Below are 66,132 nucleotides of genomic sequence, written 5' to 3'. Positions count from 1 at the left end.
AGGCATCTCCCTTAAGCAGCTTGGATCTTGCGCACGTGTTCCATGTTGCCGCGTATCTTACGTAGGTGCCAAAAGCATGTACTCGCAGTGCATCTAGCATGACTCATTACATGAAATCGGGTATACCTTAAATCCAGAGTATGAACAATAAATGCACGTTCCGATCAATCATGACCGAACGATGAATATGCAGAAGTTGTATGGATAACCGTCCATGAAAGATCCATAAAACGTATGGTTCTGATCATTGACTTTATGGTCAATCCAATAAGGGGCCACTAACCGAATCAGGATCCGAATAGGCTAGTTGTAACGGCCCAAGTGCCTGCGTTACACGGAGCGGATAGGTGTTACCCGGGAGTTTCCGTGACCGTAGGGCCCACCTTGATGTATGTGCTGTGTGTCAACGCTGTCCATCAGTTTTCCAGCTCATTCTAGGGCATGGTCCAAAAAATAAGCAGATCCAAATCTCAAGTGGACCACAGGGTAGGAATTGGATGTCCACAATTAAAAACTTCTTGTGGGCCATAGAAATTTGGGATTAAGTTGATATTTGTTTTTTTTCTCATTCATCCAGGTCTTTGTGACCTGATCAACAGGTTGGATATCAAATATACATTACGGTAGGCCCTAGGAAGTTTTAACGGTGGGCATTCAATAACTAATGTTTCGTGTAGTGTGGTCCAAATGAGATTTCTATTTACTTCATTTTTGGGAAAATGATATAAAATGATCTGGAAAAACTGATGGACAGGTGGGATATATAACACATATATCTACGTGGCCCCCACGGTCAGTAAAACACCCACTACAGTGTTACGCGGGTGACACCTAATCCAGCCCCCCTTACACAAGGGAAACGGATTGGCTACTCTTGGCTGGTGGTCTGTGCTCTATGGGCCCCACCATGATGTATTTGTTTCGTCCATGCCGTTCATATATTTTTATAGATAATTTTATGTACTATACCAAAAATGAGATATATCCCAATCTCAAGTGGACCACATTACAGGAAACAGTGTTGAATGAGTGTTGACCAATAAAAAAATTTTGGGAGCCATAAAAGTTTTGGATCAAGATGATCTTTGTTTTTTACCTTCATCTGAGTCTGTATGACCTAATCAACAGATTGGATGTCAAATAAACATTACAGTGGGCCTTAGGAGGATTTTAATGATGGATATCCAATCATTATTGTTTTTTGTTGTGTGGTCCACTGAGATTTATATCCCTCTCATTTTTGGGATAAAGCCCTAAAATTATCTTTAAAAATGGATGAACGGAATGGATGAAACACATACATCATGGTGGGGCCCACATAGCACCGACCACCAGCCACGGGGCTGGTGGCAGGGGGAGTAGCCAATCCTTTCCCTTACACAAGCGTCCACATCTGCCAACTCGGTACATGTCGGGACCACTCTTATTACATGCGCCGAATCAAGAATGTTACACGCCCCCAAAAATCAGGCAGGATGTAAAGGGGTAGCGATTCGTCCACATCAAACCACGTGGTCTGCCTGATGAATGGATCCGCCTAATTCTGTTCTAGGAAATCACGGAGGAGCCTGCTGATGAGTGGTCAGGATCACGCTCGTGTCAGCGTTTGGCTTGAGGGTTATTTGGGCAGGATGATACGCAGGCACTCAGATACCGTACACGTTTCATACAGTATCTGAAATAAACCGTCAAATGATGGGCTGAATAGGTTGTACACTCAAAAATAAAATTTTTCTAACCATTCTAATTTATTGACATTTATTTTATGAATTAGGATTTAGGAACGTTGCTGTTTTTCATAGAACCGTCCTCGAAATGTCCTGAAATCCGCTAGTTCATTTATATATATATATATATATATATATTTTTGACCATGGAAACGGAGTCTAGTTATTTGGACAGTTTAATTATGTTTTACTTGTATACCACGAGTACAAATATTTAGTGCCTGTGCATGAACCGTTACACTTATAAGAGTATTCAAGTTTTTCTCTTCTTTAAATGCATTTCGCCTCGCAGCGTAGCTGGATGGGTGACATATAATCTGAACCGTCCAGTAAGTTTCCTCTATTGGGGTGGGAAACGGTTAAAAGTATACGTAGATTTGAATATCCTATCCATGTGATTAGCGTTCTTCTAAGCGACGGTAAAAACGAAATAGTGAGCGGTGGGTGAAAGCAATGGAAACTGAAGAAAAGTGATGGTCAGGATTATAAACCATTATGATAAGGCCTACTAAATGGACGGTTCCGATTGGTAATTTATTAGGCGACGTTTACCACATAAAGTTAAAGACGTCTGACCTATCCCATGACAGCGCGCGCTTCATGGGCACGTTTTCTTGCGTTAGTGTTATCTCAACCTCTCGACCTAAGCACGCATCGTTTTATACGAGGAAAAGCCCCCACCCCGACGCGCGTGAGGCATCCGGTCCGTCCACAAGGTGGACCACGCTATCAAGATATCCTGGCTTGAAAATTAGTGCGTGTAATATGAAGTGCTGAGGTCCGTCTTTTTCACGGATTAGATGTCCCACGCACGTTTCAGGTTAGAGCGAGTGCCGCGTGTAAAGTTACATCTAAGGTTGGGAAACCTCATTCACCGAACCCGTTACCTGAGACTGGTGAGACGCGGATTGCTGTAGCCCTAAGTTCTGTGAGGCCCACCGTAATGTATATTTTATATCCACTCCGTTCATCCGCTTCGAAGGATCGTTTTAGGTCATAAGCGCAAATATGAGATGGATAGCTCCAGTTTACCACACCACAGGAAATAGAGGTCAATGAACGCCCATGATTAAAAACAATTCGGGGACCACGTAAGTTTTCGATCAAGCTAATATTTTTATTTTCCCTCCATCCAGGTTCGATTCACCTTATGAACGGTTGGATGGAAAATAAACATCGCTGTGGGCCCTAGAAATGTTTCAACGGTGGGCATCATTTTCCCGGTGTTTCCTATGGAGTGGTCCACGTGAGATTTGTATTTGGGCTGCAGGAATATTCGTGGAGCCAGACCCCGAAGGCAATCCGACGCGGATTGCCTGTGACCCCATGCATAGAGATATTCCTGCCGGGGCAGTGTGGGGCCACGTAGATGTACGTTACAAATCCACGCCGTCCAGCTGTTTTGAAAGATAAGAGTAGGATAGCATTCTAGAAATCAGGCAGATCGAAAACTCAAGTGGGCCATTCCACACGAAACGGTGGGGACTGAACGCCTAGAGGTGACAGAAGTTTCGTATCAAGATGATATTTATCCCTACCGTTTATCTAAGTGGTAATAACACTATGAACGGTTTAGATGGCACGTATAAATCATGGTCAGCTCGACGAAGGTTTCAATGATGGAAGTTTATGTTCCCACTGTTTCACTGGTGTAACTCAAATGAGGTTTGGATCTGCCTAATTTTTAGAATCCAATCCTATTGCGATCTTTCAAAACAGATGCACGGAGTGGATTTGTCACGGACATCTCTGTGGACCCCACACTGCTCCGGGCCCTCAGGCAATCCGCTTCCGGGAGAAAGAGGCGAGCTATATCCAACCGATCACCTACGGGTAACTTCACCGCAGCTTCTGGTACGATGACAGTTAAACCACGTGGGGCGTTGGCTTTCAGTTTCACCACGCAATCCGCGCCCACTCTGCCCTGAAAATTCACGCTGCTCACCCATCAGGTTTACCAAACGTCTTTGAAAAAACAGGACGAGTAGAAAAAAGTGACCGATTCCCTGTATTCAGCACAAGCAAGCAAAGGCCATACCAGTGAAACATGGGCACGTATAGATCAGAACCATTCATCTACTGAGTCCCACCACGAATGGTCTAATATGCAAAAATATCACCGATCAGATGCTCCTACCTTTCTCGTTGAAGGACTTTTGCATGTAGGATTTGACTGTTTGGCCGTCCTGTTCTTAATTCATCCTTCGGTTGGCAGTTGGCCTAGGTGGGGCCCACTAGATCATCCAGCAAAACGAACTATTCAGATTGCTACTGTTGCCGACCACGAGGATAGACGTTGAACCTATACCCCCCAAACACTTGGGTAGCATGGGAAGTGATCTCCCCACCATGTTGAATATAGAGCTAAACCGAAAATCCCGTGCAATTTGTCCCAGGGAAAATTTAGGTAAAAATTTAAAAACCTAAATCTTTGGAACATTTTTTCAAATATGAAGAGTCATTTCTACCAAACTCCAGTAAGTGGGATGGCTGGAATTAGAAGTTTCCTAATTTTTGATAATTTATCAATTGTCGGGCTGAAATTATGAATTAGTCTAGTATTTCTAACCGAACACGGTAAAATATCTGTCTACAAATTTTGAAAATTTTTTTGGAGGTAAAAAATCCACACCTGGACAACCCCACAAAATTTCAGAACAAACAAATACTGAAAAAAATCATGAAAAATTAAAAACTAAACTAGAAATAGTGATAACTGCTACTGGACGACAGGCACCTTTACAACAGTAAGACCCTAAGGAAATAGAGAAGTTTTAATTTAAAATTTTCTATAGATCAATCAGATAGTTAGGAGCCTACGTTTGAAATTTCAAATCACACTGACTTACGACTTGAAAATTAAAATTCGAAGATGGGCAAGCTGTCCGTCTGTCCAATTTTTTGTAAATGTTCCTTGAAAACATGTAGATGAATTGACTGACTTGTGATATTGACCTTGTGACTTGCTCAAGGTTTTTTTATGATGATCCAAAAACTTTCGAAACATGTCGAAACTAGTTTCTAACTTTGATAGACATTGCATTGAATTCCTGACTGTTGGAAAATGCTGAAGAAAATTCTTTATTTTTGGCGAATATTGGATGAAGTTCCTAATCTTAGTAGTTGATGAAGTAGATTCATGTTGCTCGGCAGCCATTGAAGTAAATCGCTGATTCTTGGCGTGAGTGTGTGTTGGCGTGTGTGCATGTGTAAAAAACATAAATAAATAAATAAATAAAATCTCTGATTCTTGTAAGATGTTGAAATAAAATCCCTACTTGAGTGGTTGTTCGAAATGAATTCCTGACCTTTAGTAGACGTTGGAACAAACTCTCTTGTGGATATAAAAATAAATTTTGAACCTTAGGGAAATTGGAATGACTCCTAACTTTGGATGATGATTGATATAATTTCGAATCTTCATTAGATATCAAATTTACTAACTGATCTTTTGTATTGAGGATGCAGTGGAGATAGTGTGCACCATTGTAAAAAGTATATATTGTTATTGATAATATTGGTGATTGTGACATATGTTCTTAAATCTGAAGGTTGAAATTTTTGTTCAAGGGGTAGATTGTAGTGTCCCAATTTTGTATAGTTAGTTATATGCACTTATACATATTTAAACATATAAATGGACCTCATGAGGAATACAGTGGAAACTTAAGCACCATCAATTAAAATATTTTCATAAGTTTATATGGTAGAAATAATTAAATTTTATTTCAAGGATGAAATTTTATTTAAGGGGTAGATTGTAACACTTGAACTTTTTGATACTTGGGTATTTAAAGTCCTCAAGTGTTATCATGAAAAATTTATTAAGTTTACATATATAACTTACATGACTATCAATCTAACTTATTTTAATCATACATTTGCACTTTAACTTGATCTAGACCGTTGAGAGTAATCTTCATCCATAAATCAGTTATCCGACTGTTGATTTTCAAAGTTGACAATCACATTATCATGGAATTGATATTGAATATTAAAAAACCTAGTTTTAAAAATCCAATGGCAGTGAAATTTCACACAATACTTTGTTAGATTAATTGACATGTTCATTATCAATTTCAGAACCTAAATCACAAGATCCACGGTCCATTTACTTATTCATTTACTTATAGGCATAGGATCTACCATGCATGCCAAAGTATGGATTTATAGTACTTTACATGCATGTATAATTAACATTATTTCTAAGATTTTAGCCATACTAACACTATGGCATGGTTAAAATCCTGAAAAGGAATGGATGTTTTAAATATTTTAAAGCTAGTCATCTGAAAGGTTTTGAAAACATTTTCAGACTTTGGATTAGCGGTTTTATGGATTTTGAATGAAAAATAAATTACAAGAAAATGATGTTGACGAGATTGGTTATTAGGCTCATTATAATTTAAATCCAATCCATTCATTTTCTTTGTAGCCCTCTATTAATATGAAAATATACTAACTTCTTGCTGACATGATTTATATATGGCCCACAAAACCTTGCAACTTATAACAGTGTCCATTTGATATAATTTATTCTTGGGATGTGATCAATATGACCGGCGGATGTTGATCATGCTTTCAACCATAGCATTCCATAAAATTTTTAAGTTAGTGGATGGAATGAATTCCAAACATATACGATGGTGGAACCCATAGACAGTGTACGTATAACCTTAAAAGCTTTCTTGTAGTGTAGTCTATTTAAGAAGTTTTCAATAGTAAGAGTTTAATCACCATTGTTTCTTATAGTGTAGCCTATTTAAGCCCCCCTCATTTTGGGGCTCATGTATTAATGTTTGAAGTAGTCATATGTTGAGGGTCAAGGTTGTCAAGATCAAGCTTATTACGTGTTAAGGGTTGATGCTGTCAAGCATTCACTATAAAGAATGGACCAAAGGTTATTGATTAAATCCGTAGTGAACGAATGTTTTAATCCGTAGCCATTAGTACCGTAACCATTGTATCTGAAGGGTCAAGGTTGTCATGTGTTAAGGGTTTAGGTTACCATGTGTCAACTTTGACACTTCACAATGACAATCTCAACGTGTAACACATGGCAACCTACCTTTAACACGTGATAATCATGACCCAAGCCCACAATATATGATAACTTAGACCCTTAACACATGGCAACCACACCCCAAACCCCTAACACATGATAACCTAGACCCTTAACACTTGATAGGGCTGTATATCAAGCCGAGTCGAGTCGAGGTGGGTCAAACTTTGTTAGAGTTGTCCGTGCTCTTCTCAATCTCGAGCTTAAGTTTGAGCTTGGCCTCGAACTTACCATTGGAGCTTGGCTTGTTTGTCAAACCTTTTGAGTTGAGCTCGAGATGAGCTAGTGGATCGAGTGGAGGTGAGCTTACCTCGAGTTGAGTCAAGCCTGCTCCCAACCTAGCACCCAACCTATACCTGACTCAACCTAGCAACCCAACCCACACCCGATTCAACCTAGCCTCCCAATCGAACTAACCTGACCCGCACCCAACCCAACTCCTAAATCAAATATTCAATTATATATATATTGTTGGTGTTGTGAGAGTGAGAGAGAGAGAGAGAGAGAGAGAGAGAGAGAGCTCAGGCGAGTGGCCGAGTGCAGGCTGTACAGCTGAGACGAGTTGGGCAGATGCCAAGTCGAGCTCGGGTGAGTGGCAGAGAGAGAGAGAGAGAGAGAGAGAGAGAGAGAGAGAGAGAGAGACTAAATGGTAAGAAATGTACGGACGAGTAAGATAAGGTTTAAATTTTAACTTTTTTTAAAAAACTATTATATATATATATATATATATATATATATATTAGAGTCGAGTCGAGTCGAGCCGAGTTCGAGTTAAGTCGAATTAAGATCCACTATGATCGAACTCAGCTTATTTTCAAAATGAGTCAGGTCATATGAAACTTAGCTCGTCTTGAATTGTTGTTCAAGCCAAGCTAAGTGAGCTTTTCAAGCTAGCTTGGCTCGTGTACTGCTCTAACACTTGATTATCTAGACTCTTAACACATGACAACCTATATCTAAATCTTTAACATACGATAACCTAGACTTTTAACACAGATAACCTAGATCCTTAACACACGACAACCACTTCAACCAAGAAGATACATTACAAAATTCAAATTCTATCTCATTCATTATCTTCCATATGACAATGTCACAATCAATCTTGAACCCCTTCTGACAATTAATCCTCTCCACAACCATTTTTTTCTATCTACAATCAAATGTGGCTTCCATATATAAGAAATTGATATTCTATTTTATTTTTTTTTAAATCGTTTAAAATATCTTCTATGTATCAGTGACTTATATTTAAAAAAAATGTGACCGTCGGAACAAAAATAATACTTTTGTAAGGCCTTAGAAGTTGTTGGCAGTACCCATATATCAGAGAAGTTGATGGCAATAAACCTACATTGAAAAATGCAGTCGAAAGGAATGGTGGTGGTTCTTTGGAAAATATGTTTGAAAATGAAAAAGAAACTCAAGGAAAACATCAAAGGAAAAAAAAAAGAAAAAAAAAAAGGACCACATTCTAAAATAGGAGTATTTTTATTTACTAATCCTCCAAAAAGTGATCACAAGGCCAGCTAAAAAATATATTTAAGAGAAGAAATTTTCAAGGCATTTTGCAATACCACAAGAATAGTGTGGTCAAAATCTTAAATAGAAATCTCAAATTACACATGCTTGTTTTTTGTTTATATACGGGCCAAAGCATGGATCAGTAGGACTTTACACATCCAAAAAGTTTGCAGGAGGCGATTCAGCGTGGCCTTACCGTACGTGGGCCCATATCCATGTATGTATTTTATATCCATGTTATTCATCTGCTTTGCTAGATCATTTTAGGGCATGATTCTAAAAATTAAGCAAAAATTAAGTAGGTCCAAATTTTGGGTGGACCATATTATTAAGAAACATTAGTACTTCAACTCTCTACCTTTAAAAACTTCCAAAGCCCACTATAATGTTTTTCTAAATTTTATTTTCCATCTAACTTGTCGGTAAAGTTAAAAAATAGACCCAGATGAAGGGGAAAAACAAATTTATATCAGCTCGATTCAAAACTTTTGTGGCCGACAAAATGTTTTTAATGGTCAATCACTACTTTTGACCATGTATGGTCCATCTAAGATTTGAATCTACTTCAATTTTGAAATCATACCCCTAAATGATCTGAAAAAATGGATGACCGAAGTCGATATACAATACATTAACCAAGGTTGGATCCATTATAAGGGCCGCACGTAATCCGCACCCAAAGTTTGCCTCCATCGCTCGCCAATAAGGTAAGGAACGGTGGATTGCTTAAATCTAGAATCTCCTTTGTCTTTTTGGAAGCGGATTGCCTAGTAACTCGCTACACTAAGTATACTGAGTAAACATTGTGGGGCCCACCATAATTTATATAATTTATTCCATCCATCCATTTTAACAGATAATTTTAATGCTTGGTCCAAGAAATGAAGTATTTCCAAAGCTCAAACATACCATACCATGGGAAACAGTGTGAATTGAATGTCTACCATTGAAAATTTCTTCAGGGCCACAGAAGTTTTGGATCAATCTCATATTTGTGTTTTCCTTCATACATGTTTTTGCGAATTACTGTGGAGCCTAGAAAAGTTTCAACGGTAGAAATCATTATTCTCACTGTTTCCTGTGCCATGGTTTACTTGAGCAATTGATATGCTTCAATTGTAGGCTCAACCGCTTAAAATATCTGAAATAATGGATGGACGGAGCGGATATACCAAATACATTCAAAGTGGGCCCAGAAGAGTTTACTCAATCCGATTTCTTTTTAGCAAGGGAGTTATTTGATACTCCAGCTGAGTGTTACGCGTGACACGCGGGCTCTTTATACACGTAGCATACATTAACTTAAATTAAACAGGATATAGAAATAGGCCGTCACCAAGTTCAAGCTTAAAAATAAGATTACTTTCACTATTCTAACCTTGGATTGGTGGACACTTGTTTGTGGAAATAAGATTATCATATTTTGTCCACTTTTTAACTGTCCAATAAATGTCCACTAATTGATAATTCAATAATCAAATAAGCTTATTCATTAGTTAGTGATATGTCGTAACTAATAAACATAGCGTTGATGGTTTGATTTAAATTAGTTGTATCACACATGAAATTTCGAAGTGCATGTGTATCACAGTTTTCCCCTTTTAACAAACCATGCAGCGCTGCGGAACTTTCATCATAGCTTTTCTCTGTGCAATTGAGAGTTTGTTAGGATCGTAAGGGCCCACGTGTGGGGGAATTGGATTAAGTGTTACCCGGGTAACACCATAGTGAGTGATACCCTTATTGTGTGGGGTCCACTCTAATGACTTTTCTGTATATCGACACCTCCCAGCCCTTTTTCTGTGGTGAATGAGCATGAGGATAAATGGGCTGGAAAGAAATGGATGGCATGGATATACAACACAGCCGAAAAAAGTATGACAATTGGACAATTTAAGCCGTCCGATCATTGAGAATTTTGCCAAATTAGTGTAAGCTAGTGCTATTCTTACTTAACATTTCCAAATGGCAGCTGTGGGAACTTTTTTCTCCGGTGACCATCTAAACTTATGGTGGCCCACCACATCCACAGCTAGTGGGGAGGGCGGCTAATTATCCAGACCAATCAGCATTCAGAGATTGTCAGTTTGTATTGGTGGTGTTTTTGGGATGGGACCATTGTTCTGAAGGGGCATCCCTGAAAAATCGACGTAGCCCTTTGATTGGTGAGCTGCAAATATATGATTAAGAAAAGAAACATGAGAACAGCGGTCCAAATGCAATGTGCCAAATCGGATGGTTAAGATCATCGGATCACTCCAGTTTTTCCTGGCTACGCTCCACCCGTAATTGGGCCACGATCTTAAATGGTCTGGATTGAAGTACATTCAGGCCGTTTACTAATTATCCAGACCAATTAGTTACTCCGTACGCCACACCATAAAAAAGCTGAGGTGTAGGCCACACCATAAAAAACAATGTGAATAATGATTTCCAACTTTGAAATCTTCGTAGGCCCTACAGTGATGTTTACCTGTCATCCAACCTGTCAGGGAAAACACACATGAGCTTGATCCAAAGCTTTTGTGAATTTTCAATGGTAGATGTTTAATTCACAATTGTTGTGTGTGTTGTCCACTTAAGCTTTATGTATGCTTCATTTTTGGGCTGAAGGTCTAAAATTATCTGATAAAATGGATGGACGGTGTGGATAAAATACATAAATCATGTTGACCCCTCAGAGTTTACTCAGTACGCAATTCGCTTCCCTCCATCGTATCTGAGTTTCTCTCGTCCAGTGGCTGGGTAGGACCCACATGTCGACATTTCAGTTTCCACAAGCAGACGGGATGCCGATTGCGTACATAGTAACTCGCGTGCTGAGAAAAATATGGGGCCCACCTGGACGTATGTATCTTATCCATGCCGTCCATCCGTTTTTTCATATTGTTTTAAGGCCATAAGCCAACAATTACAAAATATTCAAAGCTCAAGTGGACCACACCACAGGAAACATTGAGAGTTAAACGCCTACCATATAAAACTTCTCGGGGCCATAGAAGTTCTCGATGAAGCTTATATATATGTTTTCTCTTCTTCCATGCCTTTATGACCTTATGGACGGTTTTAATGACAAATAAACATGATGTAGGCCTCAGGAATGTTTCAACAGTGGACGCCAATATCCTACTGTTCCCTGTATTGTGGTCCACTTTAGCTTTTGATATGCTTCAATTTTAGGCTCATGCCCTAAAAAGACCCGAAAAAACTGATGGATGGCATGGATAATAGACATACATCACAGTGGGCCCCACAGAGTTTGCCGAGCACGCAACAGCATGCTGAGCTACTCGGTACGCAATCCGCGTCCAAATGGACGGGCCACGGTCCAAAAGTTGCGCCAGGATGTTCCTGATTCCTGACCACTTGATTGATGGCATCCAAAGGGAAGGACCACTGAAATGGAGATCGTAAGGTAGAGGAGAGAGAACCGAATATGATAAAGCCACCTCGTCTCTGTACACGTGGCACGGTTATTTTTCAGTCCCAATCGTCCATTTAGTGGACCATACTATGGATGGAGAATAATTTAAAATACACATCAACAGCATGATACTAGCCCTCTGATCAGTGGCCTTCCTGGTGAAGAAAAGTAGTTAATGGTTAATATTAATTGTCCAAAAGTGATGACTGCGATCATCTTATGAGCGCGATTTTCGAAAAATACGCTATCGTTAATGAGGCCCACTAAACAAACGGTCCCGATTGAATTTTTGCACTGCACGTGGATGGATGGCTCGACAATGTTCCAGTGCTTTCGGCTCTACGGTAATACCTACCCCACCGAAACAAAACCAGAATGGTCCACCCAAAGTGATTTCGACTGCTCGAGTGTGGGATCATCCCTTCACGGTTGGCCCACCTAATGGACAGCATCCATGTGATTATGGCCTCACCCAGCGACTTCAGCAAACGGTAGAAAAAAAAAAGGCAATGGACCAGTCGTTGGCAATAACGTAGCATTTCGGGGAGGCGGATTTACTGCGAAACCCTCTTGCAGGAAGTTCCTGCACTGGGATGCTAGTGGGGCCCACAGTGATGTTTTTGATAAATCCACTCCGTCCATCTGTTGTGTAAGATCAGTTTCGATTATAAATAAAAATCATGTGGATCTAAAACTCAAGTGAGCCACACGAGAAGCTAAACTGGGGAAAGGGTTTCCTACCATTGGAACCTTTTTGGACCCCACTTGATGTTTATATGCCATCCAAACCGTTTATAAGTTCATTCTCAATTGGATGAAGTGAAAACACTAAAAACTTACCCTGATATTAAACTTTATGTCCATACAAATGTTTCAAACGGTGGTCACTGAATCTCCACTCTTTCTTATCGTGCGGCACATTTGATTTTTGGATCCACCGTATTTTTTACTCTCCCACACTAAAATAAGCTCTAAAAACGGATGAACAGTGTGGATTTATCACAAACATCACAGTGGGCCCCATCTATCACCCAGCGCAGGAACTTCCTGCGGAACGCTTTAGCAGTAAATCCGCGTCCGCGCTTCTGCAGCTATGGTAACATTCGAAGGAGGATAAATAAAAACCCAACTTGCCACTCCAACTTGAATGATCCAGGCCGTTCATCAGGCGGGACCCGCCATGCAAATTTCTTAGGAAAATAATTACGCCAGTCGACTATCCACTGGGCAACCCAAGTGCATTGAATGTAGAATATTAATCATTTCTGAATTTTTAATTTTTTAGCATGTGCGTGGTCCACATTGAGCGAACCAGCTTACCAGCCTTATCATTATTATTAATATGTTTCTCGTGGGTATATACATCGTGGGGTCCACCTAACGACAGAGCTTTTAACGTGCACGTTGCCATGTGTGTTTCTCGCGCGAACAAGTGCATTTCGCAAGAGAGACATCATCGCATTGAGGTGAGTAACAGGATCCTGCTTATCATCAGGACACGTCCTGAACTCTGGTTTGCTCGATTCCGTACATTCAAGGAAATTTCCCATGATCCAAACCGTTTAAACGGCGGGCCTCAGTGTAAGCAGGTGACACTCGAAAAATATCCCACATTGAAATATTTTAAACCTTTAATCATTGAACTATTCGCATTTGAATGTGGACGATAAATGTCAATTTTTTAATAATTGATGGAAGACTCAGATTAAAGATTTACAAGGCATCTCTCATCAGCTGTGCATCTCATCATCTCAACCGTCTGGATGTCACATCACCGTTTTATGCAGGCCCCAAGAAACTTCCCTTTCGTAGATGGAGTACTTGAAAGCACGTGGGGATGCGAGGCAGGTGCCGGATTGCAGGTAATAATCCATCCGTTGTATCGGGTCGTTGAATCCTCACCATTCATTGGGTATACATGAAAAAAACCCCTATCCTTTTGATTATTCGAAAGTTTAGAATCAAAGATCGGATATACTGCAATGCAAGAGTTTCTATATACCTTAATAAAAAATGGGCCCACCACATAAACGGTACGGATCATTTGGAGATGACCCAGATCCCAAGGCTAACATATATCCCGGCGTATCATACTGCAATACGTCAGGAGGCAAGCTACGCAAACTCCACCGCCGCCCTTGTTGGCGAGTAGGCCCCACGTTCTCGGCTCTCTTTACGGCGAGGCTTCCTCCCTCTCCCTCTCTTCTCAGGAAAGAGCAGTTGGAGACGCTTCGCTCCTTCCAAGTCCAGCTCCCAACGTACCAGGACTCTAACAAAAGCGACGGCTATACTTAAATCCCAAGGAAATTTTGTTCGATTTGCAGTGGAATGAGATTGGAAATGCGATTCACGGCCTATTTTGCTACAGGTCATACATATGAGATCCAGGACTGTCACCACGTTTCAGAAACCGGTACCTTACCTGGCATGATAATAAAGCCGGAATGGGGGAATATCTTTATGAGATATGACGAACGGTGTGCGTTCAACTTATTGGGGTGACCCACCGGATTATTGAGTTTGGTTATAGGAAATCCTCACCGTACACTGTTAACTGATGACTGGATCAGATAGGTGTCATGGGTGCCAAGTTCTTAAGTGTAGCGCGAATATCCTCTTCCAATCTCTCTTCCCGCGAATCGCATAAGTATTTTATATCTTCTAAAAAAGCAACGGGGATGAAATAACAGGAGGTAACTTCCCGAACGGTGGTTCGCGGCACTATCCAAAATGTGGTTCCACGGGACTTCTAAAGTGCATAGCGGACATTCATTATACTTTTGGAATCGCTGTAGTACTGATTTGTATTAATCCGTAGAAAGAAAAGGAGTTATTATAAATCGAGGTGGGTGCATATATCAATTACAGAAATGGAATTGACAGTCCTGCGAAATCATGGTGACACTATTACGCTACTCCACTCGTCAAATTCTCATTGGCACGCCATGGAAAATGTATTTCTAGAATACATCCAGATGTATAGAATATTATACATCGGAGCTCTAGCCATTGGATTTGTGTTTTATTCAGTGATCCAGACCGTCTATATGCCGAGATAACTATTATATTATTACATATACTTATGATTAAAAACTACTTTCTTTTCACCATTTATTCGAAGCGAAAAAATACAAAATTTTAAAGGATTAATATAATCTAATTTGAATTTAATATATTTTATTTCCAACATATAGCGTGGGACATGTCGTATGAACGGTTTGGATCTTTGGAAGATAACGCGGATTCAAAGGATAAAGTCCCGACGAATCCTGTAGCATTTCATCAGGGCGTATTTTAGCAATCTCTTTGTGAGTGCATTTGGGTCGCTCAATACGACTTGTACATGATATAGTAGAGACGGTTGAACGTAGATCTCGTAGACCGCTCTCTCCACAGTATGAATGAAGTGGGCCAGTTACATATCAGGACCGTTAATATACTAGAAAATAATGTAGATTTTAAAATATTAGAAAAATATACCTACAAAATAATCATATCCGTCATATAACTACACTCATCTCTATTTGAATGATAATAGTTAACTAATTTTGAGTTCTGACCGTTCTTTAAGATCATCTAATAGAATGTCTTACTTGGGAATGGTTCATCATCAACAGTACTCTCCATTATATGACGGTTCTAGTTCAGAAAGTTGTTCCACGTGGAGGGTGGAGATGGGTTCTCTGTTCAACCGTGTCATGTAATCTCCAGATGCCTTGTCCTTGTCCGAGTTCTCTATTTCAAAAAGCGCTCTTCGGTCGCCGGGACCTTTTTCCTTTTCATAGTTTTTCATTCTCCTCTCTCCCTCACGTTATTCATCTGCCAAACGTAAGGTACTCTCTCTCTCTTGTTTTTAGGGTTTCTTCAAAGGGAATTTTGACTTCTCCGTCCGATGATTTCCAGTACATCGCCGGATTTCTCTTCTGTTGCAAAATTCTGATGATTCGCAGGACGATTTCAACGGTCTACGAATTGGTTCGTGTTTTCTCCAAATTCTTTCCCCCCCCCTAATTTTCTTCATTTATTCATCTCTGAATTTGTTTGCTGAATTGATTTTTTTTTTTTTTTTGTTTTTTTTGGAAATCTAATCTGATTGCAACAAACGAATGTAATTATCTGGCACTTCACACTAAAATCCAGCACTTGTAAGATCTTCCATAATCCAAACCGTTTATCAGTTTCATTTCCTGTCTCGGCCAGTCCACGGTAGGAGGGACCCACCAGATGAACGGTTTGGGTCATGGGTTAGCGTGTTACTAGTTTGAGTTCAGCGCACCTGATGATCACGATCAGGTTAGATTTTCCATCTTTTTTAAAATAGAGTTGATGTTTTTTTATTTACATTTCTGTGGCTCCTGCAGCTTCTACTGCATGTATAATCTTATTTAAATGAGATAGTGTTTTATGATGAACTGGGCATTTTGTTCAATTTCATGAATTTGAGAATGCCATTCTATTTCATGATTATAGAAATGTCTTGACTGTTGTTATATTGTTGTTGTTGTTCTACGTTAGATGTTGAAGAAATATGCTATTGTTTATTTATTCATTTTTTCAAACAAACATTGGTGTTGTTGTTTGTCTCCATAGCACAAGTTTGTGTCTGTAATTTTTTGTTTCTTTCTGAAGAAGTTATGGATCCGGTTATAGCATACCCTCTACATGTTGGGCGCCTGAAAGAAAATTGTTATTTTGTGTCTTCTCTTTGGGTTAGTTTATGTGCATGGTTACTATAATTATGAAAAACCAAAGCACGAATTGAATTATCTAATTTTCAAATCTCTCTCTCTCTCTCTCTCTCTCTCTCTCTCTCTCTCTGTCTCTCTCTGTGTAGTATGTAGTTAATAGCTGAATTTGTTGTCTAATATGGGGTTCGTTGCATATATTTGCAGCTCTTTTTGTTGTTGTTATTGTTGAACCTGACTTGCCTGGGGAAATCAATTCCTTTGTTTTTAGCAGAGTTGTAAAAGGGAGCAAGAACTTTTATAGGGGCTGGTTCTGCTTGGTAAAATAGTTGGGTTTGTAGAGTTTCTCTCTCTCTCTCTCTCTCTCTCTAATATGTAGTTAATGGCTGAATTTGTTGTCTAATATGGGGTTGGTTGCATATATTTGCAGCTCCTTTTTTGTTGTTGTTGTTGAACCTGATGTGCCTGGGGAAATCAATTCCTTTGTTTTTAGCAGAGTTGTAAAAGGGAGCAAGAACTTTTATAGGGGCTGGATATGCCTGGTACTGTGGTTTGGTTTGTAGAGTTACTATTCTTGATCTGTAGTTTCTTCACATATTCTTTCCTTTCATCCGTTACTTTAGGGGTCATTTATTTGCAAAGATTTTGGTGGAAATGGACTCAACATTCAAATCACCCCTTTATAAGGGCATTTGCAGCTTGGATTTCAGAGGAGTCGAAATCCTCAAAAAAGGTCATTTTAGAATCCTTTCGAATTGTTGTTGTGCAAAATCCAAGATTTGAAATCCTGCTTTTGATGCTCCGGCTGCGTGGCACTTGGTACGCATGCACTCAGAAATTGTACATGTGGTATAGGTTAGTTCAATCCAAAGCTACTGAAGTGTGGACTCCACTGTCGCTAATCTACGGTTCCAATATATTGGTTATGTTGGAAATTACGAGAAGATTTTCGTCATCAAATTCATTTTCATGTGAAGATTCACAATATAATTCTAATTCAAACTCCTGGCTGCCAAACACAATTTGTGGATTCCATAGGCTTCAAAAGCCAACTTGCCAAACACACTTGAAAGATTCAAAATCTCAAGGATTTAAACTGCTGGAGATTTTGAACCCAAATCTCTTGAAATCTATGCGGCCAGACGACCCCTTAGTGACAATTTATTTATTTATTATTATTGACAAACCTTTATAGAGAAGAAAACGTTGCGCAATACATCAGAGGGGAAGAAGTTCTTCTAGCTTCACCAAGAATACAAAAGAAAAGCAATGACCAAGTCATTAAGAATCTTAGCTAATCTTGTATGCAATCTTTATGGGTTTTGAAGGACCCAAAACCCCATCTTACTATATCAAGAGATAGATCCTATACAATAACAAAAGATTTTATTAAGAAAGCGCCCTCGGCGAAAGGAAACAGTGATCCATGAAGGTAATGGCTTAGTCCCCAATACAAGAGAAGATCTATGGACTCCTCCTTTGCAAGTATTGACTATACAATTTGCCTCTTGGCAAATATGATGATCAGGCGGGGGTGTGCACGTCCTTATACTACTAAAAATAAAAACAACATCCCAAAGGTGAGTCCATCTTCCGGATGCCTAATTGATCATATTGTGAGAGTTGCCATCCACCATAAAGGACCCACCCGCTGACTAGAAAAAAAAAGAAGAAAAAACTCTAGCCTTGTTTTGATGGCCAATAGATTTGCTGTGTATGAGGTTCCAACTCCAGCTGGCCTAGAAACCAAAAGCTTGATAGAACCGCTCCTGTTTCTCAACAGGCATCAGATCTCAAATGCCATAGATTACTCATTGAGCTGTCTGATGTTAAGCTTCCATTGCCCTAGGGGCGAGTCATAAAAAAATTGCCTGTGAAGGATGGTTTCTGGTAACCGTTGATGCCCCCCCTCACTAATGGATAAGCTCAGATGTAGTGATCCCCTTGAATTATTTTTCAACAGTCCTAATTAACAATATAAAGAAAAAAAAACCCCAATTAATGAAGGACAACTAAACTTTGCTAGTCACTTGAGTGGTGCTTGAGGGGTTATTCCAAAAAGTTTCCTTTCATTCCAAATACTCCACGTGATAGCATGTGGGAAATCTGGCCTCTAAGCTTAAAAGGCTCACCACCATCCATAAGGTCTGGACTCGTGACTTGAAGAAGCCAATCAATTTCAAAGAGACCGAAGGTGTACCAATTAGATATAGCAGCCTCACACCTGAGAAAGATGTGATCAACTGATTTTGCATTTTTGCAACCCAAAATGAATTTTCGAAAGGGACCAATTCCTTTGTCAAAGATTATCTGTCATAAGGATCTTATTAGCAGTGGCCACACAGAATGCTTCAACATGAGAGGGATATAAGTCCCCAAGTTTACTCATGGGGGCTTTTGGGTCCTGACCAAACAATGCCTTACGAAAGCTCTTAGAAAAAAAAATCAACCATTTGCTCACAGAGGCCCGAAGCTCATATCCTCCTCAATTTGGCAAGGGGTGTCCCCACTTAGAAGGTCAAGAACCTCAATCATCACTGTAAGCTCATAATTCCACAGGTTATGATGGAGGTACAAAGAACACAGTCTTATGTTCCACAAGCTCATAAGAATCTTTGACAAGAATATCTCACCTAGCAAATCTTGATGCAAGATTCATCTCCTTGTTCTAAAGATCTTCCCAAAAGTGAACCTTCTCAGTATGGCCCACTTTAATCTCACAACACTCTTCATGAAAGTGTGGCCTGTGCATCTTGAAGAATTTCTCAATGAAAAATGACTTTCCAAATGAAGGTTCCTTTTCCTCTCATTTCTAAAGCCAGAGATCAATCTTTCTCCATAACGCAATATTTGGAGGCGATAATCTTTCTCATCTTCACCACTTTGCAAGAAGTCCTTTGTTCCTTCGCTTAGTTCTAGAAATACTAGGACATCCTTTCTTCCTTTGGCTTTTGAACTTCTTCCCAACTATGAGATGATATTTGTGGTCCTTTCCACGATCCTCCCACAAAAAAATCTCTTTGAATTTTCTTGTGTCTTTTTTCACCATTTCGGTCAGGATCTTGAAAAGAGAAAGATAATACATCGAAGCATTAGATAAAGTGGACTTAATACTATGATGCAACCACCTAGCAATAGGCAAAATTTCTGCCATGGTGCCTATTCCGTTTTAAATTGTCTGGCCACCAAGGCCCATGTGGCTCAATGATCTTGGATCTGCCCCTAGAGGAAGACCAAGGTAATTCATTGGGATCGATGTTGCTTTACATCACAAAAGTGTAGCAAGCTACCTCTCCTCACTACCTACCAGCAACACCCTTCTGAATACCATAAGATGCTTCAAAGCCATTCAAGATTATTTAATAATTGTGATTTGACTGCAAGAGGTGTAAAAAAAATGGTATCTTCCACAAATTGTACGTGGTTGATCAAGATGCCTATATTTCCAAGAAAGAAGCTCTTGAGGATTCCCGTATTGCAAGCTGAATCAAATTCAGTTTTAGAAAGGCCTTTGGTGATGATGGAGAAGAGGAATGGAGCAAGTGGGTCCTTTTGGTGGAGAACCCTAGAGCCTTTGGAGAATCTTTTAGGACCGCCATTGCTTGAGATGAGAAATGAGCCGATTAAATACAGCACTCAATCCAATTGCTCTAGTTGATGCCAAACCCCATTCTTCTCATTGATTAAGGAGGAAAAGACCAGTCAACCCCATCACAGATTCCTTCCACATCTATTATACATATGATGTCCGGGTCTTTGCTTCTTTTTAATAAATCTACACACTCGTTTGCAATGGGGATGCCATCTGTGATTTGCTTTCCCATAAGGAATGCACATGATGGAACTTACAGCCTCTTTTAATACTCAGCACCAAGATAATTAGATGGAAGTCTGAATCTCTCTCTCTCTTCAAATTTTTTTTTTCTTCTCCTTTACTCCTTCCGCTTGCGACTTTTTGTCCCTTTCATATTTTGAAACATTTTGAAACAGATGTAGATGGGGGTTAGATGAATCTTTGCAACACAGCTGGCTGGTGTGAAGACAATTCGAGCTTGTTAAACTATTCATAATCATGTTAAAGCAATCTTGCCAGAAGCATATTATGGTTGATTTGAGGATGTATGAAATAGTAAATGCTCAGATCTTTCAGTAACGAAAGGTGGGTTGTCAATTCTTCCTGTACACATTTTGTCTAGTGGAGACAAAGAGGGTTAGTGTCTAGCATGTTAGTAGGCTGTTTCTGTAATATTACATATATGTAGGGGTCGATTAGTCTCTGTATTGCACTTATGTTTATTTATATTTGTTGCCTCTTCTTTCAGTAATGAAAGGTGGGTTGTGAATTCTTCCTGTACACATTTGTGTCTAGTCGAGATAAGAGGTTTAGTGTCTAGCATGTTAGTAGGCTGTTTTTGTAATATTACATATATGTAGGTCGATTAGTTTCTGTATTGCACTTATGTTTATTTATTTATATTTGTTGCCCCCTGTTTCTTTGTCTGTAAGCGAACATTAGTTACTACTTCATATGTAGTGAGGTCTGGCTTGAGCTTCGTAGTCCCTTTGGCTCCAGGTAATACTCTTGTTTCTCCTTCTCTTCCGTTGTACAATTCAGATTTACCTAGTGCTTTAAGGAAAGGCAATCACTTCATTGCTTCTCCAATTAATGATTGTTTCCTATGATGCTTGTTTTTTCTTATTACAGGATGTCTGTTTCAACTTCATATTCAGTAGGCGCTCCTAAGACGTAAAGCAATTGCTCATCCTGCATGGAGAGAAGCCATGGAAGAAGAAAACACTGCATCAGAAAGGAATAACCAGTGGAAATTGGTCAATTTCCTGCAGGGAAATACCAAAATGGGGTGTAAGTGGGTCTATATGCACTAAGTTCAACCTAACAATTCAATCGGAGAGTTCATTCACACCTATGGGGTGGAATCAGTGGACTGCTTAGAGATGTTTGCAGTGGTGGTGAGATTTGGGGATCTAATCAGTTAATGATAGACAGTAGTGGCCATATGTCAGCTATAAGTAAGCAAATAGATACTTGCATGGGGACCTTTAACAACAGGTCCATATATCTCCTCCACCTGGTTTTCATTAAGGGGAAGGGAGGAGAGGCCTGCCCTGTTGGTTCAGTGAGGAAATATTCATGCTGAACTAGTTTCCTGATTTGACAGGTTAAGTGGCGTCATGATAGAGTTCGATTTTTAGAGGATCACGGATCGCTTATGAGTAGACAAGAAAAGGAAGTACTGTTTTGGTTGGTATTGTTCATAGGATATGATTTTAGTACGGTTGTAGAGTTGCAAGGTTATTTGAATTTTGAATGTAGTCTTTCATATCAAAGACTTTGGACCATTAAATTATTTTCTAGGAATGAAGTTGACCAATCCAAGAAAGGCAACTCTATTTCTCAGCCGAAGTATGCAATTTATATTCTTCAGGAGACTATAAAAATTGGGCTTAAATCCAATTGATCAGCCATATGCAAAGTCACCCCTAAGTTTAATGAAGGTGATGATCTTTTTGATGATCCTAGAGATTGCTTGTGAAGTTGATATATCCTTCAATCTCCAGGTCAAACTGTACATTCTCAGTGTGGACTAGTAAAGCCAATTTATGTGTTTTCCTTGTTCCACATTTTGATCTATCTAAGGAATCTGAAGGGCTTGCCAGAACGAGGAATTTTCTATACGCGCTTCTGCGTCAGGCTACTTTGCTGTAGGTTGTGATTTAATTATAGATCCACATCAGGACACTGCACATTGTTATTGGAAATTTATTTACATGGAATGGTCCAACCAGTGGTACGGATCCCAAAAAGAAGAAGAAGAAGAAGATGTGGCAGTCATATCTAGTGTCGAGGCTGTGAGTATAGACTGATGCTGCAGGCACTTCCAAGTTGCTTCTGTTAGGTTGTCAGCAGGGATGGGATTTGAGGCTCCTCTTTCTATGGAGATGATAAGTGACAATCAAGGTGCATTCCGTATCTCCTCTTATCGGAAATTCCATAAGAGAAGAAAGCATATTGAAACAGATTGCCTTTTCATCAGGTAGAAGATGGTGGGAGAGATCCACTCATGTGAGGTCAAAGAAACAGATTTCAGACATGTTCACCAAGGTTCCTGCAAGGGGTTTTTTTTCTTTTTCTTTTATTTTTTTGGTGCCCCCATTGTAGACAAGCTTTGCTTGATTGACATTTATGCTCCTGCCTGAGGGGGGGAGTCTAGTAGGTGTTTATGTAACTATACATATACGCAAGGTTGGATTAGTTTCTAATACTTATGTTTATTTGCACTACCCTTCTTATGTGGTATGCAGAACAGTATTGTACTTCGGTAATAAAAGCAAATGGGAGCCCAAAGGGGACATCATTTTAGAACCATTTTGTTTGTAATTCGTCCTCACAATTATTATCTTCTTGGAGGAGGCTTTTTGGCCTTTCTGTAATACATAAATGCATATATTCTGGTAGATCTGTCATGTACAGAGCACGTGGAGATAGAGGAAGTGACTTACAAGACTTTGGAGAAAGTGCAAGAGGTGGAAAAAATTAGGTTCCTTTCGGGATATGTTGGGACTATAGCCATTGGTTCTGGTGGTCAAGTTTGAAAAAAAAAAAATAGTACTTAAAAAAGAAAAACTCTTATTGGAATATTTCAAAACTTTGATAATTTAACTCCTTTCCTCTGAATGTGGACCGTATTTTTAAGCATTATTTTGTCGAATCTTGAAGATTTCTGAAACAAGGACCATCAGCTGTATATGTTGCTAAATCAACGGCTTGGATCACTAAAGTGACTGTAGATCATATTGCTATAGTCCTGACTTATCCTATAACAATATTTCTGGACGTGTCACAGCAAATCTCATCTTTTGGTGTGGTTTAATACGAGGCTTCCTAATTTACATAGAATGCCTTTTACTTTGCTTAACACTCATCTCATGTCCTTTTATATTTCATATTTTAATCATCTCATGCTCTTTTATATTGCATATTTTAATAATCTTCAATAACTATATGCCCGCACTTGTGGCTGGGTGTGGCTGTGGGTGTCTATTGGAAGTGCTTACTTCCCATCACAGCCAATCATTGATCAGGACTGTTCATTCCATTTGTTTGTGCCATTATGTGCATGCCATGTCTAAATAATCATATTGGCCAGATGATCCTAACTCTCTAAATGTGGGCCATTTTGTTACAGCCATCCGTTTTTTACAAGCCATAGATTAGATGGTTAGCATCACAAGCTAGAGCTCTTCTTTGACATCATAAGCAATCCATGATGGGGCCTATGGTAGATGTTTGAGATGATGATTGGACCTGTTCCCACTTTGTTTCTCCATCAATCTTGACTCTTCATTTTCAAACCATTGATCTGATGATTAGGATCATTCCTGTATTTGTATACTTGAATGGACGGTCCAAATTGACGATTGGCCATCCCATATATCAGTTTAATGTTTTGGGGGCATTGCTAATGTCCCTGTGAAGGTGGGGATGCTAGCATTCCTATGTATATATATGGGAAATGCTAATGTCCCCAGTTTGGCCAGTTGTCAATCCAGACCATCAAAATGTGGGTCAGCCATTCTGCTCTGGTTGGCATTTTGTTACAAATGTCCATTTTTTATGAGCAATATACATACATACAAATAGTGGGAGGGGTTTGCTAGGCCCACACAACTGTATAGTGCTTCTCATCATCTACACGCTAGAAGTAGGTGCAACATGGTACTGTACCAGATCTGAGCTTTCCATAAGAAGGGTGACATTGTTTAGATCATCTGGCCCAAATGGCCGTTGGTTGAATGTTGACGTGCATGTAAACTTAGCAAACCTCGTATGTATATCTCAACACGTCGTGAAAATGTGTCAAAAACACATTTCAGACGTGACATGGGTAAAAGAACATGGACCAGCCCTTAGTATATATCTTTGTTCTTTTTGTATTGTTGCTTAGACCCTTTATACAGCTTCAGTGAATTTCTATTTCTCCATGTATGGTTGCTATATATTATGTTTTTTGTTTTTCAAAACTACTGTTTATATAATAGTATATCTTCCAGCATTATCCGATAGCTCTATATCCCTTGTCGTGTTGGCACTAAGAGAACCATTAAATGCTCACTGTAGCTGGTGGTATGTATGGTTCCCATGACAGTTGGAGTTTCTGTAGGCTGAACTTTTATGCATGGATTTCTGGTTGTATTCACTATGTAGATACTTGCAACAAAGGTAAGACTTGTTGTGCCCCTTGGCCTAGAAAAGTTGTTGAACTTTGGATACTTCTGGCACAAGTATGTCATTCTTGTGTATTGAGCTGCTGATTCTCATGGTCCATCAAAGAATATTTTATGTATCCCATACTATTATCTGTGAATCTGTAGCTGCTATGGAGGCAGCATTGATGTATTCTGTTTTGTCTTGTCTGATTCATTTTTAAAGAAATCTGTGTGCCGTGCATATAATTTTTGCTTCATGAATGTGGACAAAATTTTCATGTGTCAAAAATTTTGTTCCAGGGTATCCTAGCCGGTTTCAACTGTTTAAAGCACAATTTGCTACTACATCCGAGAGTGAGATTCCAAGTTCTTCATCAGGAACTACCTTCATTGCTGTTGACAGTTGAAGTCAATGATCAGATCGAAGATATCAATTGCTATTTACTAAGATAGCCCCCCTTTGACATTTGTTGGTGCTCATGCAATGTTCATCAGCATCATTGCCAAACCATTGCTGCATTTCGACTGTAGATCATATCCCCATTTTGGTCCCACAGGGATTTCATCTCACTAGAACTAAAACCATTTGATCTAGACCTACTTACATCTTTGTCAATTCTCTCATCTGCATGGGCTATATTCCATAGATTTCTTCTCATCTCTCGTTGCCTATTAGTAGCCTTCTCCTTTCTGCTGTTTTGATTTCCAATGCTTCCCCATGTGCCATCATTCACAACATGGCTCCATTCTGTGGATTCTATACATCTCCATTTGTATCAGCTTCTGAAACTGATAACCGGTTCTCATTTTCCTTTTTTCCTTATGTTCAACTGCATTTCCATAATTCTTGGCTACTTATATCCATTTTACCAGTTCTACCATCATAAACCTCCCACATGAAATATCCTTACAAAAAAAAAAAAAAACCTCCCACATGAAATATCTCCACTACTCTGCGGATTCTCCTGTAGTTGCCAAGTTTGCAGTTGTCTGGCAAGGGTTTTCTTGTGTCTTTAATCCAAAGGGGGTGTGCTTGGCGATTCCGGTTCAGCGGAGTTCAGTTTTCCACCCGTTTCTTCAATTCATGTCATTGATTTGGTTAGTCAAGATGAAGCTAGTTTTTTTGGGGCGGTCCGGTGTTATCGACTGTAACAAAGCAGAATTAGCCATGAAGGCTGGCTTGAATCTCTTTAAAGATTCATTCTCCAGGCTGGTGATAGTTGAGAGTGACTCTAAGACTGCTATCTGATGGGGGTGTAGTTCTGCTATGGAACCATGGAGGCTGTCTTTCGTCTTTGTAAACAGGATAAGTCACATGAGCCATTGTTTACTCTCTTATTGTATCCTTTCCTAGTACCTGTAGAGAATCTAGTGTGATCTCTGATTCGCTAGCTAAAGGTTTATTTGGGCTATGCTTCTCATGGGCTCTTCTTATCTACTATCTTGATGGATGAGTTCACAGATTTAATTTGTTACGAATATGATTCATTTAGTTCACAAGCTACTGTCAATCCCAACTAACGTCTTTTCTTCTTCCTTCCTTCCTTCTCTTTTTTTATTTTTATTTTTTAAAAATTATTTATTTTTAAATTTACAAATAAAGGGTTCACTAATATAATTTGCGAAATTTCTGAGCAAATGACCTAATTTTGCTGCAACACATGAATTCCATTTGGTTTTCTTAATCCAGAGCACAGTGTGATTCAATGACTTTGTTGACATTAGTTTCATCCATTGGTGGTATTTTATGCTACCAATGTTTTTTCTATTTTTCCTGTTTTATGATTTCCTTGGATTAGAATCTTTCTTCAGTTTTTCACTACCTTACGTCATGATTTGATTTTCTATGATATATATATATATATATTTTTTTAAAGAAAGGGAGTGGAAATTTTGATTTGGTTTCATCTCATTAGATTTGATTCATTCTGATCCTTTTTGTCTGTGAGATGTAGACTTATAATAACTGTGAGCCCATCTCAGGTGATGTCCTTGAAGATCACTGCCTGCTTCAATGGGTTTTGGAAATTGACAAAATGTTCCCTTGCTCACAATTTCTAGGTGAATGAATTTCTTTGAGGTCAAGGTGATGCTGAATGGTCAGTGAAGAAACAGATCTTCACATCTTAGGGCATTAAAAAAAATGATAATAATAATCGTAATAATAAGTTAGTTGCATCTTAGGGCAGCAATGTTGGCTCAATCAGTTTGTATGGTCAAATATAAATATTTTCTTTATTTGTTTTATCCCTTCTGAAACCATGACAAATTTTATTACATGAAAAACATTGACAGATACAAACGCAGGGCTGAAATAGGGCCATGACTTGATTAATTGAAGAATATGCATCAATAATAAAGAAATCTTTTACTTCAGAGTTGAGATGAGAACTGAAATAATTTTTCATTGTTTTTTGGATTTTTCTGAACCAAAATCAGTTCCTTGTATTGTTAACATAAACAAAGTTCATGGTTGAAACAAAAAATTGGAAGATTGAGAAATCGGCTATTCTTTTATATTTATGAATGGTTATTGGACCGAAGCAGGCTCTAGAAGAATTATTTTTGAGTGGTCTTGGAAGTAAGTTCTAAAACGAAAATGCTTTTTGTCAAGAAACCTAAATCTTATAATATTTTCTCTTTTACGAGTATGAAATCATTATCCTAGGGTCGAATTTTGGCAAGGAGTCCTAGAATGTGAGTCATATAACAGATCTTTGACAAACTACTACTTGAGATGATTGGTAAATGTAACTGTGAAAGGGATTGCTTTATCTGGAACATGCATCAATTTTCTTTCTTCTTGAGCAGAAGTTGTGGAGATTCAACCTGTGAATTCTACTGTAGAGAGTATTGTCAAAGTATCAGGCATGGTTTCAATACGAATCTGTTACTTGTTTTTGAAGTATGTTGATATTGGAGTAATAATGTAGTTTTTCATTGATCCTAGAACCTTGAAAGTGATTTGAGGGCATGAACACATTTATGCAGATCAGACAGGATATTGCTCCTGGATGCTATGTATATCGAGGAAATAATTTAAATTCTGCTCCATGTAGAAAGCAATCTACTAATTTGAGATCAAGCATTGAGGTCAGATGTAGAAGCATGATCGCTCCTAATGAGATGGGCGAGGTGGGACCTCATGTGAATGACATTGACATATTTCTGAAGCTCCACTTTATGCATCATCAGAATCAACAAGCAGACTTGTGAATAAACCAGTTTTCATAGGAGATTGAACTATATTGATGATGGAAGATGGAAAGTTGAGGAGATTTAAGACCAACCATTTCCACAGATATGGCAATTCAAGGTGCAAATATTATTATGAAGGCCCTACTGAAGGATAAATCTTGCAAATTCGGAGCAAGCTGAGGAAATATACATTATCAGTTTCAGAGAAAATGCAATAAGCGTCATCTTTTTTTACATTCTTCATTATTTATTCTTTTTATTTCATATCAATGTACTTGGCTCACTGGGCAGAGGGAGTACAGTATTCTTTATCACTTGTTTGGATAGAAGCTGGCGTTGAATAAATTTCTCCTCCCAATTACATTTTGTAATCTTTTTCTTTGTTGGAGTGCTTAAGTAGGGGGAATATGGTTAGACAGAGATTTTTCTTGTCCACCCAAATGACCTTGGCCCATTCATAATTTTACTGCTGCAATATTTCGATTCAGCTGTATACAGTATCAGACTGAAAATTGGATTACATATCAAACCACAGTTGAAATAGGTCACCTTGGAAACATGGCTTCAAACTTGCAAGAGCCAGCATGATTCTTGTCAGAAATGCAGAGGAGATCACTGCTATTAACCGGCCGAAAGCGTTGATCATGGAAGAGGTGTCACAATGGAAATCATGTTGGCAACATACTTGTTGAATCACCCAGGCAATCTTGGCAACTAACGGTCATATCTGCTAAATTTTATTATAGTAGTTAGTATATGATTACATGTATTATGTTTATATGTCAATATCAAGGGGGCCAACTTCAGAGCAATCAAGGGCACACCAAGAGTCTGTGTGCATATATCACCTTGTCTCAAAATGACTAGAGTGCGGGAATCCAACATGTTTCAAGAAAGGACTTTGCGAATCCTATTTAGAAATGAATGCAGAGATTCCCACTCATAACTTCTGGATGGGGAGCTGTATGGGCACACTGTGCACTGTCGTTCCGATTGTAGAAAAAATATATCCTTTTCTGTAATAACGTCATACAGAAAAAAAGAAGAAAAAAAAACATAATGAAAAGCCGGATTATTCATCAAAATAGTGGATAAGAGGTGCTGCTACAAAGAGCAAATCTCAAAAATCCCTCCATTTGCATCTGGCAAGGGTTTTATGGGCACCATTTGCTCCCTGGAGAAGATGTTGAATTTCCACTTTGTCAGAATATCTGCCATGATATGCTGGCCACAAAAAGACCAATTTAATGTTTCCTTTGCCATTTCTCTTTATTCCAATTCCGGATGCTCCCAGTTTTCCGAGTGAACCGCTGTCGGCGTTCAAAAAATTAACTTTTTTTTGCTATATCATATGAGTATCTTATGTAGTTGTGTGCAAGGTATGAGTAATTCAATCTTTGCGAACCGTCGATCTTTGCTCTGTTATTTAGATGGAAACAATTTTGTCCTTTTTAGGGTTTGTTCTTCTAGTCCCAGGCAATCACTGAGGTCTAGGTGGTTGCCGTCATAGTCATCTAGGTTTGTCCTCCAGGTTTTTTTTTTTTTTCTTATTCTTTTGGAAGAATACACAAGTTGATTTCTAGTTGGGCTCCAGCTTTCTTTTGCAATTTGATGCCTCTCATCTTCCAAAAATTTCTTCGATTTTGAAACCGACACTAGATATTTTGGACTGTCCAAACTTGCTTAGTTGAAGCAGAAAAAAAAGGAAGCAGAAGAAGAAGAAGAAGAAGAAGAAGAAGCAGAAGAGAGAGAGAGAGAGAGAGAGAGAGAGAGAGAGAGAGAGAGAGAGTTTGGGGGGGATATATACCCAACTATGCCTTCGCATCTGACAGTAGTACCTAATATCGGCACAATTGGATTTTCAGAGGGAGAAATGCCACATTGGCAAGCTGATTTCCCTCTACTGCCTCTATGATTTATGGAGATCCTGCCAATTATCCAAGAATAATATGTAAGAGAGAGGCCTGTGCCTTGCACCCAGACTGTGTGGATATGAAGAAAGCCAACTTGTAGAGCTGGATTGGGATTCCAAACAAACACGAGATAGCCTCCAGATAAGAGATCACTAGCTAGCATGAGATAGCCTGCAGTGAAGAGATTACTTGCTAATATGGTATTAAATGGTACGCACCAATGGTTGTATCTTAGAGTTGTAATATGGATCACTGGAGGGGTTTGTGAAATCATTTTTTTTTTTCCTTTCCAAATGTCATTTTTGTAAGCCATGTCAAACAAATCTTATCATGGAGGAATGACAGAATTTGTGTAATAAAAATTTCAGAAGGGGATGTACTTTGGAGTCATTATGTAAGGGGTAGATGTAAATAGAAAAATAAGCAGCGGGCAAAATTTTCTCTTTGATATTTAAATTCCTTTAGTCAGAAATTTGAATTCAAGGGGAAGTTAATTAGAGGATGTGATGAAAAAACAGGGAAAGGTGTACCAGCATGTTGAAAATTTCAGTTCCTTTTAGGTTCTAAGCTAAAGATAATAACCATTTCTTTTAGGGTTTTGTTAACCTTCACTAACCTCTCACCGACCCTCATCAGTGAGTGTGCTCATTGATCTTTGCCGTTATTTCGAATACCACCTCTTGGATAGGCCACTGCCCGGAACTCCAATTGATTGGATGGTCTGAACCATTTGATGGAAATGATTCACTACTTTTGTACAGTTCAAACATTGACTTTCAGGCATTAGTGCATCCATGAGGCAGCCATTCTAATGGATGGTCTGGATCAATGAGCGTGTTCACCTATGTGGGTCAGTGAAAGGTTATTGTAGGTTAATGCTCTTCACCAAGGCATTGAAGGTTAACAAAACCCTATATTTTATATTACAGGTACTTTTATTGACGCGATAAGGGTATTGGTACAACTACAGGATATCTTCTTTTTTTTTTTTTTTAAAAAAAAAAAAAAAATACTGAATTCAACCATATCATGCTGTACTAGGCTTGTTATGATCGAAGAACTGTTAATTCTTTTACGTCTTGTCAATAAAATATAAAACAAAGGTGATGAAAGATGTTTCTGTATAGATCTTAAAATTATTGAGTTTGGTTAAAACTAATCTTGTTGTAACAACTAATACTAACACACACACACACACACACACACAAACACACACACATCCTTATTGTGTCCTGGACTTGGGAACTGTGGAGTTTCATATTTCATTCCTTGTATCTGTACCTATTCCAGGTTGTCATAGCTTCTAAATTGGAAACATGGGGAAAATAGGTCATACTGTTATTAAGAACCCTATGTTTTATGCAATTTAATTCAGCTGCTGATCTTTAAACTTTACATCAACTTCATAAAAAGTTTTAATTGGGTTTAGCTTGTTTGAAAAACCTGTTTTTATTGGTACATGGAAAGATTTTAATTGTAACATTTTGCATATTTAGATTTCGCCTTTTATTCCATTTTCCTTCACTTCCAGACTATTTGTCTTGACACCGGTTTCATTCATATTTTATTTTTTTTGGAAGCAGGGATGCTTGCCACTTGTGAAGATTTATAACAAAAACACTTCCATTATTTGAAGGTACACAAAAGTATTCAACAGAAATGGCACAAAGAAACATGCTATGCACCCGCCAAGCGCATGATTTGGAAATAGAACAGGGCCAGACCCACCTACATCCCGAACCCTGCATCCTTGTACGCAACATGATAGATTTCCCAAATCCTAATATCCATCCAGCGATTCCAGCTTCTGTGAACACTCGTAGTCTTGATTCCCGTCATTTGTCAGACCATCATGACAGCACCATGTTCTATGGAAACCAGTATAATGGTCTTCCGCACTGTCATCATCCAGTTGGAAATCTTGATTTAGCCGGTGCTGGCACGTCCAACTTCTCCTACAACCCTTACATGATTCCTTCGTCTGCCAGCAGAATGTGCCCTATGCCACTGAATCATGGTTCTTCTGATCACATGCCATCTTCAAGCAGTCATGGAATTATTGGAATTGGTGTAGAAGGGTATGGAAGGGACAACCAGTTCATGGATAATGTTAGAGGGTCATGCAAGAGAAAGAATGCAGAGGGAGTTCCAGGGAACTACTACTACGTTAGCAGCTCAGCAGGCTCGAGCTCATCTTCTTTGGGCATTCCATTGAATACAGGACTTCAACAGTGGGAGGAACCATTTGAACCCGGGGTTGGTGTGTTGGATGCTCCAGCTTTTCCCCCAGCCGAATACAGGGGAAATGGTGTTCTGTCGATTAATGAAGGATCTCAGAGATGTGTGAGAAGCAGATCTAGTGCCATCAGCCTTCAGGTGGAACCCACTGCTCTGGCACATCATCATAACCAATTACTTCAAGGAAGTTACATGGGTCGGACTTTCCAACCTGCTGGCAATGCCTGGGTGGAACAGTTTGGGAGCAATGGTGGCGATGGAGGCAGTTCCAATTGGAACTATGCACCTGCTGCGCCTTATTTTAATGGTGATATATATATTTTTTTATATTTATACTAGAATGTCAGTAATGCGATACAAATTGAGCCTGCCATGTGTTTCTTTTTTACTTTTCTTTGTTTTTGTTTTTTTTTGGTTGTCATGAAACAACCACATCACATTCTTCTCCAGCTGAGTTACCTAGAAATTGATCCAGGACATTTAGAGCATTGCTAACAGGACACATGTTTGGAATTGCAATGGACTCATGACTCATATATGCCAACGTAGCACATGCGTGCATGAGATCCAAGCTGAAGGCCCCATCATGTGCACTGGCCCAAAAGTCAGGTACACACGTGTACAAAAAGCAATGGATGTCTAGAAATGATTGACCAGAGGCCCACATATCATCTACATGTGTGCCCCATCAGATGAGTGGAATGGCTTGATTTCTGGGTGAGGGCATATATACAATTGGGCACTTCCAATGAGTGGGTGTAGATCTCACACATGTGTGCCATATTGCAATGGGTGTTCATGAGTCCCTTGTCAAGTCTGAATGCGTTAGGATCTTTCATACTGCTTGGACATCCATTGTTTGATGAGTCTATTACTAGATGTTTCTTCTATTTCCAAAGATACTTATAGAGCCAATTTTTCTGAATTATTTGTTTTCACAGGCTCTGGAGATGTCCCAAAGCACTTGTCCTATGTTCTTTATGTTAGACTCTAGAGACATAGCAGAAAAACAAATTACTTTTAACAGTCTGCATCAATAGATCAGGCCTTATGGATTTCCGTTTAAATATCATAAAGTTTATACAATTAATTTAAAACACGAAAACAAACCTTTTAATTGTCGGTGTAGAAAACTGCTCGAATGCTTATGACAGGCCTTCAAAGCAGAAGGTTCTCTTCTAGATCCATACCAGATGAGGAAGGGAAGAAAGCCTACACATAGAGTCCCTAGAGTGGCGCCAAGAGACACATGCGCATGGTGTGCCACACGTTTGGACGTGTGGGCATAGGAACAAGGAGAGAGGAGAAAAGCAAAATCTCTCTCTCTCTCTCTCTCTCTCTCTCTCTCTCTCTCAAGGTGGTGAAGCTTCCCGGGGGTTTGGGTGTCCAAAGGTTCTCTCTTCCGCAGTCCTCTCCCCGTCCCTCTAGGATGAGATCTTATTTATAATGGGGAATTAGGGTTCAGGGAGAGACCACTTATGGTGTTCCACCACCATATAGACTTTGATATTGCCCCACTATATCTTAATTTTGTGAATCATGCTTAACCATGTACCTAAATTGACTCAATTCCTCTATTGAACATGGCCATTCATCCTCCATCCAAATCCGATGCAAATTAAGTGATGGACTACAAGATCTCAACAATGGGATTTTTTTACACACACACACACACACACCACATGGGTACTCGAACCCATGACCTCAGTGTTGAAACTCACAGGGTCTACCACCTTGTCATGAGTAGCAAGCCTCAACCATCGAAATTACCATAAAGTGCATTGAAAATATTTTAGCGGTTAAAACCATTTGAAACTGCTAGGCACTAATACTAGTAAAAAACCACTTGATGGATGGTCCAATCTACTAGATCTTATCCATAAGACTAAATCAGTGGGATCTTTGTTGGATCATATGAACTTCAACTGTATCCTAATGTGTGAACTCAACAACACCCACATATAAACCATTGTAATTGACTAGTAGGCTAAGGCACATTACATCGAGAACTTCTAATACGTCCTCAGGTCTAAGGATTAGTCAAAGCTAGTATGCACACAAGTCTATCATTGTCTAGGCACGATCGTTCTAAACGTAAATTGATCATTCAATGTAAGTGTCCAATAGGTCCAATACCAGGAGCCTATTTTCACGGCACGCATACACTCCTATATAGGGTAGGCATAGGAATATCGACTCGTCGTCAAACCCAATGGTGGAGACATTCCATCCCAAATCATCATCGGTCCCCTCACATAAAAGTGATAGCTACCACAGATTTGTCCTACAACCAGTTAGGTGATCATGGTCAACAATAGGATATTGAGATCCATGAAACACAAATCTCTCTTGACCTGTGGGTGTTGTATCCAATCTCAAGTTCCCAAGGACAACCAGAGGAATCCCTTTCCTTTGACCCATATATGTACATGTACAATTGAATATATATCCACATACTACTCATGACATTGATGACATGTCCACAAAGGACCTATAGTCATCATGATCTATGGACAAGATCATTGGATCAATGATTCAGATTAACATATTGGCTTTACACGACACACAACACTAACACTTTATGTAGGCTATTAAAAACATCTCCATCATCGTCATCATCATCATCATCTAAACATTATCCCAACTTATTAGGCTCAGCTGAATTTTTATTTATTTATTTATTTGGTTAGCACAAGGACAAACCTTTATTGGAGAAATGCTTATCCACTTATATTAGACTGCTTTTGGCTGCACAGGCTAGTTGAATTTCAAAAATTCAGTTAAGTGAAGAGGAAATAACTTTCCTATGATTCATAACAAGGAAATAGCCCCCAAACTGTTGTTACTATTCTTTCAAGTTCAACTTGAAAGTAATGTAATTGAATTTGGACCGGCCTCCAAAACAGTTTTAATTCAATTGTATATTTTAATAATTACAATTCTGTCTGATAGTGCATCCAAACTCACCTTGAGAGTTGGAAAGGACAGCATGTGTCCTCTTTCAACTCTATAATTTTATTTATTTATTTATTTTTAATAATATTGATTTGCCTGAGGATGCTTTTTTGCAAACAGCATCTTCAACTATTTCTTGCTGGTGCCTGTTTAGGGAACCAAGAAAAAAGAAGAAGAGAAACTAGGTATTCTGTAACGGTAACGGTGACCATAATGGCCACCATAGTTACCATTACGATGCAGGTTGTAAAGACCGTTAATGTCTTCTTTTTTTTCCCGAAGAAAACCTGTATTGGCTCCATAATGAACCATTACAGCTGTTATGGGGCATTTTTTTTTCCTAATGGTCGTTATGACCCCGTAACGCATAACGGTTGCCACCGTTACTGTTGTGTAATGACCGTTATGGCACACCATGATGAGAAATGAGCATTTTTTGTGATTTAATACTTTTTGTTGGTGTTTTCAAATTTCTAAACTTTTGAAAACTGATGGGAATAATAATAATCAACAGTTGAATTCCTTCAGGGAGAAGCATCAATGGAGGCCCAATAGAGACTGGAAGTATAAATCCACAGGGATATCAGGATGCCATGTCCAGCAGAAGTTCCGTGAATCTCTTGCACCCTTCTTCCATGCACCACCACCATCCTCCTCCACACATGCAAGGCATGCGAGGAGGTCAGAGTTATAGCTTCCATCCTCAAATTCCAACACCTTCCTACAGGCATCCAACAAACAACAACATGCATCATGGAATTATAAATCCTTCTCGGGATGGTGTAGAATCAGGTTCAAGGTACCCAAGATCTTTGCCATCCAGTGGGGACCATATTTACAGGCCTCACAGGAGGGTGTCTCAGAATGCTCCTGACGAAGTTAATGGACGCATGAGGCTTCTATCATCAGAGGTTTTTCTTCTCCTTGTTTTTTTATCGCTTATTGTTATTGGTGATGCATGCACCTTTAGGCCTTAGTTGCAGGATCCTTCTAACTAGGTGCCGCTCCTGTTTCGAATCCCCGCTTTGGGTCCTTGCTCCTGCTCTCACTTCCTACCTATTTATAATTGTTTACATTTTGAAAGCGATGCTTCCCTGCTCCCACACTCGAATTTGTAGCCACTCCGCTTCACGCTTTGCGCAACTATACTTTAGGCACATGCTCTTTTTTTTTGGTGGAAGGGTACTGCAGTTGTTTGATGTGTAAATCATTTTTTACTCCGTTCTTGAAGATGGTATTTTTACATGTCTTCCTTTGTGGAAGAAATGAACTCAATATCACATTGACGAGGGTTGCATTTGGAATTGAGATGTTTGTAAACAAAAGTATTTTGTTTTTCTGAAAAAACAAGTATTCTATCATCAAGAGTATTTCCAAATGTAAATGTGTACTTTGGTCGGTTTCAGAACTAGGGGGGTTGGCGACTTGAAATAAGACGTGGTGAAATTTATTCGATGTTTTGAGCTTGATGGTGATCGACTCCAAAGAGCCATTCTCAACCAAGGGATGAGGAAGGGCAGCATGCTTATTTTTCTTTTATTTTCTTTAAAATAAAATATGCAGGGTAAGGTAATTGGTCAGTGATTCATAATGATATGCACTCATGACTGCACGAATTAACACAAGGCACAATCTATGATAATCAACTTGCAATAGAAATGGAAGAACACAAGGGTTACGGTTTACCTATACGCATTGTCAGTTGCCACTTAATTGTTAGCGGACCTTTATTCTTTTTCTGTGAGATGTGAAATATTTAACCTGCTATCATTGCTGATATCTCTAATGATTGGAACCTGAAATTTCTTGCTCATGGCGAATGTAGGATGTCGCGATACTGGAGTTTTCAGGATTTTATGGAGTTGGGAATTTTGTTGATCGACACAGGGATATGCGCCTGGATATAGATGACATGTCTTATGAGGTAAAAGAAGGGGCTGTTTATTTTTATTCTATGAATGCTTACTGTGGGCTGGAGAGAAGTTGGGAAGCATCATAGCTTCAAGACTTCAATTTGTTTGGATTAATTCTTTAAGATGTATAACTTGTTTTAGTAAAACCTAGAATGTTTGTCACTTTCTTTTGCCTACCTTGCCTTTGACTCACTTTTAGTACCCCATTGCAAATTTGCACGAGATCTTTACTGGTAATCTTCAGGGAGTCCCAAAAATTTACACTTGATTAGACATTACTTACCCTTGGATTGGAAATTTTTTCTAGGAAAGAAATTGATGGTCAAAGGAACTCAGTGGACCTATTTTCTTTCCCCAAAATCCTTCAATGGAATGGTTAAGACTGTAAGATCAACTTGATTTTTGGATTATATGGCCCATCTAAGGTATATCCTAGCTGATGATTGGTTCTAATCTCATATACATTTTCAAATGTATAAAAAGTCACTGATGTGCTAAAGTAGAATAAAGAGTCCAAACCACTTGTTTTTTTTTCTCCCCACAAAATAACAAAGTGCTTGCATGTGAAGATGAAGGTTATGAAAGCTTTGTAATTTAAAATTTTGATTCCAACACTTTTCAAATGGAAATAAAATGAAGAATCATCAGCATCCTTATTATGGGTCTATAACTATAAATACAGGAATTATTGGCCTTAGAAGAACGGATTGGAGACGTAAATACTGGATTATCTGAGGAGTCCATATTGAAGTGTCTAAAGACAAGAACATATGTTTCCCCCACAACTCTTCCCCCTCCTGACCAATCAACAAAAATGATGCAAGATAATGGGACTTGCATAATATGTCAGGTACGCATTTATCGACTTTTATAGTTTTGCATACTCCTCATTCCTTTCATTACCAAGTATAAAATATGCTATTATCAATTTAGCTGGTGTGGCACGTCTAAATGTAGTCTTCGCTTTGGGTTTTTACTTTTTGTTTGATTCATTTTCTTTTTGTTGCTAATTTGCTATAATTTATAATGTTAATGTTGAAAATTTGGTTTCAGGTTGAATATGAGGACAAGGAGAAGATTGGAATTCTGGACTGCGGGCATGACTACCATGCAAACTGCATAAAGCAATGGTTGGTGGTGAAGAACATCTGTCCCATTTGTAAAACATCAGCTCTATCCATGGATCAGAAAGAAGCATGAATGTTTATACACATCATTCTACTGATCCATTTGTGTATTTTGTGTACATAGAGATGGTTAACAATCTCTATCATACAATCGACCTGAAACTGTACAGATTTTCATTAAATTTGTTTAAACTCGTTTAAATTTCTGATTTTAATGTGTTGAAATGTAGATTTCTCTTTAGCTAGAATGAGAAGTGGGATCCATAGTATGGGTGAGCTGTTGGGCTACAACAGTTGTACATAGCTAATACAAGCTATTGTTTGAACATGCACTTTTACACATCATATGTACCAAGCTGACCTACAACATTAACTGTTGAGCTCTTGCATGTCAAACTGGGTTTCATGGTATGGGGGAGCTATTGCATTAGCTTCAGCTGTAATTTCATATCCAAGTTCTCTATTATATAAAACTTCTTTTAGGCCCATGCCATAAAATGAGGTGACAGAACAAATGAACGGTTTAGATATAACACATTTGTTACACATTTGTTATTCTCAGTAGTTTCAAATGATGGTGGGTATATTCATTCATTGTACCACCGTATTACAAACGGAGGATGGAATTAAGCTTATACCATGGTAACAGGGGACAATCCCTGGCATGTGTAATAATTATGTTTTTTTGAATCCCATCCCACTTAATCCTTCTCAATGCCATGCGCCAAACACCCCAGGAAGCTCACCTATAACTCACACGTGCCAACATGGGGTTGATATACCTAAGATCCAATTCATCTGTTAGATTGGCACCATTCTATTGATGAACTGGTCCAAGAATTATGTTGATCTACCGAGCAGCTGGGCCACAGTATGGAAAACAATTGCACGGCTCTGAAAAACTTGGTTGAAGCTTCTAACACACCAACCCGCACACGCGTGTGCACTAGTTCTAATTTTCCTTCCTTCAATGCTTTTTGTGCGAGGAATGTCGATTCTTGTGCTTGGAACGGGCAGAAGCTTTGAGTGGCCACCGTGATGTATGGGTCTTATCCACACCGTAGTTATTTATTTATTTATCATTTTAGTATATAAGCCCGAAACTGACGTAGATCCAAGACATGTGGACTACACATTAGGGATTAAACTCTTACCGTTGAAAACTCCTTGGGGCCACAGAAGTTTTAGATAGACCTGATATTTGTGTTTTCTCTTCATCCAGGTCTTTTTAACTTTATTAATAGGTTGAATGGCAAATAAACATTACTGTGGGCCCTATAAAAGTTTCAACGGTGAGAATCATTATCACCGCTGCTTCCTGTGGTGTGGTCCAGTTGAGCCTTATATCTGCCTCATTTTTGGGATTATGTTCTAAGATGATACTAAGAAAATGGATGGACGGTGCGGATAAGATCCACACATCACAGTGGCCAGTCAAATCTCCTGCCCGTTCCCAGCTTGAGACGGGCGAGGGGAGGACGCAATCCGCGTCCGCTTGGGTTTCGGTTTGGACAAGTAAGGCCCATGGTTGAGTGATCCAAGCCATTGGTCCGTTGAGTCCAGCCGTAGATGGACCATGCCCTAGAAATCTCATTAACAGGACAATTCTCGCCTTTGAATTTGTATATGAACAGTCCACGTTCATTTGAAAAACGACGCATGATTGGTAAAGGCTTTTATGCAAGTGCGAGATTGTTTGGACCATACTAGCATATGCAGTCGCTAGAGAGCGGAGCGCCACTTGAAATGAACGAATTCATGGAGAAGGGCCAAACTCCAATATTGGTTTTGCACCATTAAAAATAAATAAATAAAAATCTGATTATTAGTTAAAAATTATTTTATTTTGTGAACCCGACGTGAATCGAACACGCAACCTTCTGATCTGGAGTCAGACGCGCTACCATTGCGCCACGGATCCATTTATATAAGTAAAGCTTAATTTACTTTATATAATTAATTGAATAATGCTAGCATGTGTCTTTCAACGACACATGAGATGATCTATCGCATACAACTTGAATCAAGCATGGTGTAAAATCATGCCAAATGATGATCCTAAACATCCCATCAATAGAATACAAAATGGATGGTCAAGATTGTGCCGAGAAACAAAGCAGGTCTAATCATCATCCTGAAACATCTAGGCAATATATCTCATTTTGTATTGCTTGTCATTCCGAAGCAGCAAGTCGCGGTTTGATTTTATGATTTTAACCATATGATCTATGGCTCTTGAATAATGGATGGCTGTAACAAATTGGCCATATCCAAAGGTTAGGATAATATAATGGGTGTCATTTTTGCAGCATATTGGAAAGCTGGGACGTAAGCAAAGCCCTTTGATAAAAATATTTTAGAAACGTTAAAAAGAAGTAAATAAATAATTGCACAGCCCTGTCGTCATGGTTATATAACCTTTGCTACATTAGATGAGTCATCTTTGATGAAAGAGAAAATAACACTTGAGCAGGGGAGTGACCACTCACCATGAGTTATTTCAATGTAACTTGACGGACCAGAACTGGGCCTGGTCAAGTAGGGCTGCCTACCACAAGGTCCAGGCCACAGATCGATACTGACCCCAACCCAATGGACCTCAATGAGCATTTCAGGTCCAAGAATCCATTGGACCTCAATAACCACATGTGCGTCCTTGTGGGAATGAGAACTGAGAATTTGTTTGTGCCTTAATCGATAATGGGGTCCACATGGACAATTCATGCCATCCATGTGGTGAGATCTATCATGGATAGGTCATGATCCCAAATCATGCTGACGCCGCTAATTTGACGGGTGGAAACATAACTGATTAATGGTCCACAACCAACTGCGAAGTCGTAGTAGATATTTCAATTTCAAATAGCATGATTTTCACCGTGTCACATTAATGGTACTACTCCCACTTGGTTCATCTTAACCGAGCCCTATGACTAAGGTCCAAAAAGAAACGAATTTGCTCTGCCCTTGGTGAATCAACATGGAAGGTGAGCGCACAACAGGCAGTATGACGGTATTGAGAAGGAGAATATTCTTATTCACTAAAATAAACAATGTGGCTCAGCCATCACCAACATCCACCTCTTCGCATATGCACATCAGGGGTGATCAAACTGCCGAATAGACAGCCCACTTCCTTTTAAGGGCCGGTGGTTGGACGCTCCTAATTAAATCTGCCAAATTTTAATTTGAGTATGAAAAAAAAAAAAACACCAAAATAGTACTGTCCCACCAGCTACGGCGCAGGATGGCCATTTTCTCTTGTATTTGAAGTATTCAACCCCACCATTATAGCATCATCTCTACAAGTCTTCACTGCAGATCTCATCAATAATGGGTGTGGTTATTTATAACATTTGGACCACTTGCTAGATCATTCGGGCTGGTAGATGGAGGAGATTTAAGGTTTGATGATCCATAATTTGACCTGTAAGATGAACAGCCTGGATCCCTCCCTATACAGGTGGCTTCATCAGTGAAGGGATGGAAAAGAGGGTAAAAAGATGTACACAAAAAAGTGCCATCAGTTAATACCCGCAATAACATAAGCCTACCTTACTGCAATTCCACCTACCTATATGTCACGTGTAGGAAATCCGAGCCGTCCAAAAAGTTTTCTTCATCACGAAGATCTCTTGGTGTTGAAAATTAGGGCAGTCCAAGATTAAGTCGAAAAAACACTTACATTAATGAACAGCAGGCAGTCTGACCCAACAGACAGGTTGGGCGTAACTGATGAATGGATCATCCTGATTTTCAGGTTAGGTAATTTACATAACTGAGGCGGATCTTCTGCATGGCTCAGATCTCCTAAATATCTAACGGTGTAACGGATTGGGAGGGGAAAAAAACAAATCTCAGTTGAACAGGCTGATGCTTACTGGGGCAGTATCTGATCATTTCTCATAAGGTCTGAAAAGACATCAGAATGGCTAATAGGACAATCAAAACATACACGGAGCTTTGCTTATGTGATTATAAAATCATATGCTTATCTTCTAACCGAAATGGATCTGGCCAGCACAATAAATCTAATGAAACAGAAATAAAACAAAGAAGCCAACCCACATTAATTATCTTCAGAGAAGACAAACTACTTTAAACCCATTCGAATACGCATCGTGCTCTTTTTTCTTTTTTTTTTGAGGCTACAATTGAAGATGAAAATTGGAATGTGAAATTCATAGAAATATGTGATCAGAGTGATTTCGGATTAGGTTTTTTTTTTTTCCCCCCTAACAGCTATGCTTGGTGGGTACAAAATTACAAACATACATGGAACACCAGCAAACATAAAATTTGAGAAGTTCCCATCCGAGCTTTGGATTCATTAAGCATACAGGTGGATGGGTGATAAAATACCTTTACATACAGGCATGATTTCAGCTCATTGCAGGGAGATCGATTGCCCCATTGGGTCAGAGAAGGCATAGAAGTTTTCTTCTTTCCTTCTGCTCATGTACGTGTCTCTAGCATACTGCTTCTGCTGGTATCTTGGCCTCATCAAATATAAAATATCATAACAAGAACCTGTTTGAAGATGCTTCAACAGATCAATTAGCCAAATATGATCAACTAGTACCTATGGAACCTATAACTGAAGATATCCCCAGAAGGGAAGCAAAGGAAAAGGGTTTTCCATGAGATAGGATAACAGCTGTTGGCCCCACATGTGTTTGAGATCAGGTGGCAAGTAAAAACATATCCTGTTTGAATATCTTCAAGGCATAAAGATGGAAAATGAAGGACTTTTGCCTTCTCTTTCCCTGTCAATCCACCAGCCAAACTTTCCCCTTGATACCCCTACTCAAGGATTATCTTTGTTTGTCCTGTTGGTTTGGCAACTCCCATCACTTGTCTTATGTTCTTAAGAGGAAGTAAAATCAGCGGCCATAGCCCATCCATCCTAGTTAGTGACAGAAATAGTATTGGAGAAACGGGAAAAAAAAGAAGAAGGGATTTGGACATGAATTATAGGGTTGCATGGATAAATCTTGTGTGTCATCTTGAGGTTAACCATAAACACTACACTATTAAGTCTTGAGTATACAAAGCATGGACGAGAAAGGGCATTTCACAACATGTTTCCTATCAACTGGGTTGATCTGGATCAACAACCAAGCTTAATCAAATCCAAGAATAATACCCTAATAACATATCCATCTAGTCCTGCTGAGTGGCTTCATTGTGCACTAGTAGAATTGACAACCATTCAATGATCAGGAAAGAACCAACTAATCATCAAATCTGATACAGAAAAAATTGTTCAAATACAATGTAATCCAAAAACAACCAAATATAACGGATCACTGTGGTAGTCGAAGATTAAAAGTAATACATTGATAGAAAATTGAAATCAAGTAATACCAAAGACGCCTGCATTGAATGCAAAGAGAATAAAAAAAAAAGATGGGAGGAAAAAAGAAAAAAACACTGCATTCTAGATCCTCATCTTCAGCTACCATAGGCAAGTTTAAAATCTCAATGCACAGAATAACAGTTTGATGTGTGTGAGAAAAGCATTACCAGGAATTCTGTAGAGAAGTATCCTAAGATCACCTCCATACCCTCGTTTCCTGCTCTAAGCAGAGCAACAACCAACTTTCTTCACAGCTGATACATCATCCTTGGTACCCACGTTGATAGTTTGTCCCTTGGGCAAAGCTGCTGGATCATCCCCAATATCCAGCGCTTTCCTGCTGACAACACGATAAATCTGAGTAAGAACTTCCGTGAATGCGTCTTCCACGTTCATAGATTCCAGGGCAGATGTCTCCATGAAGAAGGTGTTTTCTCTCTCAGCGAAGGCTTTGGCATCCTCAGTGGTAACAGCTCTTAGGTGGCGTAGGTCCGCCTTGTTCCCCACAAGCATGATCACAATGTTGGAGTCTGTGTGATCTCTGAGCTCCTTCAACCATCTCTCTACATTCTCAAACGTGACATGACGGGTCACATCATACACAAGCAGTGCACCTACAGCTCCTCGATAGTATGCACTTGTAATTGCACGGTATCTTTGTACAAGAAATGAAAAGTGAAGTTAATTTTCAAGTAATACAAATTGACTGAGTATAACATTTCGTGGAACAAAGCAGCATCCAATTAAAGGCTTTTAAGACCCACACTTTCAACTTGATAGGTACAACTTTGCATCAGAAGGAACCAATAGCCTAAAAGGAAGTAATAGAAAAAGAAACATAACGAGGTATGTACAACGGAAGAGAAAGATGTTATCAAAACTTTTTTCACAATGCAGATAACAAGAACACTAGCAAATACTAGAAAAACAATCATTATCAAGATTAAATTTCTTCCAGTACCTATCCATGAGATCAATGCTAATATTTGGAAACACCATCGGCAGAGAAAATTTTAGTTTATTTTCTTTCTTATTATTTCATTTAACTATGAAAACAACAAAACAAGTTTCTTCCTTCACAGACACTAAAATTTTAAAAACAAAAAATAAATTAAAATTTTTTTTTTTTAAAAAATGAATAAAATGACAAGTCCACAACAGATGCAAGTAGAGCCACAGTCCCCACGCGTGAATCCCACACACCCATGTGAGCCTCGCATAGGGTCCACATAGGAGAGAAGTTATTAATTATTTATTTTGATGAGACTAGAACACCATCACTCAAGGTCTGCTAGGGGTCATTTTCCCTTGAATTAAGGTTTGCTTTTTGTTTCTTGGTTATAAATAACCCTCCTGGGCATTTAACTACGTTAGATGATAATCATGAGATTTTCTTTCAGATAACTTCTTAGCATTTATTGATTTGTGTGTCTGGAATGTGTTTTGTTGAGTCTTAGCATGCATTGCTCAAGGTCATTCATCAAAATCACATCTCATTAAGTCGGCTTGCATAAGACCCATTTGTTGTTGCTTAAATCAATGCTTTTGGACAATTAAAATTCTCAAAAGCACTTATTTAAGTGTTAAATACGATTTGTCGGGGGCATACATTAATAACTTACTATGAAACATTTACTTAAAACAGCCCTACTTTACTTAGCTCCGAGGGACGTTTCCACTCTTGAAAGGGTCCTAATTCAGTGGGCAGCCTCTCATGTGAGGTGGCAAAACACGTAACAGAGATCCATGCATATAGCACTTGTTAGAGATCTGACCCATTCATCAAGAAGGGTGCACATGAACTTGCCATATCTCAAAAATCAGTATAGCACACTCGTCAAGTTAGCCACACACATGTTGAATTTGGACTGCTCATTTTTCTCTTGTAAGTTGACCTACCTGATAAGTTGATCAAAATTATTTTTTATCCAAGGCATGTTCACAATATGCCTACCTAATGAATGGCATGGATCTTTGACAAGTGTGTTGTATGCATGGATCTCTTACGCATCTTCCGTGCCCTCACCACTTTATGAATTACGATCCCACTTGAAAATGACTCTCCCTCCTATGCATGGTTATAGGATGCATAGGACCAAAACCATCAGGTCAAGGTCATTTTCAATGATCTATAAAGTTTTTATGATGCTCCACAATTGATGGTGGTTACCTCAAAAAACTTTAAGATTAATAAATACTAAACTTTCAATGAATGACTTAGAAAACAACAGTTAAAGAATTGTTTGGTAATTATAAACCAATTTATTATATGTTTACCAAACTTATTTCTTTAACATAAGCAATTCTCAATAAACAATTCTCTGAAATTATTTATTGTGAATCAATTTGCACTTCCTAAAAGCAATGCAAAATGGCTCAAGTGATATCCTACGATCTACTTTTGCATCTTTGACTGCATCAAGTCATATCAAAGTTAGGCTCGCTTTGGGATTGAGGATTCCCATCTCCCTCTTCATCAAATCCGTTTGGCTTCATTCTTACTTTTTCCTCTCTTTCCCATCCTCAAAAGATTAATGGCATGTTTGTCATTACTTTTAGGAAGTGTAGAATTGATTCACAATAAACAACTCGAAAGAATTGCTTATGTTGGAAAAAAAAAAAAAAAAAAATTTGTTTGGTAACATGCATCAAATGGGTCTACAATTACCAAACAACTCCTTGACCGTTATTCTCTAGGACATTGATCGAAAGTTTAGTAGTTGTCAATCTTGAAGATTTTCAAGTTAGCTACCATCGGCTGTGTGGAGCATCATATAGGATCGTCGAACATGACCCTTGATCCGACGGTTGTGATCATTAATTCTATTGCAATACGGAGGAGGAAGGAGATCATTTTTTTTCTTCAGGGATCGTGATTCAATGAGTGGCCCTCATGTGAGAGGGTGGAACACATGTTAGAGATTAGTGCACATAGCACACTTGTCGGAGGTTTGGACCATTCATCAGGTATGACAAATTGTGAACATGCCTCGGACCAAATCATGTTGGTTCGCTTGTTATACAGGTCAAACTTGTGCGAGAAAAATGGCTAGAAAAAAGTCCAACAGTCCAAATTCAACGTACATGTGTGCCTAACTTGATTAGTGTTCTTACATTATTTTTTTTGTATACAGCATGTTCATGTCAGGTATGGCAAATTGTGAACATGCCTCGGACCAAATCATGTTGGTTTGCTTCTTATGCAGGTCAAACTTGTGCGAGAAAAATGGCTAGAAAAAAGTCTAACAGTCCAAATTCAACGTACATGTGTGCCTAACTTGATTAGTATTCTTACATTATTTTTTTTGTATATGGCATGTTCACGCCCCCCAATATATATATATATATATATATATAGCGCTTAAGAAAATTGTTCCTTACTAATTAATTGATGTGGACTGCCAACCAAATGTATTTTAATGCTTTAGTGCTTAGAAGTACAATTGTCCAAAAAAGACTAAGTTAAGCAAAACCCTAAATGGGCCCTAAAAGTCCCTTTTTCGCATTTACCAAAACCCATCCCCACAACAATCCCAAAACACACGTTCCTCTCTCCTTCCCAAACCCTAATTGACCCTTTTCCCTTCTCAAAACCCATCCCAAAACCCTTATGTCTCCTCTTTCTCATCCCTAAATCCTCACCTTTCATTGATCCCTCCAAATCTATACTATTTACATACAAATCAACTCTCTTGCATCCTATCCCAATCCCTAAATCTTCATCATGCATAAAAAAACTTCCAATTTAGACCCTACACAAAAAATTTGGCTCATCCAACCTTAAACAATCACAATTGTACACCTACCATCCTCAAGTCCATCCCACTCAACCGAAATTGATTATTGGATCTAACCATCGTATAAGATCAGCATTTTTTACACAATTTACGAGCTGGATCTATCGATTTGTGCTTATTTTAGCAGTCGGATCTAACCATATGACAAGATCAATGTTTTATGTAATGAGTTGAATTTGTTGCTCCGTGATTATTTTAATGGTCGGATCTACCCATTTTTCAATATCAGCATTTTCCACGCAATCTACAAGCCGGGATATGCTGACCCAAGATTATATTAATGGTCAAATCGGACTACATTACAAGATCGATACTTTCACATGACCTATGAGCCAAATCTATCGAAGCAGCATGATTTTAATTGTCGGATCCGCCTATATACCAAGGTATGTTTCTTCATGCAATCTACAATTTGGATCTATTGATCTGTGATTGTTTTAGCAGTCGAATATGCCCATATTACAGGTCTCATGAGATATACAAGCCAAATCTGTTGATTTTTGATGATTTCGATGGTCGGATCTACGTGTTGCTTCAAGATCAGCATTTCCACAGCCAAATTTGTTGTTCCATGATTATTTTAACAATCAGATTTAGTCACTTTATAAGATCAATAGTTTTATGCAATCTTGCAGGCTGTTTGAGACGCAGCCAAGTCACAAGTTGCCCGATTTTGCAACGAAGTGCATGCAAGCATCCATCGTGAGTTGGTGATTGTTAGGTTGAACAGTGTGGATGAAGCTTACTAGATGGCACGATGACTGAATGTAGTCCTTTCTGAGCCAGGGAATATCGAATGTCCAAACCCACTGAGTAGCCCTACCAGTTGCATCTTATACCACGTGCTTGTGAATCTCAATGATTGTCTACAGTCACCAACAGGGAGAATCACAAGGCCATACACACTACAGGCCCCAAGTCCAATCATGAAACTGGGGAGACCACGAGGGGAGGTCATGAGAATTTTTCTTGCTGCCAGCATGGAGGAAAAGGACATCTTACAGCAATCTATCCTACGAAGAACCTCAACTACTATGATGAACCTCTCGTATCAGACAGATCAAAAACTGAAAGAAACAAAAAATAAAATAATAAAATAAAATAATAATAAAAAATAAAAAATGACAAAATATGACAAAACTGAAGATGGAGTAGAAGATTGTTTAGAGCCAAAGGTGTCTAACTTTCGATGATGAAGAAGCAGTTTGAAACAATGACTAAGTAGAAAGCTGAAAACTAGTTGGGCATTAGTATTTTCTGGGCTTGAGGTACATATGAAGTAGGGCCGTTAGTGGGTATCGAGATCTGTGGGTAACCAATGGACTCGACCCATTTTAGTTGAATCCTAGTCTAACTTTTTGGCACATTTATGAAATCGGATTGTGTCCAGGTCAACATTGTTAGAGTCACTTGAAACTTGAGTCGCCGCGGGTACCTAATTGTGTACTCATTGGGTAGTCAACTTGTATTATATTTACACTTATGTATTGATGTACTAACCCTCTGAAAAAATTGAATACAAATCTAGCCTATGATGCACACTGCATCTTAGCAGGCACATTGTAGGAGAAACACAAAGCATTGCCATATTAATGCCCATTTCCACCCCAAAATGACACTTGTGTAGGAAATCCGTACCACAAAAGGGTAGCCCCACCATGAGGACCACTTAGCACAAAAATCAAGCTGACAGCTCATTAGATAGGGCATTCTGTTGAAATCAATGACCAACCGATGGTTTAACTCAACATATAGGCTTGGCACACCTAGTGAGCAGATAAACCTGCTTTTAGAGAAAGGTGATCTTCATAGTGGGGACTATTGTCTTCATGGCAAGATGTCCAACATAGAGTTCTCTTGTTACTAATGTTGTAAGCCCGCAGGTGTTCAGGGGCCATCTACACCGATGCAGGATGGATGGCCTAGCCTAGAATGATGCAATGAGCTCATCAACAGATTAACTAGAACAATTTAAAGCACAAAATAATGCAAATCAATCACAAGCTTAATGAATTCAAGTATTTAACTATGCTTAGATTCAAGACTAAATTTAGATATTATAAAACATGATTAGATAGGACCTATGGAATGTAGGACTTTCATCTTGCATAGGAATTGATCTAATTCTAAAGGGAATCTCTTGGTTTGTTAAAGAGTTTAAGAACTAGGGTTTTGGGATTTGAGGATTTTAGAAAAATTGGGATTTTTGCGAAATTAGGGAATTTTCGGGAAATTAAGATTAGGGTTTTGGAGGGTTAGATGTGGGGTTTTTAGGGTGAAGGTTTTAGGGATTTAGGCTTAGGGTTTTCGAAACTAGGGTTGGGATTTGGGGTTTTAGGGATTAGGGTTTGAATGGGAGTAACAAATGGGCAAAAGGGAAGGCGGGTTGGATGGGAGTTTGGGATGGGTTAGGTTGCGGGTAATGGGTTGGGAGAAAGAAGAAGAATGATGGATGTGGGGATTGTTTGTTAATGGGAAAATAAGAGAAGAAAACTAGAAAGAAAGAGAGAGAAAAGAGAAGAAATACCTTTTGATGGAAGAGAATGAACGAAAATGATAACTTACAATCACTCCATGGCATCAGACCAAATTGCTCCAATCACGGGAGATTTTACTTCATCACAAAGCAAAGAGAAAGATATTTTTTTTTATTTCATATGCAATAATGGCTAGGGTAGGACATCCAAACCTTATATAGTTTTAGGAAAGACTTTTACAAAAAGACTCTCTCAGATAAAAAGTTTCTCATAAAGACGCTCAATAAAATAAAATTTGTTCATAACTCTCTAAACTCGGCAAAAATATAAGCTAAACCAAAAAAATAATAAACACATAAACAAATAAATAAACTAAACCATTTCATGACCCACGATCAAGATGTCCAATGACGATGATCCAATGGTCAGAATGGTCCAACTAAGTAGCCTATGTGCATCTTCTTAGTGTAGTGCCTTCAAAGATGCATAATCATATAAACAAATAAATAAACTAAAATAAAATTTGTTCATAACTCTCTAAACTCGGCAAAAATATAAGTTAAACCAAAAAAAAAAAAAAAATGATAAACAAATAAACTAAACCATTTCGTGGCCCACGATCAAGATGTCCAATGACAATGATCCAACGGTCGGAATGGTCCAACTAAGTAGCCCATATGCATCTTCCCAGTGTGGTGCCTTCAAAGATGCATAATCATGTGGGATCTTCAATGGGCTAGGCACTCGAATTGGGCCCATAAGGCCCATATATACATCACCTAGCTATAAAGAAATGGGAGCTCTCCTCCTCCTCTAGTATACTCTGACTAATGCTCGGATATTCTCACCATACAACACCAAATATTCTAACATGGTGAATTCTTTAAGATCTAAGCAATCGATCAGGTGGTTCCAACTGTCTAGATACCCATACCAAAAGTTGAAACCAATCCACTCATCAAAGTGGCCATGATGTTATATATATATATATATATATATATATATATATATATAAAGGATAGACATTCATTTGCTTCATGAATTTAGCTCCAAATGGTCAGTGGACAAGACTGAGCTTTGGTCAAAGGCATTAGCATCGATTTTGTGCAACTGTGCACTCTGACACACAGATGTTGTGTTGATGGATCCTTCTACACATGATTCATATGTGGAGGCAGTGAGGATTCGGCTAAACTCCTATGATGGTTGACCACTATCTTGAAAATGATCGTTACTCATGCTCCTCACATGCAGAACTCACACATTGCTGTCAAGACCGCTCAAATTGTGTGTACATTGTGGATGGATCATATCTCTAAAATCACACCAATCAATCAATCCTAATCATTCAATTAATGGATATCGAATGGATGATTATAAGTAATGAGTGGTTCAAATTTGAAGGGCAAAATTAGATGAATACTATCTGCTCTTCATGATGTTTGAGTTTGCTCCAGCCAGAATTGCATCAGTGATTTGGACAGTTTTGGATTGTTGCACAACTACACTGTGTACGGTTGAAGAGTCGCAGCCATTTTAAAAATGGTTATTGACAATCATGCGAGTCCAAATGCTGGTTCAGTTGCTTAGTATGCTGCAATCATATGACATCTCTATGATGGGACAAGATCCTTCTAACTGGGTGCTGCTCCAGCTTCAAATCCCCACTTTGGACTCTCGCTTCCAGTCCCGTTTCCTACCTATTTATACTTGTTTACATTTTGAAAGAGACAGTCCTGAACTTGCATACAAATTTGTTGCCGCTTCACTTCAAACTTCTTGAAACTATATATGGACCCCGAAATGGCGAATAAGAAATTCACAGTAAAATCCTTCCATAATATTTCTTATGAGAATGTTACAATGTATGGAGCAGTGGATCTCCAAAATGGGTCAATGACAGTGGATCGCCTTCAACACAAAGGGATGATGATTCCCAATTGGTGTGTCATATGTAAATCAGCAGAGGAAAATGTGGATCATCTGCTTATTCACTGCAGCTGTGTCCAGAAATTTGGGCTGCAGTTTTGGCAAAATACAATTTGTCATGCTGAAGTCTATCAAAGAATTATGTGTGGGCTGGAAAGTGGGGGCTTGGGGTCCAGTTGGTAAGTTGTCGTGGCATTTGGTCTTGAAAACTATGCTTTGGAGCCTTAGGTTGGAGCATGACAGAATAACATTTCAAGGCAAATGGAAATGTGAAGCTGCATTGTTCAAGCAGATCCTTTACCTTTTGATTCAGTGGGACAAGCAATCCAAAATCATGAAGGGATCCCATGAGTCTTTTGTTTGGTCAACATAGGAGGAAGTGATTGTGGGTGGCTCCCTCCGAAGAGCAAGAGTGGATAGCACTGCCCACCTGAGAATTTCTTCAAATGCAATGTCGACGATTTCTCTATCAGTATTTCCTGGCCCCTCCATTGTTGGTGGGATCGTTAGAGGTAGGTCTGGGATCACCTCGGGCCCTACTGGATGGGGGGACTCTAGCTTCACCAAAGCAAAAGCTATTCTCACAGGAATGAAAATTGCTGCAACCAGGGACCTCAGGCCAATCATCATTGAGGGAGATTAAAAAAACGTGATCAGATGGATGAAAGAGAGTAAATTCCTGTGGACATTGGTGATCATTTTGGAGGAAGCCAATGATATAAGCATGTCGATTTTTGCAGTGTTAATTCTATGCACTCAGCGAATGACAAAGCTGATAGTATGGCAAAAGAGGGTGTATCGTGGAGTGACTTTTGGGTATCAGACAATTTGTGGTAGTTATTTGAGTCGTTTGCATCTGGGGCTAATGTCCGCCGATCATGGTTTCTTTTGTTCCAGTTTGTTTTTTGGCTTTAGGTTGACTGTATGGGAGTTGTCCTTGGAGACATCGGTGTTTCCTTTCTTCTTCTTTTTTTTGGTATTTAGTTTTGCCTCTATCTAATAAAAATTCTAGCCCATTCATTTTTTAAAAAAAATCATGCTAGTCTAGCACAAATTGAAATAATGCCAGTGTGATAGTTGATAATCTCACAGAGTAAGGTTAATACACAGCCACTGACAAATTGTACACATGCCATGGAAGTGGATACATCATGACAATGAGACTCAAGGCGTGAGACCCAATTGGTACCCGACCGGTACCCAAACCCTACAGTATCTGTTAGGGACCTTGAATATGGTGCCCAGACCTGGGAGGACCTGACCCAACAAGACCCGGGCCCTGATCAGTCCAGGCATGGAATGAGAGAAGCCATTACTTATTTTGCCGAACTTTCACTTTGAATGAACAGAAAAAACTAATACACCATCACTTGAGGGCTGATTGTGAATAGCACTCAAGTAGGGGAGGTAATTTAGCTTGCTTTTTTATCGTGAATAGCACTCAAGTAGAGACGAACTTATTGGCATTGGTTGCTTTGTGCAAGTGTGCCATGTGTTGCTAAGAATCATTCATCGAAATCACATTTCAGCAATCCCATTGTGTTACAGGCTTACAGCAATTGCATTCTTGATTTGGGTCCACTTTGCACCTCCAGCTGTGTCAATAGTTCTCCTAGGAACAAGTTAATTAGATAATCCACTTAGAGGCTGCACTCATTCTAGTGTTTAGGACCTACTCAACTGAATGGATGCACCTTCATAATGCTTGATAATCCTCATGATGATGTTATCAATCCTAGAATTCTCAACTAAAATGTGCATCACCATTTTATATCGAGTAGCTCTGAGCAAAATATCATTTTGCGTGGCATGCATGAATAAAATTGAGCTGATGAGCACACAACAAGGCTTCTTCATCTCCTGTCTCATGGCCTATAATAATTTTTACAAACTCAAAAACCAAAATCATAGCAAAAACTGAAAAAAGAAAAAAGGAGAGAGAGAGAGAGAGAGAGAGAGAGAGAGAGAGAGAGTAATAATCAAGACCAAAATTACCCATGTAAACAGATAAATCCTAATACTCTTACTGATACTAGCAAACATTGAACAATAATCATTACCAAGATCAAAATTCCCTATGTAAAATCCACAACAAATAAATGCTGATATTTGACATCACTGACTGACAGAGCAGAAGCTTAGTTTATTGTATATTTTAATCATTGCTTTCAACCACAAAAATTACCAAAGTATGTTTCTTCCTTAACAAACATACTTTTATAATTCCAAAGCATTGAATAAAGTCATAACTCATAAAAAGTTAAAAAACTACTAGAGATCTTACCCCTCTTAGGAATAGGTCAACCCAATCCGAGTCTGCACTCAGCCAACGTTTAGGACCCAATGAATGCCTAGCTTTCAAAGCTACATTGATACGCCCTCATAATGCTTGAGCATCAATGTGTCAACTAGTGATGTCCTTGCGACGAAATCCTAGTATTCTCAATTAAGAAGTGCATCACCCTTGCAACACTGAGCTAAATACCATAGTATATGCATGCATCAATCGAAGTCAAGTGCATGAGCCCACAACAAGGATTCTTCATCTCGTGACTCACTTAAGGAGCATCAAATAAAGCGTTAAAAATTATGGAAATCCACACTCTTATCTTTTGAGCATCCTCTTGTTGTCAAAGCCCTGATAGATATCCCCTTTCCAAACATTACCCATGCCCCCGTGGAAGGAGAACCATCACCTACAAGTGGCCGTAGACTAACTTAACCCACCAACCAATTTTTCCAAGCACTTTAACCTAGAAACTATCCAATATTTTCAAGGAAATAGTGTAAACAAACATTCAGAAGGCATAAAAAGTGGACTGTACCATATCATCAGATGTAGGTGATCAGTTCTCCCATGGAAAAGTAAAAAATAAAGGTATTCTCTAAGCATTTCGAAGACCAATTTCAAAGTGTATCAAGCCACTACTCTCCAGGGACCAGTGTGTTGAGGGAGTGGAAGTAGATCTTTCCATTAGAAAGGTACCAATCAAAAAGCATAATTCAGGATTATCAAGTTATTACACTCAGTACCTCTTTATCAAGCACAATAGATTCATATAATTAGTTAACCTAAATCCATGGAAGAGCATCAATCATTCATAGTCTAGTAGGAACCACTTTTGGATCTGAAAGGAAGGATGTGATTGGTTGCAAATAGAAAATAAGGTTAAATATATAAATTGATGGTGTAGAGCATTACAACCAAAGGTTGTCTGAGTGAAGTCAAGAATGTGATTTTGAATAGATCAGATGTGCATGCATTTGTCAAAATTGACACTTTACAGTGATTTTTTCACTTGCCAACTGTAACTGTGAGTTTTAAGAATAGAAAATTTGTTGAGTAACTTGTTCCCCTTTTTCTATTTTATTTATTTGTTATTTTTTCTACACGGGAAGCAAAGGAACTGTAACACTTAAATTTTAGAACAGAAAAAATAAATAATAACTTTGACAGATGTACAAGATCAAAGCTGCCCATTGTGCTAGTAACCCTCTCATTGCTACCATGAGAACCAACTATGAGCTATCCCAGGAAGCCAAAAAGAGCGACAACCCAAAAAAATGACTAAACATAGTCCACATAAAACCAGGAGAATCAGCTCCCACTAAAGATGTCCCACGGCTCCCCTCTTGATCCATTCCTTCAAGATTTCCTCAAATGAGCAGCCATGAAAATCAGATCCAGCTAGAGTCCAGCCTGGTCACATAAAGTAGATACCCTTCTTGGTTGGGCCATACGACTTTAACTTCTTTTGAAAGTTTCTTCTCTGTCTCTTCCACCACAAAATCCAATAATGCCAAGGGGATCATCTTCCAGAAAATGCTTCTTCTTGCCCTGAACAGGCCCGCATTCTGGCCACTAATGGCATCTGAGAGAACCATTTAGAGCTCATGCAATACCAAACAAGCTGAAAAGCAACTTCACATGTCCCTCACAACATCGCAATGGACAAACAGAGTCAATATTTTCTTCGTGATTTCGGCACATAAACCAGATGGTTGGCAAGGTCCACTAGCTCTCCTTTAGATTATCCCCAGTGAGAATCTTGTTAGCTGCAATACCAAATAAGCTGAAAAAGCAACTCCACGTGTCCCTCACAACATCACAATGGATAAACAGAGTCATGAGACAACACTTTGTGATTTCGCACATAACCACATGGTTGGCACGGTCCACTAGCTCTTCTTCAGATTATCCACGGTGAGATCTTATTAGCTGCAATGCCAAACAAGCTGAAAAAGCAACTACAAATGTCCCTCATAACATCACAATGGACAAACAGACAGTCAACGCTTCTTTTTTTTCAGCACATAGACCACGTCATTGGCAAGGTTCACTAGCACTTCAGATTATCCACAGTGAGAATCCTGTTAGCAGATGCAACCCAAGCAAAAGCTAGCGGTCTCAGAGGATTAGGGCCTGCGACACCTTTGCAGATTTGGACTGCACCCCAGACTCAAAAGAGAGAATGTGCATCATCAATTTGGCTGTGAATAACCCATTCGGGAGTGAATCCAAAATTTTCAGTTCTCAACACAGCTTGATATCAGCTTTTGCTCAACAGCTTCATGACTCATGAGTTCTTTGAAGAGGCTAAGCTCATCTTCAGTTCGCAACACGTTGCTGATAATCTCATCAAATATGGATGTACAAAGGCTATCAACTCTATGTTCCATCCACAGACATGTTAAAGGCATTCTCATCAAAGCCCTGCCAGAGAAAAATGCAACTCTCTTACTCTTAGTGGCACAAACCCTCTACCCCAAGTGCTGGTCCTGCTTTGAACACACACTCCAGCTTCCTAGCTATTTCCCTGCTCCAGCATTCGATTTCTTGTCCCTTCACTTCAAGCTTCATGCAACCATACTCTCAGGTAAACTTTCAACGCATCCATCATGCACCTCAACTTGAAGGAATTATGTTTCTTTCTTCTTCTTCATCTTTTTCCCTGAATGGTGTTATGTTTCTCGTTATTTGTTTGCATATGTACGTACTAGTTCTGTGACAGACATTATTTCTTTTCTTTAGAGAGAGAGAGAGAGAGAGAGAGAGAGAGAGAGGAGAAGGGTACACATTTGATTTTATGTGAGGGAAATTTCATTCATTGAAAATACCTTTTGTAACATAAACTGGAATGAATTAGGATCTCAGTTGCACATAAATAGAACCTGATTGTGATGTGCTATAACCAGAAACAAATCCCAGAAAGAAGTCCATGATAGCTTCATTATGCTCAATGTGCTTTTAAGTTCTAAACATTTACCTTAGAGTCCTATATGTGTTGAGAAGCATGAGACCTTATGACTTGCCATCCAGGCCCGTGGTTAGTCCATAAATGCAGATTCATGTGACACAATCAATTTATTTGGATCTTGATTGCTGACAACAAAGAATAAGAGAAACCAAAACAGCTCCAGCGCTTATGCCCCCTGGGAAAAAACAAATCCCACTATAGAAGAACGTGAAGTGGAACCAAAACAATAGAAAAGGAAAAAGGCAATAACAAGACCAACTGAGAAAAGTAGTGTCGAGCTAGAGGATGTGATGCCATCTTGATAAGGACATCACATCACGTACACCTTTGTGTACGTATCAGGGGAGGAGGCAGGTTGCATCGATTTCTCCATGTCTAGGTGAGTATCCATACTGAAGACCCCATGTGCATGTGCGAGCATCTAGAAGACCCCACACATGGATGATGCATATGGTTGCTTTAGGGAGAAATTTGGACCGTTGGATTTAAAAGACGTAATGATCGGCCTGTTGGATCATATGGATTACATGATCGAGCTGTTGATCATGGACCATTCTCGTCATCAGAGGACACATTTATGTTTTAGGATTTAGTTTATGATTGATATATGTTTTAGGATACCTTATGAGCGGTTTTATTTGATTTGTTATTAGACTAGGGGAGGGGGCGTGTGACCTCAATGGTTGGCTTTTTTATTGAGAGAGAGAGAGAGAGAGAGAGAGAGAGAGAGAGAGAGAGAGAGAGAGCTCTTGTTTTCTCTCCTTAATCTTCATGTGATCTGAGAATATCTTCCATGTGACTTGGAAGGAAGATTGGTGCGATGCATATCTTCATTAACGGAAGTGCGAGGCTTCCTTCTATCCCCACATTCACATCTCTTCGTCAACAATCGAGATATTTCTTCTTTTCTTCTTCCCCATTTCTCCAAAATCCATCAACAACCTTCTGATTCTCCTCCTTTATACCTTTCTCGACAAGTCGAACCATAAAAATCCAAAACCCAACCCTACCTAGCCCACACGTGTGACCATACAGCCACACGTGTGAACCCATAGGGCTGGCCATTCCGTCCCACCCTTGTCCCTTTGAACTTCCACTACCCCTACAACAAAACCCCTTCACTCCTACCAACAAACCCTAACCTTAACCCCAAAATTCCCAAATCTCTCAATTTCCCCAAATTCCCAAACCCTAAATCTTCAAATCCTTTAATTAAGCCCAAATTCCTAAATTCCTTACATCCAAAACCCTAATCCCCATCTCATAATACCTAAATCCCTTAACCCCCTCCATTCAATTCCCCACTTTAATCTTAATTTCACCATTTTCCCCAAATTTTCCTAACCCTAGCTTCACCTAACCTTATGATATTTGGATGTTTTTATATCCATTAAATCCTAGTTTCTCATGTTTAATGGTCTTGTAGGATGATGTTTGGCAACTTAGGCTTAAACTATACATGATTTCTTGTTAAGAATCTTGGTATTTGTGATGATGGTAGCAAGCTTTGTGGTTTTCATTAATTAATTTAACTTTCCTGATTGATCTCTCACATTATTTGAGTTCATGCATTGGTCCTACATCACATCTCCTCCTTTCGCCCCACTGGAGGCTTATGTTCATCTTAGCCTTAGCCAAGTACTTTCTAGAAAGAATGCAATTTCATGTTGCTAGCCAAACAAGGTTGATTATCCTTGATTCACAATTAGGTAGCTCCACTACACTGAACCAACAACTAAGATATCTCACCATCTTGATATTAAAATCCAGTAAGAAGACATAACCAAGAATTTCCTGGGTGAAGCTTTAGTCCAAACTGCTACATTGCCTGGTTAACTAAGACTTTTCTGGGTGAAGCTTTAGTCCAAACTGCAACATTGCCTAGTTCGCCTAAGGGCCCAACTTGCTAAGACAAAAGCCAAATGCCTGCGACTGAAGAAATCTCCAAATACTCAAGCCGACAATGAGCCCCTACAAAGAGAGGTCCAAGTCCAGGAAGTTCACTCCTCCCTCAATAAATATCACCACCATATATGATGGATCAACCACAAATATATCTGAAGATTATATCCCTATGTGAAACCCACCAAAGACTAGATCTCACTCCCATGCCATTCGTCATAGTTAACTAAAAATTGCAAGAGTATCAGTAAGATTCTTAAGTGCATTAACTTAAATAACCACTTTAGCAAATAATTTTGAGTAATATTCAAAGAACCAAAAAAAAAAAAAAAAACACTAAAGAAAATATAGCTGCTTCTTTTACTGGCAATATAGCCAATCTAATATTCATCAAAATGAAGAACCATAGAAGCAAATCAGACATGGATTGTTACTTTAAGTGGTATACTAGGTAACCAACAGTGTAACATTGGACATGGACATGTGGTGTCACACACAAACACGAATTGTCAGACATACTGAGCTTGAAAACCCCGACAAGATCGTTCCTCCGCACACCGCGACATCAAAAATTGTATTAAATATATAATTTCTTTTAATTTACACATACATAAAATACAGAAAAAAGTGTATCAAAACAACCAAGAACTATGTAAATACAGCTAAAATACAACAACAGAAAAAACCGAGCATCCTAACAGAGGTGTTGACATGTGACTTGCACAAGTGTCAAGCCTGTCAACCTTTTAGAAACAGAGCATCCTTGTGACATAAGTCACCATGAACACAAGACACATTAACTGTATTGTCTAATTATTCACTACTAGATGCAGCATATCCATTTCTATATTGAGTAACCTACATCTATTCAAAGCGAGACTTAAGGACTTGAAGGACAGGCATATCAACACCATTACCAATCAGGAGGATGGCAGATTGCAGCAACACTTGCATATACAAGGGTGCTGAGCACCTTTCACCATAGCTCCGAAAATCACGATTTTGGACCAAGTCAGGGCAATGTCTGACACCATCACCCTCCATGGAATCATGTCACGTACACAGCCTAGACCTATATAGAGTTATTGGATCTGCGTAAAACCTACAACAGTTGAAGTTTCAACAGCCAGCAAACTATCAGTATTCCATCACTTTCTCATAAACCAGATGCAAAATTATGTAAAAGCCAGCCTCTTTCTTTTCACTTCCATCGTATACTGAGTAGATCGCATATAAATATCGCTTTGTTAGTCATCACAGAAGATGAGATCTCACTTGAAATGCATAAACAGAGCACAGAAAAGGATCGAAACCCTCAAACTGGGATCACGAGCATTTCCGACTCGTGATCTGGAAACCCTAACATTCGCAAATCGAGATCAGAGAGAATTCAGAAATCTTGGGAAGGGGATCTCACCTCTCTTGACCCGCGGTGTCCCAAATCTGGGCCTTGACAACCTTGTCGTCGACGTGAATGCTGCGGGTAGCGAATTCGACGCCGATCGTTGATTTCGACTCGAGGCTGAACTCGTTTCTGGTGAATCTAGACAGGAGATTGGATTTCCCGACGCCAGAGTCGCCGATCAAAACGACCTTGAAGAGGTAATCGTAATCATCGTCGGCTCTATACGCCATTCCTCAGCTGCTGTTACTACTACTTTATCAGGAGAAAATCGCAATCGGATGGGATTTCGAAGAAGGGAAAATGCGAGTTTATCTTCTTCTTTTTTCTGAATTCTAACAGTTGTATTTTGCCCGCGTGGATCTCGACATTTCGGAGATGGGTCGCACTGAAGGGGTTGGTTTTAAATGCTGTTTGAAGATTCAAAGCTCAAAACCAAAAGCTATAAAAGTGAAATTGAGGTGAGAAAATAGAATTTGGAATTTCTCTGCTGCTGGGAAGAGTAGGTTTTTTCTCTCTCTCTCTTTTTTTTTTTAAAAAAAAAATTCTTTTCATTATTATTTCAATCTGAGAAATACAGCATTACCACCCTTTTAAGTTAGCGGTCACTCATTCTCCTCGCACGTGTCACACATTTGCCGCTATCCACACCATCCAAATGGGGTGCATTGTCGGTGAAGCATGTCTAAAATAACACTAATCATGATAATCCCACTTATGGGTAAAAAATGATGGTTAGAAGTAAAATATTTAGGGGTTAAGATTCAATTGCAAAATCAGATAGTTGCTGTCGTGCAATTCTTCGGTTATGCTCAGTCCACCATTGGATCAGATATTTGGACGGCGTGGATTGCTTGCAACTTTGCCATGAGTGCGGTTGAAGAGCTACCCCCATTTTTAATATGGTGGTGAACCACCACAGGAATCTCGTCTGGAGACAGGTTACGTTACGTGTGAGGAGATTCTGATCGAGGCGGTAAACACCACGTATCTGAGAGATCCGAACCATTCATCAGGAACGACCTTGATGAAGAAGACTTCTCAAACTCGGTCGATTAGAAACTCAGCGGAGCCAAATCGAGTCGATTTGATTTCCAGCCGAGTCTGCTGGAACCCGCAAATGAGCATGACTCGGTCGAGACTCAACCAGTGGCTTGAAAAGCGGCTCAAAAACTCAGACGGGCCTGTTTGGGAGAGTTGGATTTGAAACCCTACTATTGCGTTTGGCACTATACAAATGCATGGTATATTCACGAGGTTTAGAACTTAATTACTAAATCAACTTTTATATCTCTAATTAGTGAACATATGTAATGTTTAACACAATGGTTGCAATAAGCCTACTGAAATACATGCTTTGCCTGAAAATGATGAAATTGCAGGTAGTGACTGGGCCACAACCACAAAATCATGTCTTAGTGCCTAACCAACTATTATTAACCATTGATTTACATGGACAATGTTTGGATGGTGTTGATCATCATATTAAAGTAATTATAGTAATACAAATGATAATCTAATTATTTGGGGACTTTATTAGTGGGTCATGTGCGCAATAGAATAGCCTGGTGATATACATGTTACGTATGCAACTTCTGAAAGAATTTTAGATGTAATCCAAATTCTCCGGGTGGATTTCAAACTCCTCGGATTTGAAACCTTTAGATTTGAAACCCTCTGTTATTTAACGGTGCTAGACATCCAAGGGATTTGAAATCCCTTCAAATGCCCCTAACCCATGGTGCCAAACAACTCCTTATCCATGTAGTAAGCTTGTAACTGGCAAGCCACTTATGAGCCTATATTGGATTTTGTTACGGAAGTGATTCAACCAGGATGTACTTTGACTAGTAACCCTAGCTAGCTAGCTGATGTCAAAGCTTCCTGGGCTCGCTATGATGCTTTTTTGTTTTTGTTTTTATCCATGCATCTGATTCATTTTATTAGCTCATTTTACGGCATGACTTAAAAAGAGATGACTTAAAAAAGAGACAGATCCACATCTTTATTGGTCTAGGACTCACTGTATTGCTTATTTGTCATCCAATCTAGTAATAAGGCCTCACAAACTTAGACGGAAGGAAAAACACAACACACACAGCTTTCAACAATAAGCATCCCAGCTCCACTGTAGTGTGTTCTGCCTGAGGTTTTGATCTCCTTCATATTTGGGCTCATGATCTAAAATAAGCAAAATAGTTGGCCTGGATAGAACACATTTATCATTTTTGGGCCTACAAAGCTTTGACACCCACCAGTTGGCCTGGGTCACTAGCCAAACCGTGTCCATTCAACCGGGTCTCGCTTGATTTTTACAGTCCTTTTTAACAACATGGTTTTGAGTGCATTAAGAATCCAATAAGTAACTTTTTACGTTTGGCAACAAAATGAAACAGGAGGACAATGCATTTTAAATCCTCTTAATGCTAAGATTTGTAATCACACCTAAAAGCAAAGATTTCTAATTTACAGTCATTAGGGGCCCTCGAAATATAAAAAGGGAATCAAAGCTTCAACGCCACATCTCTGCTTGATTCCAACACTAGAAGATTAAAACAAACCCAAACCCGTGGTGACGCCATGACGGTAGAAGGTGGCAACGACTAGGTGGGGCTTTACTATAATTTTCATTTGAAATCCACTTTGACCACCATGTTAAACCTGAGGCCTGAACTTAGCCCTATTTGTAATTTAGTTGTACTACACTATTGGAAATATTATGCAGAGCAACATGAATCCTCCAAACTGTTTTCCTTGGTGTAGCCCACCTTAATCACAAGTGGAACATTTTTGGACTTATGCCTAAATTTTTCTGTGGCATCTCATTGTTGGAGTGAATTTCATATGATCATCACAGTGGGCCTTGTAAATATCAAGAGTAGACATTTCTCTTCCATTTCTTTCATTTTAGTGTGGGCCACCTCAATCACAAGTCAGCTGAAATTTTTTTTCCCGAGCCAAACATTAGATTACCTATCCAATGGTGGGAGTCGATTTCACGTGCACATCATTGTAGCCCATTTTAACGGTGAGACCAATACTAATTTATTTTTTTATTTTTACTATCTTAAACTACACTAGGAGCCTTGTAACACTATAAACTTAACAAAAGGGGCCAACAGCAGGTCGAAGCCACGATGATGTTTATCTAAAATCACCATGACCACTAGGTACTTCACTACATGTACGGCTCGCGGCTCAAAAATATGCCCGATTCTTGATTTAGGTGACCATGCCATTGAAAATAGTGCAAAAGAAAACGTGGACCCTCCAAAATGTTTTCCTTGGTATGATCCACCTCCGTTACTCATGAGCCTGATTTTTGAAACCCCAGCCTAAATTTTGGTGTGGCATCTAATGGTTGGAATGAATTTCATAAAACCATCACGGTGGCCCTTGTAAAAATTAAGGGTGGATGTTTCTCTCCCAACTGTTTCCATTGGTGTGGCCCACTTGAGTTACATGTTCACCTGGATTTTTGGCCCTCAGCCTAACATTGGATGACTCATCTAATGGTGGGAGTGGGTTTCATGTACATATCACTATGGCCCCCTATATGGATTGTCATTTACCTAGAACGGTTGAACCTATTTAAAAGTAGCATTTGCATGTACGTGGGCCTACTTTTGCGGCCCACTTGAGGCTTGAAATTACCTTAATTTTAATTGAAGTGTGTGTTTTGCTGGACTTGTTACAATTACTATATACAATGTTACACATGTACATCATTTTAAGATATCATAGATGATTTAATTAATTAAATTTAGACTTCTGTGCATATAATACTGGATCATAATACTTTGATGACACTGGTTACCAAATAGGAGCTTTGGATTCCAAAGCATTCCAACCACATGATGCCTAACATAATTGAGAATTCCAAATGCATTGGATTCTAATGTGTTTGGGATTTTGAATCCAATGCATTCCAAATACAAGCAACCAAACCATCCCTAATTCATTTTCGGATCCAGCTCCAAGGCTCAGTGGGAAACAGATTATTTCAAAACTGATACCATGGATGAGTGCTCATTTGGTGTGGGAGTTTATTTACCACTCTTGCTGCAGGGCTCATGAGTGTGGTAGAATCATAAACCACAGGGCATTATTTGATACTTGGGCACAGTATGTGCTTGATACACAGCCATAAAAAAATTGCACCATGTCATATATTAGCGGGTATCGAATCAGCTAAATTATGGAGACTCACTATTCCAAAATCCGATTTGTCGAGCCATTCTAACTGTTGATTCATGGACATTTGTTTGTTGAAATATGGATACTAGATTTTTTTTTTTTTTAATTTTTATTTTATTTTACATTTTAACCATCCAATAAATGCACACCAATCCAATGGTTAGATTACAAAATAACTGTAACTTTTTGCATATCACAAATCTAAATTGGGTACCATACTTTGAAGAGTTTGATTTGAATTAATTGTATTTCAAGTATGCAATTTTTATGGTGCTTGTGTATCACATACCACACTTTGCCAGGTATCAAACTTTTTCCCAAAGGAAAAGGCTGCAATTGCCTAATTTATTTGATGCTCTGGTGGATGGTGACACTTGATACACAGTGGGTCAAAAATCATACAGGGGATGAAGGTTAACTTATACTATACCTACTACATTATTCACTTAAGTTAAAGTTTGAGAATCATATTGTTCAAGCAATCTTAATTGTTGAATACAGTCATAATTTGGTCTCTTTGATTCTTGAGAAAGGTAGTCATGCCACCATCTATGAAGTTATAATACCTTTGGGTTTGAAGAGATCATACACAAACACTTAAAAAGGCTTTATATTTGATATTATGAAGAAATCTTTCTTTAAACCCAAAGATAGTATGTTTTGGAACTACCATACACGAACACTTCTCTCCTGTAAGTTCCAACAATTCTTTCATTTGTTTAGTTTTATTGTCAAATTTTTTTATTTTTTTATTTTTTTATTTTTTATTTTTTTACACACATCACATGAGTACTTCAACTCATGATCCACCACTGAGCCATGAGTAGAAATCCTTTTAATAAGTTGTATAATTAGTTATTTTGACCCTTTTGAGGGATGGGCTTTAGACATCTATTTACATATTCAGCTATTTGCTTGCTTATTCACCTGCTTACACCTACATAGGGCCCACATTGTTATATATTGAGTGTATCCTGTTGATGTAGAAATCTGGTCGTCCCTTCTAGACCGTCGGGTATCTGCAAAACCAAACCACAATGGGGACCTGGCTGCTGCAGGGGACCCTCCGATGTCTAAGTTAGAATAAGCATTCTGGATCTAGTAGAACTAAGATTGTTGTGCATACCTTTTATCGTCAGTGGGGCTCTTATTTATAGCCTTGTAGAGGTAATTATGTATATAACAATGAATCTGCCATATAATCGCGTATCATGCAAGGAATTATCCTCGGGATCCCAGGCATTATCCTTAGCGTGATTTTTGGAAAAGATCTCAGGGAATTAATCCTCCTTGTGTAGAAAGTAGATCTCCCAATGGTCGGGTCCTGACGAGACCATGGTAGAATGTCGATGTCGTCCTCTAAGTCGGGGTGGTCGGCTTCCAAGGGTGTCATGGTCGACTGTTTATGCCGACCTCTAAGTTGGTCTGGCCGATGTCCTATACACCTAGTCGAGCTGTAGATTGTGGTCGGAGTATGTCTTTAAGGTTAAGTCGGTACTTATAGTCGTTCATTGGTCATGATAGTGAAATATCAACCAGAGCTGAGATCATGGCTTGTGGTTGGTGCTCGAGCTGATCGTGGAAGTCGTGCTCAGTTATATAGATCGAGCTCTTATCCGATCTTCTTTTCCATGTTATTAGCCTTGCGTTGCTTCCATATGAATCGCAGTTGTTTTGTCAAGTCCTTTTTTACCCATAACATATTACATCCAACATGTGTTGTGAATGAGCCCCGCCATGGAGATGGAATGCTCTAAAAATTAGGATTATTCCTTTATTATTAAGGCACACTATAGAAAATATGGTGTTGAATGGG

The 66,132-nt window shown here is 39.0% G+C and overlaps 2 protein-coding genes and 1 non-coding gene across 14 annotated transcripts; 1 reads left to right on the top strand and 2 right to left on the bottom strand.

Moving 5' to 3' along the window:
* Window positions 1–15,570: 15,570 nt before the first annotated feature.
* LOC131241104 (probable E3 ubiquitin-protein ligase ZFP1) lies at window positions 15,571–38,210 on the top strand. 12 transcript variants are annotated; one of them, XM_058239764.1, is made up of 10 exons: window positions 15,571–15,712; window positions 15,938–16,030; window positions 21,128–22,402; window positions 22,479–22,559; window positions 24,952–25,005; window positions 31,399–32,307; window positions 35,484–35,866; window positions 36,781–36,879; window positions 37,551–37,718; window positions 37,922–38,210. In XM_058239764.1, the coding sequence occupies exons 3-10, from the start codon at window positions 22,354–22,356 to the stop codon at window positions 38,066–38,068; spliced, it is 1,890 nt and encodes a 629-aa protein (XP_058095747.1). In that variant the 5' UTR covers window positions 15,571–15,712; window positions 15,938–16,030; window positions 21,128–22,353; the 3' UTR covers window positions 38,069–38,210. The 12 variants fall into 12 exon arrangements, with proteins under 12 accessions (XP_058095747.1, XP_058095745.1, XP_058095751.1 ...); XM_058239762.1 differs by having other exon boundaries at window positions 20,413–22,402; XM_058239765.1 differs by lacking the exon at window positions 15,938–16,030 and having other exon boundaries at window positions 15,596–15,712.
* Window positions 38,211–39,844: 1,634 nt separating this feature from the next.
* On the bottom strand, window positions 39,845–39,916 carry TRNAW-CCA (transfer RNA tryptophan (anticodon CCA)). The gene has a single exon. It is a non-coding gene; the product is annotated as a tRNA-Trp (tRNA).
* Window positions 39,917–43,211: 3,295 nt separating this feature from the next.
* On the bottom strand, window positions 43,212–60,653 carry LOC131241103 (ras-related protein RABA1f). Its single transcript, XM_058239759.1, has 2 exons — window positions 60,135–60,653; window positions 43,212–44,009 (listed from the first exon to the last, which is right to left on the bottom strand). Exons 1-2 carry the CDS (start codon window positions 60,350–60,352, stop codon window positions 43,577–43,579), a joined length of 651 nt encoding a protein of 216 aa, XP_058095742.1. The 5' UTR covers window positions 60,353–60,653; the 3' UTR covers window positions 43,212–43,576.
* Window positions 60,654–66,132: the final 5,479 nt, after the last annotated feature.

The sequence above is a fragment of the Magnolia sinica genome, chromosome 3 (assembly GCF_029962835.1).
Source record: "Magnolia sinica isolate HGM2019 chromosome 3, MsV1, whole genome shotgun sequence".
NCBI classification, from domain to species: Eukaryota; Viridiplantae; Streptophyta; class Magnoliopsida; order Magnoliales; family Magnoliaceae; genus Magnolia; species Magnolia sinica.
This window is presented reverse-complemented; position numbering and strand designations above follow the sequence as displayed.

Excerpts from the sequence above, each read along its gene's own strand:
- LOC131241104 (XM_058239764.1), top strand. The coding sequence starts at position 22,354 with ATGGGATTTGAGGCTCCTCTTTCTATGGAGATGATAAGTGACAATCAA. Across the intron at positions 25,006-31,398 it reads ATTTGCTACTACATCCGAGA|GTACACAAAAGTATTCAACA; the intron begins GTGAGATTCCAA and ends CATTATTTGAAG. Across the intron at positions 32,308-35,483 it reads TGCTGCGCCTTATTTTAATG|GGAGAAGCATCAATGGAGGC; the intron begins GTGATATATATA and ends GAATTCCTTCAG.
- LOC131241103 (XM_058239759.1), bottom strand. The coding sequence starts at position 60,352 with ATGGCGTATAGAGCCGACGATGATTACGATTACCTCTTCAAGGTCGTT. Across the intron at positions 44,010-60,134 it reads GACACCGCGGGTCAAGAGAG|ATACCGTGCAATTACAAGTG; the intron begins GTGAGATCCCCT and ends TCTTGTACAAAG.